The 54,117-nt window shown below is 41.7% G+C and overlaps 1 protein-coding gene across 8 annotated transcripts; it reads right to left on the bottom strand.

Moving 5' to 3' along the window:
* Positions 1-9,120: 9,120 nt before the first annotated feature.
* Positions 9,121-52,556, bottom strand: ECI2 (enoyl-CoA delta isomerase 2). 8 transcript variants are annotated; one of them, XM_065052502.1, is made up of 12 exons: positions 52,289-52,545; positions 29,618-29,673; positions 28,950-29,144; positions 24,138-24,300; positions 22,686-22,784; positions 20,843-21,034; positions 19,947-20,016; positions 17,569-17,671; positions 15,810-15,930; positions 12,680-12,769; positions 10,474-10,617; positions 9,121-9,661 (listed from the first exon to the last, which is right to left on the bottom strand). In XM_065052502.1, the coding sequence occupies exons 4-12, from the start codon at positions 24,258-24,260 to the stop codon at positions 9,506-9,508; spliced, it is 1,098 nt and encodes a 365-aa protein (XP_064908574.1). In that variant the 5' UTR covers positions 24,261-24,300; positions 28,950-29,144; positions 29,618-29,673; positions 52,289-52,545; the 3' UTR covers positions 9,121-9,505. The 8 variants fall into 8 exon arrangements, with proteins under 8 accessions (XP_064908574.1, XP_064908575.1, XP_021148993.1 ...); XM_065052503.1 differs by having other exon boundaries at positions 52,397-52,521; XM_021293318.2 differs by lacking the exon at positions 29,618-29,673 and having other exon boundaries at positions 52,289-52,520.
* Positions 52,557-54,117: the final 1,561 nt, after the last annotated feature.

The following is a 54,117-nucleotide window of genomic DNA, read 5'->3' as shown; positions in this document are numbered from 1 at the left end:
GTATTTCAACATCACCCTGACAAAAGAGAGATGCTACTTTTCTGTCGAGACAAAACCTTACTCATTACTGAGGTCTTCCTGAAGGGGTTTGCGTCCTATATTTTCCATACAGAATGGTATAGAAAGAGTAGGTAGCAGCTGTGTTTGGTGACTGTGATTTTGAAGTTACTACAAAAGCCGAATGAGAGCTTGGTTCAGCCAAAGATCATCTTCTCACAGACGTACTGATACAGGGAATTAACAATTAATTAACTAACAATTAACTAATTAACACTTAAAGAAAATAAGAATTAACTAACTAACACTTAAAGACACTTAGAGAACTAACCCTTTAAGCCACATCACAATTGCCTAGCCTTGCTTAGTTTCGTGTAACTTACTGTAGGAGAAACAGGACTTCACTGATGCCTTGCAAAGATAATAATCCTTGGGTGCACCCTTGGGTGAACTAGATAACAGAAACTTGGGCACAGGACAGGAGACACAACAGTTTTAACCAACTCAGCAGTCTGAGACCCAACCAACTCATCACACTGGACCAAAGGTGACCATAAATATAGAGAAAGAGGACCTGGGTTCACGATCACTGCGCAGCTGCAACCAGGAGGAGCTGCAGGTGGAGACTATGGAAATGGTCTCCTGTAACTCATTGTAATAAAAACTGCCTTCTCGGGGACAGGTTATGAATATGTATAGGCATTCCTAAAAACTTTCATGAATATGTAACACTTTCCTGTATTTAACCAAGCTCACAACTACTGTAAAATACACACATCTTGGGTGAATTTATTCCCTGTGTGTCCGACATTGTAATTGCACACCTTCCTTACAACCTCAAGGGTTGTAAGGTCATTTCTGCGCCCCGGTGCAGTTTGAGTTTAACACTGAGGGTGTCTCAGAGCTCCCTGAGCATCCTGCGATGCTCCGACCTCCCTCACGACTGAACTGCCAGTGGTGGGTGTTCCACCGCACACCTGCCTGTCCCACAGCACTGGCAAACACATTTTGAACAGCTTTACTCACCTGTACAGCAGCTGGAATGTTTTATTGACTAAAAGCCGCTTGGAAACAGGGAGAAGGAGATAGCCCTGGATGGCTGATTTCTTTGGAGAAATAGGTTAATTGTGGTTAGGAGAGAAGCTGTGAGGTCTTGGTCTTCTAGAATATAGGCAGGTGCTGCATTCCTTCCATTTCCAGTAGCTGAGAGAACAGTTTTACATGACAGCCTCTGGGGACAGATTGAAACATAACTTATGGTTATCCTATTTTGAAAACACTACCTTTTGTAAAGATTAACACATGGCAGGGGAGGAGGGAGAGAGGAAAATTGTGTTTTCATGTCTGGATATTAGTTTTTCCATTGTTTTCTCTTGCTTTTGGCTTTATTTTCAAATACATGCTTTTGAAATATTTAAGCAAACCGTTATTTATCTTTTCATTCTCCGATTTGTTTTCTTCCAATCAAAGACTGTCCTCTGTGTTACCATTTTGTAAGCCAAAACTACATTTGGAAACAGAGAGGATATCTTCAGTACTATTGTCAGTAGTGGGTTTGAAGTTAGAAATAATGGCTTCAGTTCTAGTATTGAAAAGACATCCCAGTCTCTTGTCCAGCAGATTGCTGTCGGTGTCTGCTGAACATCGGTAGAAGATGCTGTTTAATATTCCTTCACATTATTTCCCACTGCATGATTGGCAGCTAAGAACTTTAAGAATTATGTGAGCGGGAGTTTCCACTGGAGGCCTATTGGTGTGTCTGAGGAAGGAAAGAACGCACAACTAAAGATTCCATTTAGAGGAAGAAAATGTACTAGAGGTTAAATAGTGACCCCTCTGAATCTAGTAAAGCTTTTGATCTTCGTTATACTCTGTACACCAAGGGTGCAGCTGTTGAAATTCCATGTCACAATAAGAACCACAGAATCACAGAATGGTTGGTGTTGGAAGGGACCTCTGGAGATCACCCAGTCCAACCCACCTGCTAAAGCAGCTTCACCCAGAGCAGATCACACATGAATGTGTCCAGGTGGGTTTTAATGTGTCCAGAGAAGGAGACTCCACAACCCCTCTGGGCAGCCTGTTCCAGTGCTCCGGCACCCTCAAAGTAAAGAAGTTTCTCCTCATATTCAGATGGAACCTCCTGTGCTTCAGTCTGTGCCCAGACTCACCAAGATGATCCTAAAACTCGGTGTTAACCACATATTCTATAATATAATGCTTTCTCCTGACATCCAGCTCATTCCTGAACACACTGAACAAAAGCAACACCAGAATAAACTCCTGCCAGACCCCAGTCTATGCCCTCTCACTTTGACAAACTGATGGCTACTGCTTAGTAATGTATTTCTACAATTGTGATTTAATCTAGATCACATTTCCTGAAACTGTTTACAGCAACTGCAAAGCAGAGCAGCACAAAAACCTTTCCAAACCTTAAATTACATTCACTACTGTGGGTTTAAAACACCAGCCAGTCACACTAATGAAGGAAATTAGATCAGTTTGATATTGCCTGTCCTTGACAAATACAGACTATGTTTTGTTCTGTTTCATTACTGCAGAGTAGGGAGATTTCCAATAAACTGTCTCCACTAATTTTATGTAATTAACTACCTTCTGCTACTTCTTCTTGTACAATAGTAGACCCTGACTTAAAACAAACAAACAAATGCAAACAACAACAAAAACAACAAACAAACAAAAAAACCCACCCAAACCCCAACACCTTAGCGTTCTGTCCTTGTACCACAAAAGGTAAAGTCACACTTATTTAGAAGATCAGGGTGATGGAACAACATGACCAGACATTAGCTTCTCCCCTTTTGTTGCTCAGATGTGGGTTTTTTTAAAAAAAGTTTTAGAACATTACCCAAATCTAATCACTTGAGATGTCAAAAAGAAATAAAGCAATATTCAGGAGTGCTGTGACAAAGCAACACTACCCCCTCAACTGATGGAAATTGTAAGGACAATGGAAATGGTAAGATTGTGTTGTTATCTTCTCTTAGGTATGTTGTTACAAACTCCACAGAATTTCTATATGTACTTTAATTTCTAAATTTTTTTATCTATGCAAATATTTTCCAGAATTTTAAATTAACCTTCACATCAATAGGTGAAGAATTATTTGCTTCATATCTGTAAGATTAGTTATACTACCTTTATCTATAATGCCAGGCAAAAAGTATATTTGTAATAAATATTTTCGTGCCTGAAAAATATGAAACCGCACCCATCACAAAAGGTTAATGAAGGTGAACATACACTATCATGAGGGATGCAAACTGGAGATACCATCAGTTTATTTATGTATGCATTTAGGGAAAACAAAGGTAGGTGAATGATTCGAAGTTTGGGTTGAAGTTTTTAATCTGCATAAACATTTCCTATACATTAGAACATATGGTGTGTAAGAAATGCTGTTTGTAATCAAAAGTACTGATGTGGTTCTTACAGTACTAGGGTCTTCACTAAAATGGAAGAGAAAGCCCAGTACCAATAAAAGAAACCAGCCAAACAAAAATCTCCCTCTCTGCTGCTTACTACTCCTTTACTAATGAAAACCAGCATCAGAAATACAGAGAATCTACTGAATAAATTACACTAATAATGGAGTTAATGAATTGCATACTTAACACATCTACAAGCATCCTCAGGGTGTAACTACAGTGCAAAACAACACGCTCTAGAAGAGACTGAAGGTTTTTACTTGAACATACTGCTTGTTACCTCCCAGGTGCCCTTCCTTAACTTTAATGAAGACAATTTTACATCCATTAATAAAAGACTTCTGAGCACTCCAATTACAAAATATATAAGATGATAATTACCTGATGGTATTTAATTCCACAGAGTATTAACATGTCTTTGCATGTATTCCTCTCACCTGCTCAGACTGGCTGGATGGCTGTGAAGATAACTACTCAACTTAATTTGATATAATTATTAAAGTATTCTTTTACCTGCTCACAGCAATTTTGCCTTCATTATGCATCTTCTTCCAGGCATGAAACATTCCTTCTTCGCTGATACTTTGAGTTAGCTAAAGTAAGGAAAACAGTTTTATTTAAACATCAGAAACGTGTTTCAAAATGAGCACAAGGAATACAAAATAAAACAGTAAACCCAATTTATTTGACCAACAAAGTCCACCTGTGTTGGGCTACGTTTATTTTCAGGTGACTCAAATCTAGCGATAGGTCCGCTGGAAGTCTGCAAGAGTCCTGCAAAAAGAACAAACCACTTTGGGATACAGAGCATGTGAGAACACTTCTCAGAAGTTACCACTTATTTTTTTCCTTTGATATTTCACTAGAAAGTTTTAAGTTGTTACAAGCATGTATCTGTTAGTTTCAGTGAGCTGAACTTGGCTTTTAACAACGTACTTCAGACGTGTTTGCATTTGAACAAGATGGGGACTTCAGATAGGGAGAAATAACTTCTATAAAACTTACTATGGCAGTTGAAGAAGAGAGGTGTGCTTTTGGGGACACATTAAGAAAGAGCTATATGCCAAAAAAAATGTCAACTTTTTACACTAGCCTAACAACTTTAACAAAGGGTGTCTTCCTACAAACCTTCTTTTGTGTATATTCTTAGCATATTACATCTCTAACATAATGCAGGTGCATTTGAACTTCTCACTCATGAGAAGTGCTGATTCATGAGGTTTACAAGTCCTGGAAAAAAAATCTCGTCCTGGGGTGCAGAGCTCAGGGCACCCCTGGGACAGCAGGAGGGTTCACGCAGAGATCAACACGGGGTTGCAACCCCCCTGCACAGGTGCTGTGACCAACCACCCGCACGCCACTTGGCACTTCTTCAAATGACACTTCTCACCTGTACCCACGTGTGGGTGTGAGGTCCTCACCAGAGTTGAAGAATCATAGAATTATTTTGGTTGGAAGAGACTCTCAGGATCATTGAGTCAAACCATAACCTAACTCTGGCACTAAACCATGTCCTTAAGAACCTCGTCTAAACGCCTTTTAAACACCTTCAAGGACGGTGACTCCACCACTTCCCTGCGCAGCCTGTTCCAGTGCCCGACAACTCTTTCTGTGAAGATATTTCTCCTAATACCCAATCTAAACCTTCACTGGCACCATCTGAGGCCACTTCCTCTCATCACTTGCTACTTGGGAGAAGAGACAACCCCCTCTGTGCTACAACCTCCTTTCAGGTAGTTGTAGACAGCGATCAGGTCTCCCCTCAGCCTCCTTTTCTCCAGGCTAAACAGCCCCAGTTCCCTCAGCCGCTCCTCATCACACTTGTGCTCCAGCTTGTCCTACCAGCCCTCCACCTGACCTTTGGGTGGCAATGAGAGAAGGCCTGAGGAAGAGTCTGGGTGTTTTCTGTCAGAAGAGGGGAAAAAAACCCCTTTGGTCTGGAGAGTAGCTACTGCCTGACAAGCTAGTATTGAATGTCCAGTTTTATAGATTCATATTTTAATCCCAAAGTTTCAGACAATATGATGAAAGCAATCTTAGCCTTTTTGCTCCAGCCCTCTGCAAACCCCAAACTGCTTGTCTGGCAACGTTCTTTGGGATTTGCTGCCACTTCTGTCAGTCATTGCCCTGTGCTGTGTAACCTTCTCAATGAGGGGCTGCTGAACTGCTGTGCCAGGTGTGTTCCACTGCAACTAGGTAATTAAAATAGTATCATGTTAAACACTCTATACAAACTGCTTTCAACTGTGCACATCTTGATTATATTGAATGGAGAAGTGGTTAATCAGTCATAAAAGGATTTCCCCACTCCCCCCACCCCCAGGTTTTAGATGTTCCTGTCTAGACCTATTCCACCTGCTTAGGTCTAGAATGTATTGATATTACATTTCATTTGTAACAGGCAAGACAGAATGCATTTCAAAGTTTGCTCAGTTGCAAATCAAAGAGGAAAACTAATCCTCCAAGAAAATTTTGTGGATGAGAATATTCTGTTTAGTTACTATAAGAAGATTATATAACGTGCATACTTGTCTGTCCCTAAGTATCTAGGAAAGTTTATAGATAAGAGAAACCATTTAAGAATAGCCACAATTTAGAGTTTTTCAACATAGATTCTAACCTGTTTGAAAAACTTACAAGTCCTTGTTTAGCGATGACATCAGCTACCATTACCCTCATGGACGTGTTCACATTTCAGCTGGAGCAAGCGAGAGGCACTTCAGCACAGCAGAGTTGTTACAGGATGGTTACAACTGAGCTGTAAATGCAATGTTAGAAACACAACAGCCAGCATCATCATGCAGACTGAAAATACCGAATCATTTGTGATAAAAATATGGAGTATATAAAGAATGTTTCACAATGCAGAGTTTCATGGTTTTGTCACACTTCAGATTTCTAATTGCTCATCTCAAATCTGCTTTGGGTCAAACAGGTGTTGTACCAGCAGTAACTATAATGAATGTAAGCAATGAATGTTGCAGGTCTTGCAGTTCAGAACACCTTATTTTCTGAAACTAGGTGCAGATACCTTGCCATTGGTATTTCTGTGTGAGCTATTTGATTATTTACCTGTGATTCTATACAACACAGATGCAAATTATTAAGCATGTGCCGAGTGTGACCTGAATCCTATTGCACATTGTACTTCCTAGTTAGGAAGATGTACACCATCCAATTGTGGTACCTTGAAGGGAACATAAGGAACGTTCAGGAACATTTGATGTAGTCCTCACAACCCACTTATAGAAAATATCATTAATAAGTGACTGTAGTTCAGTAGAATATATCTAAAGTTGCTGATTTGTTGTATGGAGTAAACAGAAATTGTTTGAAAAGATTCATCAGACTTATTTTGTTGTTCTTAATACCAGACACCTATAAAATGCACAAAAATTATTAAAGATGCTGCCAATCAAAACCAAATGTTTTGTAAACAAAAAATTATGACGTGAACTTTGTAAGTGATCTGAGACAATGATTTAACTTTGCAAAAAGCTAACTATAAACACCCAGAAGTTCCATTTCCTAGAAGCAATGTTGGTTTATTCTCATTACTCGCAGAGAGTCAGAACAGGGAAAAAAAAAATCAACAGATCTAATTAATTACAAAACCAGTACCAGTTGATCTCCCATTTTGCTGTAAGTGGTACTCTGGCATCTACTGATCAAGGAACCTCTGTTTCTGCTATTTCACCCATCAACAGATTATCAACAGCTGCACTTTTACTCGAGACAAGTAAACACATCGCACACACACAAAATGCACTTGATGACACAGCACATGCACCACTAGATCTACTAAACCTTATCACCGATAAAGAGCTTTCAAAAGACCGAACTACTGTTTATCCCTGGCTATGCCAATGACAGCCACCACTACAGTGCCATAAAAGCCCCACAGAAAGCATTGCAGGTGCATGTGAGCAGCATGGAAAAAACAAACAAACTAACTAAACTCCATCAAAACCAAACCAAACCAAACACAAAAAAAACAGAAAAGCCCCAAACTAACTGGCCTTGGTAAGCCAAAGTCGCTTTTCACCCTCTAGTCTCAAATGCACATACCATATGCTGCCCCAAGCCAGGGCCGCTCTGGGCCAGGGCCACAGCTCCTGTCCTGCTCCTTGCTCCATGCAACTGCTGCCATTTCGCAGCCAGCATGGAGCCTCACACCCTGGGGCACCCTGCTGATGTCTGCCTGGAGCCACTGTGGCACCACCGGGCTACCAGCTGCCTCAGCGTGGCTCCTTGCCAGCAGCCCAATGGCTGCCTCAGCCACAGCGGGGTGGGATGGCAGAGGCTCTGGCCTTGTGGGGCTGAGGTATCATGGTGGCTTAGAGCCTGTTGGCAGCACCCACCTCCCTCCTGGGTCTCTGCCTCAGTGTCTTCTCTTGTTGCCCCTCCTACCACCATACCCTGGGCCTCAGACCCACCACTGCATCAGCCCTAAGACATTGCCCATGTCTGTCACCCTACAGGGATGTCCTTCCTCACACCGCCATGTCCTGGGGCCTATGGCCACGTCACCTTTCTGGCTGCTGGGAGGGGGAAGAGCTCCACTGTCTCTTGGCTGTTTCACAGCTGCTGGATGCGTGGTCACCCTGGCCCTTTTCTGTGTTATTTCACAGAAACAGGAAATTATGTTGGTTTCCCTCTCTTCCCTCTCAGCTGAGCTCGAGGCTGGCCTCTGGTGCCCCTGTCAGACTGACCCTCTCCTTCTCCCCTGTGCCTCTCTGTTGCTCCCGCCTCCCCAGCTTTCTGTTGACCCCACTTCTGCCATCCCCTGTGTGACAGCTGACTTGTTCCTGCTGGGAATCCTGTGCGGCAGCAGCAACTCTCACAGGGTGCTAGGGAGGACCCTGAACACATTTAATGCTTAACATCAAACTTAACTGCTGTAGCATAGCTGAGTGACACGTTCATATGAGAAACCAGCATCTACCTCAACCGCTGCTGCACCTCCACCAGCCTCAAGAGCGCTGACAGCGAGAAACCCAAAACCCACAGATTTTATTTATATATATATATATGTGTATATATATATTTGTATGTATCTCTACATATCTATGTATATTTTTTTTTACAACAATCAACTCCTTGTCATTGAGAGGCTCTTCCTGATGAGTAACTGCTGCTTCTCCACAATTTCCTTTCATCAACAAGAGGTAAATGGTTACCTAGTTCCAGCAGCCCAACCCTGTCCTCTGCAGTGCTTGGTAGACTCTCTACCCAAAGATGTCTGCAAACAGTGGAGAAAATTTCTGTTGAAAAATAATTTCTTTGTTAATTTAACTCCAAAATGGCTACTGTAAAAGACCATACTATCTCTAATGGATTTTTTTTCCACAGAAAAAGGGCAATATATTTAAGAATAGAACCATAAAACTCAGAACAAACATCTTTGCACGTGTTTTTGAAAAGAAAAAAAAAAAAGAGAGATTTCTCCAATTAGAAAAGTCTCTCTCATTTTCTCCTAAGTCAGGCCAGATCTTTGATGCCATAGTTGCAATTATTCTCATGTAATAAATTCCTACTATGTACAAGGCAATGCTAATTCAAGTTGGTCAAGTGAATACTTTTTACAAGACTATTTCATTAAGACACCTCCAGGAACTACATTCCCTCCCACTGAGGATGTTTAAGAGAAGGAGTAAGAATCAACACAATAGTAATTAAATACTTTTATTTATTTTTTTTTTTATTACACAGTATTTCCTTCCCCACAGATTAATAAAAAAAAATCATAAGACATTAAATGTAGAGCTATCAAAATACAGTGCTATTGAATCTGCTGCTCCTTTTGGAAGACAATCTGCTTTAGTCAGAAACATCAGATCAGTTAGATTCAGAAACATCACTGCTGCCTACAGAGTCATGAACCATTTTTGCCCAACCTAAATATCCATAATGGATCCAAGCATTTTTAACCCAGTACTCAGTACAGAAATATGCCACATCAAAAGGTATAAGAATTATTATTTGAAGAGAAAGTTTATTAACAATAAAGGCAGATTAAGCTGTTGCCAGAAGGCGTATTATTCTACTGCTGAAGATCAGAGTTTTGATTTCTTCTGAAAGAAGGTGACAACAGCATTTATGCATTCATCAGACAACCACCTCTCCTTCAGGACTTCGCACTCTTTACTGCTGACTGCATGGAGCTTCTCCTTTTCTATACTTCGGATGAGCTGCTTTGACAGTGTCAAAGACTGGAGGAGAAAAGCAAGGAACATTAGGAAGTTATGCTTTCTGGATTTTCACGGGTCAGAAAGTATCACAATAAACGCATGGGAATTCAAACAGTTGTATTAAGATTGTACTTTTCAGCTTTTAGACAATCTTTTAGCTGGATGTAATTATTGCATCTAAGAGTGCTAATAAATTGGAGGAGGTTCATGGGAAGCAAAACAGCAGCCCACAGCGAGTGCTCATAATCAGAGTAGATGGGCATAAGAAGCAAAACCTGCTCAACTGCCTGGAGTGCCAAATGCAACTTACATTATCAGCAGCTGACACAAGTGTCTCCTCTTGCCCAACGTAACATAATCCCATTGTGACTCAAGTAGTTTTGCAAAACCTAAACTAGTGAGCAGGATGACCCAATTCAGCAAAGAGTGAAGCCGTGCAGCATCATCTTGAGCATCCAGAGTGCACACAGTACAATTAATATTGCAGATCCAGTCATAAGGCTCTTAAACCTGAACTATTGCCAAAATAAAAATCTAAGGGAAAGCATCCAAAGCATGCACACAGAGACTGCAAGTGGATTAATTAGTTTTTAAGGCTTTTCAGGCACAGAATCTCAGTGCACAGTGCACTGTCTTAGATTCAGCCAGGGTAGAAGAGAGGTAACTGTCTCACAGTAGCAGAGGGACAGGAACAGATCTGTACTTGAAGGAAAGTATATGGAACCATGTTATTTCGATTAAGGATTAAGTGAAACCAAGAAACAAGATAGGCTGGACAGGAGGATTGGGAATGCTACAGGCTTACAAGGAGGAGAAAAATTTTGAATACTGACATTTTTCGGGAGGCTTGCATAAGCTTCTAATCTCGCCCAAACTTCCTTCTGAAAAGTCCTGTCGGGAAAGACTTCAGTGACAAGTCCCTGGACACAAGCGTCTGCTGCAGTCAGCTTTTTATTGAAAAGCAAAACCTCATTTGCCTATATAAAGAAAAGCAGAAGGTGTGATTCAACAAGATGCAAGACTTGAGTAACCTGATAGGAAAAGTACAAGCTTCCAACTCACATTTATTTTACTCTTTTGCTCATTAATGTCTGCCCTCAGAAAGAAGCACAGAATCCCAGAACAGATGAGGCTGTAAGGGTCCTCCAGACACTGTCTAGTTCAAAACCCCTGCTCAACAGGGTCAGCTGGACCAGGCTGCCCAGGACTGTGTCCTGTTGGGTTTTGAGTCTCTCCAGGGTGAAGATGCTTGTCCAAGGATGAAGACTTCATGGCATCACTGCACAACTTTTTCCTGTGTTTCAACACCTTCACTATAATTTTTTTTTTTTACATTCCAAAGGAATTTCTGGTGTTTCAATTTGTACTCCTTTCCTCTTGTCCTATCACCCAGCACCACTGACAAGAATCTGCCTCCATCTTCTTTACACCCTCCAATCATGTTTTATAAACATGGTAATACTCCCCAAGCCTCCTCTGCTCCAGTAAAAGCAGCCCCATGCTGTCTCAGCCTCTTCTTGTATGTAATATGCTCAAGTGCCTTAATCGTCTTTGTGGCTCCTTGCTGGGCCTTCTCTAGTATGTCCATGTGTCTCTTGTAGCTGGAGCACAGACTCAAACACAGAACCCACTGGTCTCACCAGTGTCAAGCAGGGGGGAAAGAATCACCTCCCTCAACCTGCAGGCCATGCTTCATCTAATGCCACCCAAGGATGCTGTCGGTGGTCTTTCCTGTAAGGCTGCATTGCTGGCTCACAGGCAGTTTGCTGTCCACCAGGACACACAGGTCTTTCTCTGCAAAGCTGCTTTCCAGCCAGTAAGCCCCCAGCATACACCGGTCTGTGGGATTACTTCTTCTCAAGTGCAGGACTTTGCCTTTTCCTTTGCTGAAGTCTACAAGATTCTCCAATTCTCCAGCCTGTCCAGGTCCCTTTGAATGGCAACCCATCTGGTATATCAACCATTCCTCTCAGTTTTGTATCATCTGCTGAGGGTACTCAGTCCCACCATCCGGGCCATGATGAAGAGGTTAAACAAGTATTAGACCGAGCATCAATCCCCGGGCTACAACACTAGTGACTGACCTCCAGCCCCTCTTGTTCTCCATGAGTCTACATGTCTTTTTGAGCAGAGCTCCAAGGTTGCCACCTGGAATTACCTCATCATAAATGTGTTTGTTAACTTCCTCCAGTGACTTCCAGATTTCTAGAATGTGTACTGGTAGGCTCACTGAACAGACTACCCCCTCATACTTCGATGTTTATGAAGCATTTGCTCTATTCCTTACAGATTTAAAACCTGCTCACAAAAATACAATATAATAATGCAGACAATAATATCACAAGCATTTGAAACTCTCTAGATTTTTTTTCTGTGGGATAATAAAAAGAAGCAGAAGGGAAGTTATGCCATCCTGACAAAAGAAAATTTAGATTCTGCTGCGTCTCCCTTTTTCTTTTTTTAATTACCATTATTTAGGCTGCTTACTTCTGGAGTAGACAGAGAAAAGAAGAGTATGGGCAGAACACCAATATATATTAGAACAAAACAGATAATACAAGAAGTCTGGCTGTAAATACATAAATGAATTGCTTCATGTTCACAACTGGAGGAATGGCTGACTACAGGTTTCCCACAGGGTTGGCAGAAGCCCTGCAACACTTGCTCCCTTGCCTGATAAAGGCAGCCTACCAACCCATCTCTTACAACTGCTCTTTTGCTCTTTTTTTTTTAAACTCTTCTTTACAGCATTCTCTCTCATCTCTGGAAGAAAGATACAACCTTTCACCACACAGAAATTGTCTTAACAATGTGGAGGAAGCCATGAGAAAGAAAAACCTTCACCAGCATCACAGTATGGCTTTAGAAGTGGTCACTACTCTGTTAAAGTGCCTGTGCTAACACTGCCGTCACATTTCTTGATCTTTGGTTCTAAAGATGCAAACAGGAGCTTGCTTTGAGGACTCTTGATAGGACTCCACTTGCTCTTACCAACACACATAGGTCAAATGATCTCACGTACAGTGCAGACATTCTTACCTTGGCTAAGCCCATGATTTTTGGAAACAGATAAGAGGAACATCCTTCTGGGCTCTGTCCAAGTTGACTAAATGGACAGTGAAACGTAGCCTAGGGAAAAAAAAAAAAAAGAACACGAACAAAACAAATCAAACTTCACAACAGAGCACAGGATTAAAGTACTAGGATTTAGTTTTCATTTTAAAGTTTCTACTGTGACAGAGTTCACCAGAAATACAACTGAACTGTTAGCATAATAGGCTTTAAACATCATCCAGTGACACCACTTCATTCTCTCAATGCACCCAAGAGCCGACTTTGTCTGTATAATTCAATTCCCCTATCATAACAACCCCATTGATGATGTTCCCTTATTTTAATACAGCGCTCAGAGAAACTATTTTGTATGTGCATACAGAGAGGACGTTCATACATATCTGCCCTAATAGTTATGAAACACATAGCCCAGGTAACTTAAGAGGCAAGGAGCATTTTGCTTTCTGAAGGCACACTAAGTTTATTCTGCTCCTGAAAACTTCAAGCAGCTGAATCTCCTTCCCACAAATTTTATGCAAATTTAAAAAGAACCTGTGGCAGAAATGCACCATGGGATCACACAAAACAATACCCTAATTGTAAGGATAGAATTGAACTACAGAATTTTATGTTTTAACATCTCACATCAACTTTAAGCAAGGAAGACAAAATGCTTGCCTTTATTTCCATTTAAAAATATGAACTGATACACAAAATTGCCAATGCAGCTTTCCCTTTAATAGAAGGTGATCCTCTCTCACTGTACTACAGATGGCCATACAGTAAGAAACACCAATGGACTTCCTAGCAAGAAAGTGACATTTATATCATTTAAGAAAAGATTAGACAACATCTGCCAGGGTACAGGCTAATATTGGCAATGGTTAAGTAAGGGGAGATTAACCATACCGAGGTACAAACTAGTGCCCCATGAACTGGAGCAAAATCCAATGCAGAAGGCAGTCAAGTGACTGCCCAAAACGCTGACCTGTTGTCACACTGGCCTGTGCAGCATCCTGCCAACATGGCTGATAATGATCTGCTCTGGGAATACCTGGCTGAGAATAAAACCAGATCCCGGACACATCAAAGCTGGCCACTCCTGCAGTAGGTACTCAAGGCTTAAGGCACTCCAACCAAACTACCGGAGAATGTGAAATTCAGTAGTCATTTGGATGAGAATGAGCTTACTGCATGGGAATTCACAAAGGGAATAACAGAGAACAATCACTTCTGAGAAGGCTTCAATAAATGTGAAGTTAACAGGAAATTCTCATGAAGACTAATCCAAGTGAAAAGACAAGTTAGACCCTACAGAAATCCTCAAAGAACTGCTACCAAGAACACAAGTTAAAGCTGTCCTAGTACAGGTAGGAAGGTACTAACAGATTGTCTCAGCTAAATAATGAGCTTGTCACTGACTTTAAGTACAAGTACACGGTGAAAACTACATCAGACAACTAAGTATAAAACTAATGTAAGCACACAGAGATTAGAAAAAATAGGAATACAAGGCAAAAATAAGATGCATTTACCAATGATTATGTTTACAACTGGTAAAAGGAAGTTGAAGTATGAATCTCAAACCATTCCAGAAAGCAGGATAATATTAACAGACCAAAACGTAATGTTTATTTGGATTAAACTTCAACTAAATCTATATTAACTTATGGCTGTAAGGAGATATTATGCTGAGGCAGAAGAGATTAGAATTCAAAATAATCTTAATAAAATAGAGAGGTATGAGTAAGAAGACTATTTAGTATGGACAAGTTAAAGTTTGGCAGGAACAACCTTGTATACAGTATACAATACATGACAGAAACAACTGTTTAACTGCCAACTCCACAGTAAGGGATCCAGGTGCTATAGCAGATCACAATATGTAAATCAAAAAACACTGTGTGAAGTCAAAACCGAGATACAGCCTGCAGAATGTGGAGAAGTTCTGCTCTACTTTGCTTCAGTAAGACATGAGCTGGAGTCATGTGTCTAGTTTGTACCACCATGCTCAAAGAGACACACAACAACTGGAAGGAGTCCAAAGGAACACGACTGCAGTCCACACCAGGCAAAACTGAATTAATTCCAGCTCTTCAGCTCAAAAAAACAAAGGATTGAAAGAGTGGATGTAAACCTAAGATATATTTAACAGTTTAAGTACACTGATGGCTGCTGTAAGGGAGGATGAAAACGGTTGGTTCTTTCAATTCAGGAACAAGAAACAAGAGGTTCACCCTACAGCAGAAATGACCAGATGGCAGGGGAGGAAGAGGGAAAACCCAACATTTTTTCTGATAAAAGATCTTGGAACTGGAATAGGCTGAATAAATCATGCACGTTATGCAAACGTATGTCAGGAGTAACATGGTCCTAGCTAATCCTGTAACAAGGCAAGCAGAAGGAGTTGGTCCCTTGCAGCTAAATTTTCCTAAGTCTCCCTGTTGGATTGGATTTGTCACTGTGACTTTGAGGAAAGTCTGACACGGTGCTGCAGCAGGAATCAAAGTACCACCCATCACAGACACTTCTGCAAGCAAAAGTTTGCCTAATATTAAGACCTTGAGTTAAATTCTGTATCTGTTTAACAACCTTATACAAATGAACAGCACAAAACATAAAAAATAAGCCATACAATGGAATTTGGCGCTATGCCTTAACATTGCTTCTGGTCATGTGTTTGGCAAGTTGTCTTAAAAGGAATCTTAAGCTGAATAAACCAAAGCTTTCCCAAAGTTATCTTGGAATACAGATTAGATAAAAATGCTAGTCACTACACTTCCACTCCATAATAAAGTTTTGCTCCCCCTTTTACACCTGAAAGGGGCCTTAGAACCATCATTTCACATCAGCTACTCTTCACCCACTGATACAGTAAAAAGTTTCTCAACTGGAGTCAGTAACTTGATAACCATAATTACAGCAGGAAATTCCATGCACATTAACCACTGGCTGATGCACCCCTGTGCTGGTAATTGAGATAAGTGTTCCTTGATGTGATATAAGAAGGCTTTCCACTTGTGCGTTCTCTCCTGTCAGATTACCCCAAACCAAATAATATTTGCCACAGAAAGGCTTGAAGACCACCTTGGGATCAGCTATGTAACATACTTACCCTGTCAGAAGCATAGACAATGTCACACAATCCAAGGAGCGTTACGCAGATTCCAACAGCTGGGCCATTCACCACTGCAATCAGTGGTTTAGGAAAGTCAATAAAATGACTCACAAACTCTCTAGAGAAAAGGAAACCAGAATATAAGAGACACATCCTAGTCATCTTCAGCAAATATAAACAACTTTCAAAACACATGATTAGATATTGCATAAGAAAACCCATGAGCTAGATTCTATGTAGCATATGTTTTAGTCCCTTTCCCAAACAAATTCCGTTAAAGAAAATAAGAATTATCTGCAATACCCGTATTTCCTTAGCAATGACAGCACAGCTTCCCTGGTTCCTCCAACCAGGTTAGGAAAGTGCTGTCCTCTTCAGCTACAGTTACTGTATATGGCTCATTAGCAAGAACAGTCTCTTGCCCTGTCACTCTGCCTGCCTGTGCACCCATCCCAACACCACCCATGGGATGATATCCATTCCCTTCACAGATTTTGTTCTGCAGCAAAGCCCCAGCAGGCACCAACATCATTATGTGACCACAACACAAAATTCCCTTGTGCCATTCTGCCTGGATTTGAGAAACAGTGTTTTGTTTCATGTGCCAGATACCTCTCCATCCAAGAAGTGCAAAATACATTCTCACAATACAATATTTTCCAGATGTGAACAGTGTTGTAAAAACTCCACTTTGTGGCATCTCTGTGCATCAGATGCAATGAAGCACTGTCCCTGCATAATAGCAACAGCACAGCAAATAGTCTCCTCACATGAGCAAGATGAAACTCCATAAAGTACATGTGAGGCGATCCATTGTGTTGAACACCCTAAAAAGATACTGCAGGCTGGAACGCTTGCCAGATACCACCAAATAAACATCTTTGCAACAGATTCAGACTGCACGATTATCACTTTGTAGAGGCAACTGTGATCCACAGACAGCTTGCCTAAGGAAAAGCTGCAAAACTGAGTACTTTACTTGCAGTTCATCTTTAACAAACAAATCAAAAACATTGTTTGCTTTTCTGTGTGTTTTAGGTTTTCCATCAATTGCAAGTGCGTGAGGAAGCAATCCAACTTGCACGCATCTCTTAGATGTAATCATCATATACAGAAGTAAACGAGAAGACAAAATCTGCTTAAATAGGGAAGAAAAAAACATGTTGTTTGTCCCCCCAAAAAACATTTCAGCCCCCATGTCTTATGATGCCCCAGATCTCCTTGGCCTCAGAAAAAAACAAAGTTAGTTTAACAGGTAGGTTCGGACTTAAAGATGGAACCAAGATGTCAGAACTCCTAGGCAATTTTGAACAAGTTCCTTACATCTCGTCTCTATTCAAAGAAGTCTGCCAGTGAAGGTATTCTGGCATGTCCTGCTAGTGCAGACACTGTTGGATATCAAAAAACCCACACATTTTTCACTGCAGCTTACCAACTATACAGTCAACAACTTTTTTTTTTCCATTACATCTGCATGTACTTTGAGGACTAACAAATAAACCCAAGTCTTTAGCATCACTGTACATAAAAAGATTTATAATATTCACCTCACTTCCTCATTTATTTCACACAATCAATACTACTTCTCCCACATGATCTTTGTGTTTATGCACATGGTGAACCACTGGACACAGTCACCTCCATGGACATATTGTAGCATAACTGGGTCCGTGCTGTCATGTTTTCTAACAACGCCTGCAAATTTTATTTTACCCATTACAGGAACTTGTGCATATATGAAAGCAAGATGCTCTACTTGAGTAATACTGCTCCATCTTCTGCCATCTTCTTCATTTCAGTAGGTTTGACACCAGTAAAATTACTCAGATCATTTCCACTGCTATAGTAGTCTCCGTTTCCTGCAGAGAACACACATGAATAAATGCACCAATGGTTCCTGAGTAGGGAAGAGGAGCTTCCATTTATTACATTTACAAAATAATTTCATTTTAAGTGTCCAACAGCATTAAGTAATTAGAGGGACTGTCTCAAAGTATACACATTACCTTAAAGGACACATATGATTTAAAAATAAGTTTTGACTGACAATTCACTGAAAAACAACAGGTAAAAGGCCAAAGATTATTCAACTTGAAAGATCTGAGGGAAAAAAAGATTATTCTTTCTGTAATAGTGCCAGATAGGAAAATATTTATTACATTTCTTTCCCTGCATACTTGCTCAGTTTTTTTTTTTCTGTCAATTCACAATCATCCACAAAGCAAGATGTAAGAATTTTTTATTTTTTTTTTAACAGGAACATGGAAATTTAAGTTTATGCATCTCCCTTCATCCCTCTTCAAGCTGATGAAGGCATCAAAAGTACACAGAATATCCCATTTAACATGTGGTAGAAGTTTTGAGGTTTTTATGACCAATTAAGGAAAAGGCTTTGCATTCTAAGGATAAGGCCGACAGCACTGCATTGAAATCACTGTACTGAAAGGTGCATCCTTTAACAAGAAGCAGATAACCTGTTAGTAAATGTGTAAGTCAGTTTGAGGCACCATCAAAAAAGCAAAGAGAAGCCAGAGTGCATGATCCCACAGAATCACAGAATGTCAGGGATTGGAAGGGACCTCAAAAGATCATCTACTCTAATCCCCCTGCCGGAGCAGGAACACCCAGATGAGGTCACACAGGAATGTGTCCAGGCAGGTTTTGAATGTCTCCAGAGTAGGAGACTCCACAACCTCCCTGGGCAGCCTGTTCCAGTGCTCTGTCACCCTCACTGAGAAGAAGTTCCTTCTCAAATTTAAGTGGAACCTCTTGTGTTCCAGCTTGCACCTTGTCCTATCATTGGTTGTCACTGAGAAGAGCCTGGCTCCATCCTTGTGACACTCACTCTTTATATATTTGTAAACATTAATGAGGTCACCCCTCAGTCTCCTCCAAGCTAAAGAGACCCAGCTTCCTAAGCCTTTCCTCAATTTAATTGTCTAAGTCATCCTGTGTTCCATGAGGACACTGACAGAACGCGACCTTTCACTGGTGAGCACATCTGTTACTTTACCCTGCAGTGCTCCTCCTAACTAAATAAAATGGAACAGAATGGTTTGTGCAGGGGTATTTGCTATTTACTTTTAGCTTTACATGTGTTAGACATTCCAGTTGTGTGAACTACCCTTCTCATTTTGTAAGGGTTGTTGTGGCCGGTCATTGCTACTGAGAGGAAATTCAGCATCCTGGGAATACAAGGTGTTGGTAAAGAAGACAGTAGAGAAGAATATATGTGCAATTACCTCAGAAGTAATAAGTAAATGGGCTTAAGCCCAAATTCACTTTGTGTCCACACAACTTAGCTGCCAGCCACAGCTTAAGCTTTATCTAATTTCCTAAAAGCACGTCTATCTGCACCAAGGCCCGGCCAGGCAGGCAGCACCTGCTATCAGAAGCTCTGTCCCTCCCGCCCGGCCTTGCCGCTCTATCGTTCAGTCAGCAGAGATGGACCGAGGAGTCCTCTCGAGAATCCCAATTACATGCCCCCAGAGCTGCCAGGCTTCACAGGCGGTATGAGTTTGGGCTGCCCTTTCACACTGTTGCTACAGGCATCCAGCTGTGCACATCTGGTGAGTGGGATGTACATAGCTGGGCCTGGTTGCAGCTTGTTTGGCCAATCCTTTCCTACAGTGGCCACAGGAAAAAAAAAAGTCAATATAAAGCATTGGGATTTTTCTGCTGATCATAAATAAATATGCAGTGTAAACTTCCTACAGGCCATACCAATGTAAGCTTTGAGAGGCTTGTTTTTAGCATGTTCCGATGTATCACAGATGTAGAGAAAATTGACTGAACCCACACCAACTCCACCAACAGTAGTGCAGATGCTGTGGAACAGATATCAGCTACTCAAAAGTAACAAAGCCCTTAGGAGTATTCCATGTCTATCTTCTCATCTCAGAAAGATGTTTTGATTTAACAGCAAGCTTGGTAGAGAATTTGAAGCACCATCTTGAAAGAATTTTGCCGAAACACTTCAGAAAATTTTTAGTCTGTACTGTCTGTACTAGAGGAAATAATTTCCTCACTTACACAATTCTGTCTTAGTTTACATACAGGTAGATACTTCATGTCAGTACTGTACTTTGGCACAATACAAAACAAATCTAAGAGAAGCAATATGAAGTGTGGTACCAGTAATAACTGCAATGGTAGAATCATCTTTCCCAGCTTCTTCAAGTGCTTTAATAATTTCTCTGTACATCTGTGTAATAGGAAAATCAACAAAGTACAAATGAGATGCTGCAAAATATCAGAAAAAGAGGATTCACACTGACAACAAGGAACGTGAGAGACAGATTAACTATGGTCCTTTTAAGTATGAAAAAAAATTGCATCCACAGAAAGTTAAGTATTACATGTGACATATTTCTGATCATAAAGACACATACTTGCACTACTCAAGACTTCCAATGGAAACCTAAGGGACAAATTAACATCCTTTGGAAAACATACATTAACTGGAAAACTCTAGTTTTAAAACCTGAGAAGCAGTTTAAGTGGACAATAGAATATATTAAAGAATCAGCAGCAGTGGGGTGAAGTCTCTGTTCTGGTATCTTTGCAGTTGTGAAACAGCGTGATCACATTTCCAACTGGATGGACTTCCTTATGAAGACAGCTGTGGGATCTGGGAGCCTATCTAGACATCTGCGCAACAGTGCTGAGTCAAAGTAGGCAGCACACGTGCTTTGTTATACATAAGGCTACAGTCAAATTTTGTATCCACAAAGCGGGCTGCTCTTCCTGTAGCTTGTCACTTTAGTGCAGACCATAGTCCTACAAGAAGTTTGGAAAAAAAAATACATGGAAAAGACAAAACTGCAAAACTTTATCTGAATGGTTTCACTTTGTACTGGATATTTATTCCTTAGGTTGTCATTGGAGTCAAGATACTAACCCCTCATAAAATTCAGATCACCACACTTCAGTCAGTTCTGCTAAACCTGTAATAATGATTCTTTAAAAACTTCAGCAGCTTATCCAGGAAGGAAAAAAAATCATTAAACCTCTCAAGTTAATTTCTTTACCTTATGGTTGATGGCATTTTTCTTATCAGGTCGGTTAAACATGATTTTTGTGATATTGTTTTTGGTGGTAACTATTATTGTTTCATAGCCGCCAAGTCTGTTCTCATCTGGAGAAGCATCCTTGTGTTGGCCAGCAGATTCTGCAGAGACCAGACTTGAGACAAGTTCAGTATATTTCTCTCTGGCATCATCCTGTAATGAAAGAAAAAAAAAAATACACAAGATTATGAAAGGCTGAAATGGAAATCAGTTAGTTACGCTACTCATAAAACTGGTACCTGAGGGGGGAAGAAAAAGGGCAGACTGTGCTTCAAGACAAAAGTCTTAATTAGAAAGCATTCTAACTAGGATGAGAAGAGGAACATGCTGTATTTAAAAACTGCACATCATGCTTAAAGTCATCTGGAAAGCAGCAGCAATGGATCTGCACAGTGCATAGATGCTGAGATGACATTTACTTTGTTGGAGAAGTGTCCCCATCCACACCTAAGATTACCAGAAAGACCTTTGTCATATACCCAGCATTTACACATTTCTACGGATCGTTTGTTTCTGCTTTCCAGCTGGACATTTCTCCAAAGAAATATAACCTTTTATTTTAGAACACGTGTTGCTGAAAATAAGGGTGCTGAAATGGGTCTATGGCATTTTAAAATTGCTTGAAGGCACAACCGTGACACACGAAAGCCTAAAGAATCCTGTTGCCCTATTTCTACAGTGAGTAGTGATTTACAAAAATTTTAAATCCTGGGTTGCTACAACCTATTTTATTGAAAGAATAATATAATTCAAACAATTTTATAATTCATAATCTGTGGCACATGAAATTGCCTATTCCCTCTACATTATAACTTCAGGATTATTTTCTTTAAGTGTTTCTTGGCTATTCCTAAAAGCTGCAAAGCCATCTCAAAAACAAAAACCCAACACCAACAAAACCAAAACAACCCACCAAAACCCAACAAAAAAACCTCAAGCAAAATAACCCAACACAAACACCAAAACATGCTCCAAAACTCCAAAGCAGCACATGAATAGGTTGTGTTCATTAAATTATGCAAGCATGTTTTCTTTTAAAAGAAAAAAAAATGCAAAACCCCCTCTGTATTACATAATATCTTCGACTGACCTCAGAAACTACTCCTGAACAGCAGGCCTAATCCAGCAGTGAAACAGCCAGTTTGTAAAGCTTCTGTTTTCTTCATTTAATAGTAGCTGAAGAAACTGTGTTAGCCTTATGCCATGTCAGACTTACTACAGTCTGCGTGAAAAAGAACGCTTATGTATCTTTGCATCTATAGTCTTCCTGCTCATTTCACTTAAGTAAAGACTTCTCTAAAGGTTATGAAAGGTATTAAAGATGTCAAGACATACTAAGAAAAGAATGAAGAGAGGCTCTCAACACACCACGTTTTTCTAGTCTTTTAGTCAGTGGCATGAGACCAACTTCTTAAACTGACAAAGTTATCAATGTGCTGGATTCACAAATTTGCTCTCTGTTGTAAGAACTGAGAAGCTCAACTCATTTTTCTTAAAGGGAAGAACAGAATAGAACATTGTGTGAAAAACACTATTTTTATTGAAAGTCAACACATATGTTAGATATACTGGTACAAGGCTGGTAGTAACAATGTAGAACTAGGCTTACACAGTAAAAAAAAAACAACCGTTCAAACACTGAAGCAATGAAAAGAGTGTAGAATACAGTGCAAAACATTTTGGTGTCTGAAGCAGAGCCGCTCAACTAGCATATATTAGGTTTAGACATCATTCACTTACAGATTAGGCATTTCAAGGTACAGTAATCTACAAAGTATTTAAGTGCAATTATAGGTATTGTCACCTGAGACAAATTGCCAAGAGAATTCCATGCATCCCACTTGGCTTTCTTGACAAAGTCCAGCATACCTGGTTTTGGAGAATTGCAGGGACCTTCAGTAGCCTAAAAAGAGAGTGAAATAAACTTACTTAAACCTTTGTTTAAAGTTCAGATGCCTTGCTAGAAACGAGGATGACTGTTAGGAATATTTATCTGATCAGGATACAGAATTCAAGTCTTGAGAAAGAATGACTAGCTAGTGGTTGGGCAATATTCGGACAGTTCACATACAATGCCTTCTTTTCCAAATATCTGGTGCTGGGCTTTCAGAAGCACCTAACCAATGAGAGACACTAGTTTCCAAAACATCTGTGCCTGTTAAGTACCGCTATCTCAAAATTGTGGAAGTTTTATACTTCAAAAAGACTTGCAAGCTGTGTGAGCAAATAAACATCGTGCAGGATCTATTAAGCTGGATTTTACTTCCAAGCTGGTCCTACTATGAGCAAGGGCGTTGGACCAGTTGAACCGCAAGAGTCTGAACTATCCTGAAGATTTCTATGAACAGTTTTCCTGAAGTACACTACTGGAGAGAAATAGTTCAAGTGGGAGAATAAATAATAAATTTAGGAGCTCATTATTATTAATTAGTAAAACCACCTGGAACCGCTGGCTGTATAAGTTTTTATTTAAAGGAGCAATTGATCGCCTTCTTCAATATAAAAAGCCACAGCCTGTACTGACCCAGCAGCCAATCATTATCCACAAATACTTCCCCAAATAACAGTACAAACCCCACAACAGACTTGCAGTTCTTTCTACAAAGGTGTCCTTCCATGCTGTAGTAGAGAATAACCACTCAAACTGTGGAGGGGGAGTTCCTTGAATTAAAAAGACTACAGTGACCATGCAAAAAAAAAAAATAAAACAACAAACCAAACGAAATCAACAAACAAAAAACCACACAAAACACACACAACAACAAACACTAGCCCCCAAAAAACCCCAAAATACACACACACACACAAAAAGAAACAAAAAAAAAAACCAGAAAAAACCATACAGAAATCAACCTTCAAATGTCAACACCCCTATATAATTGGCTCACCTGACTGGCTACAGGTACAGATACAACAAATTTAAGAGGAAGCATGTGGTATACTCGTTTTCTCCTAGGCATAAGCCATTTTCCAGACTTTCATCAATATATGCTATACTACATGTAAATTGGCTCTGTTTCTTAGAATAAAGTTTTCTATTCAAAATATGATTTAAGATGAAACAGGTTTGGCTTCCTTCAGAATTCAGGTAGGGTTTGAAGGGATGGCATTTCAAGAATGGAATTTTTCAAGAATGGAATTTGAGCACTTGAAATCAAGAGCTTGTTAAGGCATGATACATTTTAAGTAAATATTTTACAGGTCCATCCCCTCAGATCATAAATGCCCCTTATGAAACAAAATAAGTCAAGCCTACCTGTTTAAACAAAGCGTAGAGCTTCAACTTAGTTTCATTCCCAGGATCATTTTTCAAAAGCTTCAGTTGCTCTTGAGCCTTTTCGAAGTCTTTCTGGCTGACTTGCATGGTGGCTGCAGTCATGTGCAGGTGAATTGCTGGAATGGAAACAGCTTGTGCTCGCCTGTTAGGAAGTGGAGAAAAAAAGTCACATTGCTTCATTTTTGTGTAAGACTAGAGGAGAAACAAATATGCTGCTTTCTAAAGACATTAAATATTTGTACCTGCACTGATCAAAGAGTAACAATAACAAAAAACAGGATGCCAAAAATTACAAGAAAGTTGCTTTAAAAGTTTGCTTTAGCTGCAATGTAATTAACCTTTGGAGAATAAGACATAAAGTCCTAGACTTAATGCTGCTAGAGGACACAGAAACTATGCAGTAATATACCAGATCATCATATATAGACCACTAAATGGCAGCAATGGTAAAATAATGTTTTGCTCTTTCTGGAATAAATCAGAGCCCTACAGGTCCTGACCATGAGAAACAAATGAGAAACACAGAATATTTTTATTAATGGTTTAAATCTCTGTATGTGACTTTAGCAGCTTTGTATGTCTACGAATTAAAATGAGTATGCAGCCTGTGTTTTGTGATCTTTCTGTGGGACTACGGTGGGTCCTTGGATTCCCTGATGGAGGGCATGGGAACAGAAATTAGCCTTGAAGATATTGAGGTTTACCCATGAGAAAGATGGGAGTAAAGGAGTACCCAGTGACTTAAGGATGTATCCGTGAGAGAGAAGGGAGTAAAGGAGTAACATTGATGAAAGCAAAAGTAGCCAATAAGATGTTACTGCTGTAACTTGTAACCAATTAAGAGACACATGAAGAGACACACGAATTGGTAAAACTGTATAAAAATGCACTTGTGGCAATAAATGGCATCTGCTACTTTCATCCTGGAAGAACTTGGTCGTTTGTCCGTCTCAACCACGATATCTTTCCAAGTTTATTGTGCTTCTATCTAGAAACACTTCAATCTGAAAGCCGTGTTCTCCAATCAGGGCAACATAAGTGAAGGCCAGTTTCAAAATGTACTTTGGAAATGGACTGACTGTAAAACAGCCTGCAGATACTTGAAAAAAAGAGGTGACCAAAATATTCTGGAAGGAGAAGTCCCCAGAAAAATAGGTAATTCCATTAAAAAAAACAACCAAACAAACCAACCAACCAAACACAAACTCTACTCCAAAGAACCAAACCCAACCGTATCATGCTTTGTAAAAGCAGATTCACTTCAACAGAGTTTGGAAGCAAAAGCCAAGAAGCGTAATAATTTTGAGTTGTTTCAATAGGGCAAAAGCATGTTGTCTCAGCTTTCTTTGGTTAAATTGCAATATACATTAAATATTTACTACTTTTAAAATGTTAGCAGTTTATATATCAGTGTTTCTTCTCTATTTTGGTAAAAGAACAACAAAAGCCCCCAACTTTCCCCATTCTAACTTACACACAGCTGTCATGTCAGAACATCATATATGATAGATTTCATAATCAGTCACACTTGAAAAATTAATGTTTGTCTTAAATGCTGTCTGACAGAATGTCTAACCGTTAATTTATCTTGTTAACATTTCAGTTACAGAACCATCATTTAAAAAGCATGCCTAACATGAAAATTCTGCCTTTTTATAAACACCTAATGAGAATTTTAGGGAAACACTACTGCCTACTTTGAAAACACCCTCATTGCTCTTATTTCTTAAATAAGATCTATTTTCTGTTGCAAGCCTAAAAGTTGCAGGCAAGAAGTGTGAAGAATGTCAACTGTATCCAATTAATTTTATTACTCTTTCATTTCATGCAGATAAAAGGTGTTAGCTGTCTTGTAAAAATGTTTGTAAGTTCTACTGGGTTTATGTCCTATTACAGCCCTTCTATATTAATAAAATCTAAGCTCCTGGTACTTTGGGGCTACCGAGTTTGAATGACAGAAAGCGAAATAATATTTTCTGTTACATAAAGAATTTTTTTCCAAAAGAAAGAATTCCAGAATCTGCTTCAAAATCTTACACTAGTAAATAGAAATCTATCCAAACAATACAAAATAGAATAGGCTACCAAAAGAGGCTGCGTGAATATAAAATTTTCTTTCTAAAATTCCTCAGCTGTCAGCCTTTGCTACCATAGCAGTACATCTAGACATGTGGGTTGACCATCTGCCAGTTTAACTAACATACTGTGTCAGAGTTTAACAAGTTTATCCCTTAAACCAGCTGGGAGGCTATTCACCCAATTTGTAAACTTCACCTCCAGCATCAGTAAAAGTCCTTTGACAGGAAAAAGTGTACCTAAATATATATGGATACAACTTCTTTAGTACTACATTTTTTTAATTAGTCTGTCCTTGAGGCACAGAACATGATGCACCCTTTCATATCCTACCCCCAAACAGGTTTTTAAAGTCACATTTACAGGAAGAAGAAGTGGCTGACACACCAGAAGGCTGTGCTGCCATCCAGCGGGACCTGGACAGGCTGGAGAGTTGGGCGGGGAATAACCTGATGAAATTTAACAAGGGAAAGTGTAGAGTCCTGCATCTGGGCAGGAACAACCCCAGGTTCCAGTATAGGTTGGGAAATTACATATTAGAGAGCAGTGTAGGGGAAAGGGACCTGGGGGTCCTGGTAGACAACAGGATGACCATGAGCCAGCACTGTGCCCTTGCGGCCAGGAAGGCCAATGGCATCCTGGGGTGTATTAGAAGGGGAGTGGCTAGTAGATTGAGAGAGGTTCTCCTTCCCCTCTACTCCGCCCTGGTGAGACCACATCTGGAATATTGTGTCCAGTTCCGGGCCCCTCAGTTCAAGAAGGACAGGGAACTGCTGGAGAGGGTCCAGCGTAGGGCAATGAAGATGATTAAAGCAGTGGAGCACCTCCCTTATGAAGAAAGGCTGAGGGAGCTGGGGCTCTTCAGTTTGGAGAAGAGGACCTCATTAATGTTCATAAATATATAAAGGGTGAGTGCCATGAGGATGGAGCCAGGCTCTTCTCGGTGGCAAACAATGACAGGACAAGGGGTAATGGGATCAAGCTGGAACACAAGAGGTTCCGCTTAAATTTGAGAAAAAACTTCTTCTCAGTGAGGGTGACAGAGCACTGGCACAGGCTGCCCAGGGAGGTTGTGGAGTCTCCTTCTCTGGAGACATTCAAAACCAGCCTGGACATGTTCCTGTGTGACCTCACCTAGGTGTTCCTGCTCCAGCAGGGGGATTGGACTAGATGATCTTTTGAGGTCCCTTCCAATCCCAAACATACTGTGATACTGTGATACTGTGAAGAAGAAAATGAGAGTTCAGGAAGACTAGTGGTTTCTTTTGGTTTGGAGGTTTTTTTCCCTCCAATTTTGCTAACCAGCTTTGGGGCTACTTGAATGCTGCTGTGCCCAAGATGATCTGTTTCTTTTTTTTGCCAGACTAAGCAGTGACTATATTGAAGTGGACTCAATGTTTAAAAAGGGAAATTTGGGGTTACAACGTTTGACAATCTGTACTTCACTCCAGCTTGCTATGGTCAATATTTTGAAAGAGATTCTTAAAGCCTCTTTATATATAATTTGATATGGATCATAAATTAACAGGAAGTGAAGATGGGCAGCGGGGGAGAGGGGAATGGCATAGCAGCCAGTCTGACGGGATGTCTGCACCTATATTCAGGGTTAAGGGGTTTTGGCATTTAGCAGGTCATAAGTTGTCTTCCTCATTAAGGATGCGAAGTTGACAAGTTAGAAGAGGATGAGAAAACAATTATGTGAATTAAAACAAAACAAAACACAAAAAAACCAAACCACACAATTCTCTGGGGAAAAGCAGAATGACCAGAGTCAGAGCTACTTTCCTTGCTGTTTGATTATATCCAGTTTTACTTCTTAGATCCAAAAAATGTTTGGGTAAAATACATTATTGATCCACATCAAATACTCCATCTTTCATTCTTTTCCTCCCTCCCTACTGCTTTGTAATAGGAGATTGTACAACTTCGTCGTTTATTGAAATCTAGAGTTTATAAGAAAAGGCCTCATTTCTTTAGTTCTTCCTTACTGCTTGTAGCTCAGCTCTCTGCAGGATATCTATGATTCACTCCTTTCTCTCTGCCTTCTGATCTCAGAGGACATTACTATACATTACTGATGATTACTAGTTCCGAACTAGCTGACTGCTACTATTTCTCTATTAAAATAACAAAGGATGAAAACTCAAAGGAAAAATGAAGGTATTTCACAATTTATTCACCTTCAGCAGGACATCATTCTTCAGAGATACAAGACTAGAAGGAGCAGAGCTCCTTGACCCCAAGTAGATCACATAAAGAGCGAGGAGATGTCTCACCACCTGTCAGCACAGCAATAGCACTGCCATCCCTTGGACCACAAAGTGACATGACCCCAAAGACCGAGGAGCAGGAGAGGCTGCTGCAGCCCACTACGGGGAGGACTTACTCCTTCCATCTGCTGCTCCCTTGTTGTGACACTGAACCCTTCTTCTTCACTGAGAAAATCCATGCCTCATCTTAGCGGCCTCACTGAAACCACACAGGGCAGGCTGAGAGCCTGGAACCTGACCTACAAACTACTGGTGTTAAACCTGCACTTGTTTCAGTCCAAGCAGAAAAATAAGCCTAAGAAAAGCAATCAAACCCCATCTGCGTTCCCCCTTCTCATCTACTCACCGTAACAAAGCTAAATTATTTCCTTCACAAAGCTTACTCCCTTTATTGCCCTGCACCTTGCACGCAATTAGCTGCCACTCTCCCACTGCTACAAATTACCTTTGTTGTACTGGCACCCCTGGAAGACTCTTGTGGGCCCAGCAACCTCTCCCAGCTGGGTAAAAAATACAGTTCCCATCAGAGAGAGAGAAGCAAGAGGAGTCATAGCTTGACAGACCAGCCACAAAGTCCACGACAAATGCCTGTGCACTCCTGCAAGATCATTCACGGGGTACTTCACAAGCTGTACGCACTCTGAAAAAAAAGAAATAAAACCTGGTCATCACCACCTGAAACATCCAGGCTGATGATTCCCTTGCCTTGGACATCTATCTGTTCCTATTCAGTCATTCTAGGTATAATATCTTGCAAGCCCATCCTATGCATTCTACCTGTTCACATAAATGCCTCTTTCCCTGATAAACACTCAAACATAAGGCTTTTATTAATAATTATTAATAATTACAATTACACTGAAACGAGTTTTTCACTGTTTAGCAAAGATTGCAAAGCCCGTTAAAGATGGGGCCCCTTATTACAGCATCATTGTTGCTTGCATCAGGACTTTTATAGAGTTAAAAATGCCAACTTTTTGTAAAAGGCTGGCTGCTCACTTTCTAACTTTTAAAGCAACTTAGCAGTTTCCTCATGAAGACAAACAGAAGCCAAAAGATCTCTTTGCACATGAAACATCAGACATGCTCAGCAAAAGAAAGGGTTGGATATACCTGAAATCCATCTTCCATTTACTTAACAAAGGTTTTCTTTTAAACACTAGTAGGTCCTGGGGAAACAAAGCGCAGACAAAAGCAGTTAAAAATCCTATTAGGATTAAAAGCAGCGGGTGGTGCTAGAAACACATGCGTTTAAAACTCCTGATAGAACTGAAAATGTTCATTTCATATTATTGTAACTAGCCTTAGAGAGACAAGGAAGAAAAAAAGAATAGGAAGTTTTATCAGACAGAAATCAGCAGTACATTAAACTGCCACCTGGATGAATCCTGGAATGTACACTTAATAGAAGATGTGGATATCTTTTGTGCATTAGGTGTAATACTTCATATAACGCATATGACATCTCTTCTTTGCCATGATTGCTATCTCAAGGTGCTGTGATCTTTTATGCTGCTGCTGCTGTAGAAAGGGTTGTATGGTTGTGTTGGTTTTTTTTAGTTAGGATACAAAGCAATCAGTTCCCACAAACTTCAAGCCACCAAGTGTTTGGTTATAACCTGAAACAAGCTTCTGATCATGTGCATCTCCAGAGTCCTTGCAAAGAGGAGACAGCACATAATGCCCAGCCCATCACAGTTTCTGAGGCACCAGCCAGAGTCTCAACTGTTCTACAAGGTTCAGGAGGCCAAAACTTACCCCAAGTGCTTCGCCTGCTCTGCTCCAGCACAGGCAACTACTGCTTTGGGAGGCTGCTCCAAAATCAAGTAGGGGAGCCACCAAATGAGACCTCCTCACTATCCTGTCCTCCTACTGTTGGGACTCACGCAGCAAGAGAGGAGGAACCACAAGCCCTCCCTGGTGGGGTGCCCGGAATAGTCCTTGCTGCTGGCACCCGGCCATGGAGTATTCCTGCTCTGAGCACAGTCTCAGGCTTCAGTCCCCTCTTTCAGTAGTGCTTCTCCCATTTTGATCCTCCCTCAAAATTATCCTGATTTTCCTCCATGCGGGAGAAAAAAAGGGATCTAGAGAAGGAATAGCAACCTTTGGTCATTACTTGAGCTACATCAAGGGACACAGGAACAGAGCAGATGGAAAAAGCTTGCCACTCCTGGCAACTGCAGCAACTGTTAGGAAATAAGGCATGGGAGGAGAACAGAAACCAGTATTTAAACTGTAACTGATGAGAAAATAAGTGGGCCATATGGAAAAAGAAATTCAACCAGAGACACTGACTTCTCTTATTTTTTTCCCCAAGACATTATATCAGATTCTCTAAAAAGGTGACCAAAAAAAGGAAAAAGAAAGGTTGATAACCAAATAATGACAATGAGCAAAGCATTAGCAGTACCCCTGTTTCTTAACTTTCTTGATAACTAGGAAAATAATGCTAGTGTTTTCCATATTCACCTGAAGTATTTATTGCATGCAATGAATTAAAAGTTTTACTTCACTTTACTTAGCTGACTGCTACTGTCTATGCTGTTAATATAAAAATTATTAGAAATTTTAATCTGCAGGTTGCCCAAATCACCATTCATCATGCCACTGGTTATACACTATGGAACCCACACAGATATTTACCCACACAACAATGAAACATTTAGGATTCATACTTTTTCACATAGTCCAAGCACTTACACAACAATATAAGAGCTTTCCCTGTACAGCTGAAGGTGGAGACGGCATATGTCAAATTTCTGCCATACATTCAGTCCTGCAGTTTTTCTCTCCATACAAGCTATCTTGGCCTGAGCTGGGAAGAGGTACCTGACAGCACTAAAACAAACTGAGCAGCCTGTGGCATGTCTGGAGTGATTGCTCCTTTCCTGTTTGGAGAAAATAGGAGCAGTGTGTGGGGGGTGGATGGTTAATTAACACAGAAATTCTGGGCAGAGGTTCTTTTGCCTGTAGAAGCAAAGCAATCCTCTCTTTCTTTATGCCATCTTGTTACAGGCTTCTCCCAAAGAACTTCAGATCATTTGACTATACTATTTTTTGTCATATACTCTTTTCAGGTTGTTTTTTTCACTGCCTGCAGAATTACTTTGTTTTTTATGAGCGTCTATCAAATGAATATGATGTCTGTTACAATATCTTGTCAGACTTATAGGTGGGAAGCCATTCAGACATATTTTCTTACAAATAGAAGTTGTGAAGTAGGCAGTGACAGTGTCATACTAAAGAAACCTCAGCTTGACAGTTCTTACACTACTAAAGTCAAATTACTTCAGCTGCTAATTTCTAGTCCTGTCGTTTCATGTTTCTTCTCTTGTAGCGGGAAATGTGGAGTAACCATATTTGCCACATGAACACCTTTCCTTTGCAACTTCGGTAATCTTGAAAAAGCCTGTATCTGCTTCCACAACCATCCCATGTGAAAACTTCCACTCCCCTCATTTGTATGCACCTCTTGCAAGATCCTCTGCCATTAATTAAAACAACTCAGACCACGGGCAGATGAAATTCAGCCTCCATTTGTGGGACAGGATTTGGCTGGCCTCAGCAAAACTCCCAGCACCTATCAACTGGTACAAGGAGATGTGCTGGAGCTTGTGGGTCACAGGCCATGGGAAGGACAGAGGTGAGAATCTTAATTAGAAGGGGTGGAGAGTGTTGATTTTATGTTCAGACAAGGTTTACAAGTTACTAAGGTTGTCCTGTAAAAAAGGGACTCTTGTTTCTGTCTAGGGATAATTGTTTTGATTGGGGTAGTAACTGTTTGGGAAAATGCCTTAGCACCAGCCAGTCTGTACAGTGTAGACCCATCAGTTGTAACGCGGTAACAGAGACACCAATCAGCTCACAGCACGTTGCTGAGGAAAAGTGTAAATGTATGTGAAGCACACTAATAAAGGGGACATTTTGTTTGCATCAAACTGCGTCCCGTCTCTCAATCACGGCAAATTGGTGACCCCGATGTGATCGCCAACGTGATTCCAGGGCTCAAGAACCACCTATCCACGTGGCATGCTGCGAGTCCCACAGAACTTTGAATGAGCTGCTGAAAGGAAGCAGGAGCCGGCCGGCCTGAAATCCCTCCAGAGTAGAGAGGTGACCTGTGAGAAACATGGGAAATCAAGTGTCTTCCCCAGAGAGAGACGTATATGAGCTTATGAAAGCTCTCCTTCAAAAGCATGGAAAGAATATTTCTGGGCACGATCTCAAGCTGATGCTTAAATGGGTGCAAGTGAAAATACCCACTGTAACTGCATCTAGCATTTTTACGCGGGAACTTTGGGATGACGTGGGGGTGAAACTGTGGGATGCGGCAACAATGGGGAACGCCAAAGCACAGCGCATGCTCCCGTGGTGGAGAAGTATTTTTGAGACTTTGAAGGCCCAGGAAAAACATCACAAAGACAAAGCAGAGGGAGAAGGAGACTCTCCTGCAGTACCTCCGCTGTTATCGGAGGGACAAAAACCCACCACTTTTGGAAGTGTGTGCTGTGGGGTACCCCCCAGAAGAGGACCCCTTTGATCCAGGGCCGATGGACCCTGAAAAGGAGCCAGACCTCTACCCCCGACCCACATGATGTGTGGGCTAACATACGGCGCCAAGCCTTGAAGGAAGGAGAGCTGGAAATTGCTAGAACAATAGTGGCCCCCGTGATTTATCAGGGTCGGAGGGCGCAGTGGGAAGCTTTGTCTTTTCCAGTAGTTAAGGAGTTGCGCCGTACTGTTACTGAGCATGGACTTTCGTCCCCGTATTTTGCAAGCTTATTATCTTCTGGTTTTGACACTTATGTTATGACTCCGCATGATTTAAAATCCTTAGCACAATTGTTGCTGACTCCAACACAGTACACTTTATGGGAAAGGCACTGGAGGGGGGGGCTTCAAGCACTTCTCATGACTTACGTAGGTCACAGCAATGCAGCTATAGCTGCGCTGACTATAGAACACCTTACAGGCACGGGCCAGCACTCTGATCCAGTAGCTCAGGCTCGGGATATCCCATGGGAAGCTCTTGAAGCAACCCGTGAGGAAGCAAAAAAAGCCTTTTTTAAGGTCCCTGACTTACAGAAGCCACAAAAAGCCTTCACTACGATAACCCAGGAACCCCGAGAACCTTATATGCAGTTTATTGATAGATTGAAACAGGCTTTAGAGCGTCAGATAGATAATACAGAGGCGCGGGAAATTTTGTTGTTGAAACTAGCCGTTGAAAATGCTAATGTGGATTGCAAAAAGCTATTGAAATCTCTCCCAAATCCGAACCCCACATTGATTGAAATGGTAGAATCTTGTAATAGAATTGGTACTGTAGATCATAAATTTGAAGCTATGGCAGCTGCTTTCGCAGCCATGCGTGGCTCGGTGGCGCCAGGGAATTGCTATGGTTGCGGTAAACCTGGTCATCTAAAAAGAAACTGCTTAGCTGCCAACACTGGTGCCAGGCCCCAGGCTCCTGGGGTTTGTCCTAGATGCTGAAAAGGGCGCCACTATGCTAATCAATGTCGGTCTAAGTATGATTTCCAAGGTCAACTGATACAGGGAAACCCATCACGGAGCGCGGGGCAGCGACGCGCGCAGACACAAGTACCACAGCCGACGTTCCAACCCCCACGGAGGGAAGCAGCAGTGCCTCAAGTCTTCACCCAGCAACAGCAGGTAGCGCCGGATCGGACCTGGCAACCTCCCACACAGTAACGTTACTTGACCCTTCGGTTCATCTACTGTCAACAAATATCACAGGGCCCTTACCCCCTAAAACACAAGCACTATTGTTAGGAAGATCATCCACAACATTGTCAGGTCTTTTTGTACTACCAGGGGTCATTGACTCTGACAGTACTGATGAAATTAAGATTATGGCATGGACCCCGTTTCCCCCTTGCACAGTACCAAAAGGCAGCTGTATAGCACAACTGATATTGATTCCCACAGGGATGGGCTCCCCAGTTCCTAGCCAGCCTCAACAAAGACGGGGAGGGTTTGGATCTACAGGGATCCCACAAATTTTATGGGTGCAGTCCATTTCTCAGAAGCGACCTGTATGTCAATGTACCCTTATCCACGGGAAACAGCAAGTTGTGTTAAATGGAATTATTGATACTGGAGCTGATGTTAAGGTAATATCTCAGGCTAAATGGCCTCCACAATGGCCTCCGGCTAATGTTTCCCAAGCACTGGCAGGAATTGGAGGAACTGGTAGCAGCCACCAGAGTTTGGAACTAATCCAAATTCAAGGTCCGGAAGGGCATATAGCCTCTGTCAAACCTTTTGTGTTGCCGGTTCCTACGATTCTATGGGGTGTGATGTGTTGTCTCAGTGGGGAATGTCCATTCGGACCCATTTTTAGGTGGGGCCATTGAAGTGCGCGACACCCTAAAATTGACGTGGAAAACCGATGCTCCTATTTGGGTAGATCAATGGCCCCTACTACTGGAAAAGCTTCGCGCTCTCCAAGAATTAGTTACGGAACAGTTAATGAAAGGGCATATTGTGGCTTCTACCAGTCCTTGGAACTCACCTGTTTTTGTTATAAAGAAACAAACTGGCAAGTGGCGCTTGCTCCATGACCTTAGAAAAATTAATGACGCTATGGAAGACATGGGAGCCCTCCAACCAGGACTCCCGTCCCCCACTATGATTCCTCGAAATTGGCATTTGACTGTTATTGACCTTAAAGACTGTTTTTTTAATATCCCGCTGCATCCAGACGATGCCCCTAAATTTGCCTTTTCGGTTCCAAGCGTCAACATGCAAGCTCCGTTGCAAAGATACCAGTGGGTTGTGCTGCCACAAGGAATGAAGAATAGCCCCACAATATGTCAGTGGTATGTAGCTAAAGTACTTAGTCTGGTTAGGATCGCAATGCCTGGTGTCTTATTGTATCATTATATGGATGATATCCTAGTGGCCGCACAACATCACGAGGTCATGGAGGAAGCTGTGGCCCTTGTCACGGCTGCTGTTAACTCGGCAGGCCTCTGTATTGCACCAGAGAAAATTCAAAAAATACCGCCATGGAAGTACTTAGGTTGGCGCATAAGGGTTCAAACTATAGTTCCCCAGCCCTTACAAATACAGACAGACATAAGAAACTTACACGATGTACAGAGATTGTTGGGAACAATTAATTGGGTCCGACCGCTGTTAGGAATTACTAATACAGACTTAAAGCCTTTATTTGAACTGCTAAAAGGAAGCACTGATTTATGTGCACCTCGTAGCCTCCGACCAGAAGCTATTGACTCCTTACAGAAAGTTGCTACAGCAATTACTCATAGGCAAGCGCATCGTTGGGCACCTGAGTTGTCTTTTTATCTTATCATTCTGAATCCTGCTAGACAGCCGTGTACCCGGCAACCCCATGCGCTGATATTCCAATGGGACTCACAGAAATCAGATCCCTTATTAATAATTGAATGGGTTTTTCTACCAAATCAATCTACAAAAACTATTTTTACGCAACACGAGATGTTTGCTTCTTTAATAATTAGAGCCAGACAACGCTTGTTAACCTTATCGGGAACAGATTTTGCTTGTATCTGCTTACCTGTAACCACTTTATATTTACAGTGGCTTTATCAACAGTCAGATACCTTTTGCACTGCATTAGCTGATTACACAGGTCAACTTACGTCTCACCCACCCTCGCATAAACTGTTTAATGTTGACTTCCACCTCATCTCTATACCGAAAAGAAGCTACCAGTCATTAAAAGCCCTTACTGTCTTTACAGATGGATCTGGGAAATCACATAAATCAGTTATCCTGTGGTGGGACCATCAGCAAGGGCGATGGGGCTCAGACGTACAAACCGTTCCTGGTTCTCCCCAGATAGTAGAGCTGACCGCAGTTGTTCGAGCCTTTCGGAGGTGGTCTACACCACTTAACATTATCACTGTTTCAGCTTATGTTGCAGGAATTGTTGAACGAGCTGAAGAATCTGTATTACGTGATGTAATGCATTCTGACTTATTTGTTTTATTGCAGGAGCTTATTTTTCTCTTAGACTCCCGTCCTCATCCTTACTTTGTTATGCATGTCAGATCACACACTTCTCTACCTGGCTTTATTGCAGAAGGGAACCAACAAGCTGATTTGCTGACATTACCAATGCAAGTATTACCGGATCACATAGCACAAGCTAAACTTAGCCATTCCTTTTTTCACCAGAATGCTGGAGGTCTCAAAAGACAGTTTGGCCTTACTTCCCAACAAGCAGCTAATATTATTGCTGTATGCCCCGACTGTCAGAAACACTCTTTTCCGTCAATAGCAGGAGGAGTTAATCCCAGAGGACTGCAGAGCTTACAGTTATGGCAAATGGACGTTACGCATTATCCGGAGTTTGGTAACTTGAAATATGTCCATTCTTCTATTGACACCTTTTCAGGTGCTTTGTTTGCTTCTTGTCACACAGGGGAGAAGTCGCGTGATGTTCAAAAACATCTGACGCGTGCTTTTACCACCTTGGGTATACCCTCTCAAATAAAAACAGATAATGGCCCTGCGTATGTCTCAGCCACTATAAAAACCTTTCTTGACTCTTCGGGTGTGATCCACACTACTGGCATACCTCATTCCCCTACAGGTCAATCCCTGATTGAACGCTCTCATCAGTCTTTGAAACGTTTATTACAACAACAGAAAGGGGGAGTAGGGACTGCCACCCCTGAGGAACGTCTACAGAAAGTTCTGTATGTTTTTAACTTTTTAAATTGTTCTTTGTTAGATAGCAACCCTCCAATAGTCCAACATTTTAACACAAATGCTTCACTTGAGGTGCGAGTTAAGGCCCCAGTATTGGTTCGTGATCCAGAAACAGGTAAAGTAATGGGACCGTATCCCCTTATCACATGGGGCAGAGGTTATGCTTGTGTCTCCACAGAGAAAGGCCCTCGATGGATTCCAGCAAAGAGTGTACGACCCTTCCGTGAATCCCTACCACAATCATGCGGAGAGAACTCCGACCACCCTCCAGACCAGCTTTTCGAGCAACAAACTGGTGAATCTCCTGAGGACACTGGTGTGACAGTTGCTTAGAAAAGGAAGCTGATGTAGCTAAAGTTTTGCTTGTCACAGGGCACGAACTGTTGGGGAGTAGTCATTATTTACATGACTGTATAGATTGGGCCTATTTAGTGTCGAAAAAGGCAGAGGAGGTGTTAGTTTGTGATCTAGAGAGTAGTAAAACAAACCTAGTACCTGCTATATGGGCTGTTATTAAGCAAGATTGGGATTGGACGAAAGAAAGATGCAGAAAACTGTTTGCACGGAAACTAAAGAGGGGCAGAAAGTTGCTTTTAGAATATTTCTTTTTATGATTACATTAGAGGTGGCGCGAAGCCACCCACTCTTATCTGTACTACCCCAGGTTAATGTATGGGTAACACTAGCAAATCTCACTGGACAAGACACCTTGTGTCTCGCTACTGCCTCTCCTAATAATCCCTTTTCTACATGCCTTGTAGGACTGCCACTAGATAAATGGCCCATACCTGATAAGGAGAGAAAAGCCTTTCCAACCTTGGCTCCCAATTTAACCAATAACTGGGATGCCTGGACCCCTTTTCTCCCGCATGCTGCTTTAGAGCCACAAGAAATTGAGTTGCTTGGATCAGTAAAGATGGATTTCTGTATTAGGTTTAACTATACAGGAGCAAATCAGTCTAAGGTATGGGATGTCTCTCCTGTCCATCCCGTTTTTCAAAACGCTACTGCTTGGTGTAAATACACAGCAACAAACTTGTCTAGATCCAGCAATGCTCCACTTTTATTACCATCAGGGATATTTCTTATTTACAGGGATAGAGCATGGCCTGTTGTGCCTTCTCATATAAAAGGAGATCCGTGTAGCCTTGGACGCCTTTCTGTCCTGACTCCTAATACATCCATGATTCTACAACACCGTCTTTCTCACAGAACAAAGCGTAGCATCCATGCATATACCCCCGATTGTGATGATAATGTGAAGTTTTGGTCTTTTAGCCAATGTGTTGTCACCTCCCTTTTAACACCTGGAGCTGCCGCTGCAAAAGCACTAGCAACATTAGATAAGCTTGGCTGCTGGCTTGCTAAACAAATGAACGCTACTAGCAATGCATTGTCTGGTCTTTTATTAGATGTAGATAGTGTTCAAAATAGAGCTGCTATAGATTTTTTGCTTTTAGCGCAAGGCCACGGTTGTGAGGATTTTGAAGGCATGTGTTGTATGAATCCCTCTGACCACTCGGAATCAATTCATGCTAGTATACAACAGCTTAAAGCTGGGGTCTCTAAGCTTCAATGAGATGATAGTTGGGATTGGTTAGATAAACTTTTTGAAGGATGGGGACTGTCAGGATGGTTAAGGAGTCTTGTGAAGATGGTTGTATATGTTTTGGTCGTTTTTATTCTCCTGTTACTCTTTTTTGCCTTGTTTGTTGCAATGCCTACAAAAATTGATTTTGCGTTCTATAAAAAGAGTTATTATTGTGCAAAAGGAAGGGAGAGATGTGGGACAGGATTTGGCTGGCCTCAGCAAAACTCCCAGCAAAACTCAATTGGTAAAAGGAGATGTGCTGGAGCTTGTAGGTCACAGGCCATGGGAAGGATAGAGGCGAGAATCTTAATTAGAAGGAGTGGAGAGTGTTGATTTTATGTTCAGACAAGCTTCACAAGTTAATAAGGTTGCCCTGTAAAAAAGGGACTCTTGTTTCTGTCTAGGGATAATTGTTTTGGTTGGGGTAGTAACTGTTTGGGAAAATGCCTTAGCACCAGCCAGTCTGTACAGTGTAGACCCATCAGTTGTAACGCGGTAACAGAGACACCAATCAGCTCGCAGCACGTTGCTGAGGAAAAGCGTAAATGTATGTGAAGCACACTAATAAAGGGGACATTTTGTTTGCATCAAACTGCGTCCCGTCTCTCAATCGCGGCATTCATTCACATGACAGAGAAGCAGAGACTGCCTCTAACAATTTTTGTCTGTTCATATTTCAGTGACTGATACATTTTCGAATATCTAGCGACTACAAAAGAAGGAAACATCGTTAAATAATTGAGTTGCGCCTTCGAGCAAACCCAAACCCCCACACTTTTCATGACAGCAACTCTTGCACCTTACAATCAACAAGTCAACTACCTTGGGGTAACTATTGCAGGCAAAGCAGTCTGTACTTTCCGCAGGTAAGTTCACAGGCTCCTGTGTTGCTATCACCTGTGAACATGCACCACGGCAGTAGGTCAGTAGTAATCCAAGTCAGTAGGTCAGGTTAGCAGTAAGTTAACACTAGCTTAGCAGCTAGAGTAGTCTTATTTACTCGTGCAGCAAGGACTAATGCACGGGTCTGTTTGGGAAAACAACGCGACTGTTCCCTGGGCACCTGCTAAGACTTACTGTAACAAGTGCATCACCTCTCAGACCAAAGCCCAGTAGCCTAAGAAAGTCTTAGCAGCTACCAAGGTTATTCTCTAGTAATCAGTGCACTTAGTTCCCTTGGGGAAACACTAAGTTTTATTAATAATGGTGATAACATAGAAGTGTTGATAACTTGGTAGACAGAACTCCAGTTTTCCTAAAAAACACAAGAAAATAACTATCCGTCCATGTTGCACTGGCAAAATCCCTGGCAGTACCCCATTATGCTGTAGCTACTGTGGAATAACTAAAATATTTTGCTTTCAGGTCATAGGAACATTCTGGTATTTTCAATATATCTAGCTAGCAGAAAATCTCAGTGCAAATACTCTATAACCACTTAACTTACTGCTGCTTTAATAAACAGCAAAAAATGAAAGTCAAATTATTTCCTCCTTTACATTAGAACATTTCAATAGTTGTTCTAAACACAAGTTTGGTGTACAAATCCTTATCAGCTTTTACTATTTTACACTCCTACACTGTTTTGACATATGAAAACTAGAATATAATGATGTGTCTGTTGGCAAATTGAAGCACTGAATCACTGTTGTTTAGTGTAAGTGGCTCAGCTGTGCTGATTTTTTTTTTTTTTCAATATTAAAGAATATCTAAGAATCAAAGATCTAGATTACCATTCACTGAGATCTGAAATGAGCTGCTCTTTGTGCTCTGTACAGGCACAGCTAATATTCTCTCCTTGCAGCTGCTGTGAGGGAAAACAGGATCATCTCCTGAAATCTCTGCAAGAGCTCTCTCTTTCCAGCAGGCTTAAGTTAACTGGACGTGGTGAATGACTAAAGAATGAGAGAATTTCCTGTACATGCTCAGTCCATGTAAGACATCCCTGCAAGCAGGAAGATTTACTGACAAATATCCTCTGAAACACATTCAAACATGAATGTTAGCAGAAAAATACAGAGCTGTGATACTCATACATATGACATTTGCTGAGAAACACTCAAAGATAGGTTCTTTATACATCCTTATCCAAGGTGACTTTTATGAAACAGTTATGAACAAATACTCAAAATAATTTTGCTGCTAATGGAGAACAGAAAAAGCTGGTTTTTGTCTGGCTCCTGGGGACAAATCCTGCTGACTGTATGCAGAGTAAGAAAGTGAACACTTCGATGTTAAAGGCTTTTGGCCAATGTAGGTAGGTTTCTGACAAGGATACAACCAGCTGCTGGAGTCCCCATTCACATTAGAAAACACACAGACAATCCTGCTAGTTCAGCTGAAGCAGTGAACGAAGACGTGTGAGGTTTACTTTCTTTTCTGACTCCATGACACTTCAATATAATGACAATGGACACAAAGAATACTGAACAAGCTACACAACTATAATAGAGCAGAACTTGTCAATAGCTTACCCTGTCCAAATCCAGGATTATTTCACACAGGTTAGAATTAAACAAATTAGTACTAAACACGAAGCAACACGCTGTTCCTGGTTTTGGCACTATTTCCAGCACCCACAAACAGACAAATATGTCCTATAAAGACCTTGGCCAATTTAGTTGTTAAAAATCTGAAGCAGACTTGAGCTTAGAGCTAAAGTTCTTACATATATGCAAGACTTGCAAGTATATTTCTGTCACAGCAGAATTTATACCTGCTCTATGAATAACAGTGTTATTGAGAAGTTTTCTCAATTTCCAACTAATAACTTTCTCTTTAGATGTCCTCAGTAACATACCTTGCTCTTAGTTTTATCAGAGAATGATTGATCTTGCAGATGTGACACTAAGTCTTGCGTACAAAATAAAGCACTGAGAATGTTTGTCTCTTTTAGAAACTAAAACTATACACTTCCAACAAACTTCAAGTCATGTCTTACTAAAACACTGTAAAAAGCTTAAATCATGACATTTAGAAGGCTGCGCCTAAAGCGGCAGCTCCCAAGACAGAGGTCAAAGGCTCATGGTGGATTGTGACAGTTACTAGTGGGCTGCAACACGTACAGAGTCATATTGGCTTCTGATATCATCGTAGACATTGCAAAGAACTATTGGTCTGGGAAAGTGGCTGACAACCCAAATAACTTGGAAGTTCTTCCCTAGAATAAAAGTGTGTTTCATCTGGCATCTCACTGGCAATTAAGAAAAACAACACAAAACCAATGAGAAGGATTATTTTGTTTCAGGAACAGGCTTGCTATACTGAAGTGTTTGAAGCAGTAAGCATTTTACAAGCACATTTATCATGGTATAAAATGACACAATATTTGAAATAATTATTTTACTCTGTTTTAATGGTTGGCTTCTAAGGACCAAATTTTTCAAGAATCATTGTGCATTCTACAAATTATATACCTCTTATATGATATTTTAAGAATAAATATTAGCAGAGCACCTCACTACAAAAACAGTAGCCATTTTTTGAGGGATAAAGAGTCAACAAACAATCTATACAACTCAATTAACCTAATTCTTAAGAAATAATTTTTATTCCCTCTACTCAGCAATGGTGAGACCACAACTGGATTACTGTGTCCCATTCTGAGCTCCCCAGTACAAAAGAGACAGGAGTATATTGGAAATAGTCCAGTGAAGGACCAATAATACAATTAAAGAACTGGATCATCTCGCATATGAAGAGAGGCTGAGAGAGCTGGGACTGTTCAGCCTCCAGAAGAACAGGCTCATGGGGACCTTATTGATGTATATAAATACCAAAAGGGAGGGTGTGAAGACAACGGAGCCAGGCTTTTCTCAGCAGTGCCCAGTGACAGGCCCAAAGGCCAATGGGCACAAACTGTAACACAGAGGTTTCCCCTGAACTCAAGGAAACACCTTCTTTCTGTGAGGGTGACTGAGCATTGGCACAGGTTGCCCAGAGAGGTGGTAGAGTCTCTGACCTTGGAGATACTAAAAAGCTGTCCAGACATGGTCCTGGGCAACCACCAAAGGTGGCTCTGCTTGAGCAAGGGGGGTGGACCAGATGACCTCCCGAGGCCCCTTCCCACCTCAACCAGTCTGTGATCGCGTGAAAAACAAACACATTTAACCTGCTAGCTATACTGAAGGAGTACACAAGCAGCCCACTAACTTTAACAGCTCATCTCTAGACTAGACTTTGAAGCTACAATTCTCCTCACCTTCATGTGAAAACCTTCAGAGTCTGTTTCAGGAGAGGAATTGCAATGATTTGTTCTAGGACACTCTGAAAATAGGAAGACTACATTTGCTATTGAACTGTTACAGTTTAAATTCTCACCTGGTAGTATTACCCTGTAAGTCAATCTACATTCAAGGATGGAAGTAGTACTTAGATCCATATACACACCCAGTCTTTGTAGCCAAGAAGTCCAATCATAAAGATCAACCTGCAAGATCATGACAGAAAAAACAAACAAACAAACAAACCCAAACTACTGACTATGTAAATGAGTGAAGATATTTCACAGAGCAAAGTACACTCTGAACTCCTTGAAATCACAACACTTGCTAAAAGCAAAGTCCCCACTCTGACCTTGCTCAGACAAACCAGGCTGGGATGAAGGGCAGCTGTGCATGCCCTGTCACAGGGAAAGAGGTTCATCTGTAAACCGCCTACTCTAGCTACAGACAAAAGATGTGAAATACCAAGAATTACATCAGGACCTAAAAAGGACAACTCTTGTGTGGCTTCCTTTTCCAACCTGACCTTATTTCTGGCAGAGCAATAAGACTACTTGGGAGTGGGAAGGACAGGCAGGCAAAGAAAAGGAAAAAAAAAAAAAGGGGGGCGGTATGGGTAATGAAAGAAGAGAGAAGAAAAAGAAAACCTTTGCCTCTGGGGAGTCAGATGCCAATAGCAGATGATACTTTTGTGAGCAAGTTAAAAGGACTCTATGATATTGAAATAGAAAGAATTATTTGGTTTTGGGAGTGGAGCTTTTTAATTTGTTTGGTTTTAAACACGGCTTTGCATTTCCACTGTCAAAAAGCTACTCTGAACTATGTAGCCAGATACCACTTGAGGGCAAAGTTCTGTTTACTTGTTTCTAAACCAACACAATGAGAATTTCCATTTAATCTTTGATTAAAATAGACTTCATTCACTGACTGGAGCACAGAAGTTTCCACATGAAATACTCCATGTTATCAGAAAAAGGTAGCTTTCATACACACAGCAAACATTACACAAGTTCTCCCTGGATTTCAAAACAAATGAAATCTGTCTACCTACTGAATTCACTGCTATGTAGTGCTGTTATCATTTCTGTAGGTATTTAGGTCAACATTACAACATTACAGTTTATGAACAAAACAATGAAGTTATTAGCTCACCAATAATGCTTATGGTTTTCTTTCTGTGGCTGGCTGACCTGCATTACTTAACACTGCTCATATGAAAAGCACTAGCTGATAAAATACTATGCTGACACTGTAACAGTGATTTTTTGTTCTTTAATATCATTGCTTTCAGTGAGAAAAGAATATCATCAGGGAAATTTTAAATCTAGGATGTTGGCAAATTATCAAGTTGCTACACATTAATCACTGCCAGACCTCCCCAAAGCCAAGCAAATAGTACCACCTATTCAGTGACATAAAGCCCAAGTTTTGATGGAAGAAAGAAACCCCAACCAGAATCCATTCCAAGAGAGCTTTTGCTCCCTGTTTTCTGGTGGAGCATCTAGCACTAAATTCTTTGACAATGGTTTCTGTTTGTCTGTGAAAAAGGATGGTTTAACAAGGCCTTTAAAATCTTATCTCACTGTTTTTGCTGGAGTTTACTGATTGCAGTCTAAATTTTATTATAATGAACTTCAAGGGGACCTGAAAAATGCTCACTGTAATCAGTGGGCTCATCACAATAGAAAGGCTCAATCACTTGCTACGTCAGAATCATGAAGAAACAACCAATCTGAACTGAATATCAATACATAATAGTTTCAGTTAGCTTATTTCACACGGATTAAAATTTAAATTATTCTTTTAAAATAGAACAGCCAGGAAATAGTAAAAAAAGAAAAAAATAAGTCACAAATATTCTTATGCTGAATACAATAATAAAATGGAAAAAAAGAACAGATGGACATAACTGGTTCAATCTTCCATATGTGCTCACTCTAACAAAGACAACTACCAGTGAAACCTCTGGGGCGTACTTTGGCATTACTATAAATGGAGGTTACTTGTAAACAAGGCTCATTACAGTGATTTAAGTCTGCATGTCAAGCCCAGGGTAGAATGTCATATTTTGCACTATGAATTTTGAATTCCTGACATTCAAGTGTTTTTCATTTCTTTGTATGTTCCAAAAATTTTGCTAGAAATAAACAGACCAATTTCCATCCTAACAAGGACTGCTATGCAAGAATGACATATAGCTTGCTTGTCCTCTTCACTAGATTGCAGTTGCAGACTAAGCATGACTTGCACAGGTGGAGAAGTAGCAGGGAAGAGAGAAATAAGCAGCTTCTTAGAATGGTACTATTAAAAGACAGTATCTCCTACCCTAGCAAAAGCTCAAAATTAATTCCTAGCATTACATTAAGTAAAAAGCAAATAAGCAGACTAACCCAAAACACCACAAACCCAAACATTTGAAAATGTATCTATAATCAGCTCAACAAACCCATAACTAACTTCTGATGGGGAGAGAAATCTTAAAAAGCAAGGGCAAAAATAAACTGTCAAGTGGGAGCTACGGGAGAGCGCACTTTGGAGAGAAGGCTGTTCAAGCCTTGGCAAAATCCAACAACAAAAAGTGTAGCTAAATACCACCTTATTTGCATTCACATTATCAGATTCATTTGCACTCAGCAGCCAATCTGCTACAGAACCACCTAGTGATCCAGCAGATAAAGCTAACAGTGTCCACTGACTTAAATGAACAGCTGCTTCAAAGCAAATTAACGACAACAGAAAGCCGTGGTCCAAGTCAATCTGTCTTCAAGATTTCCAGACACCTTGGCTTGATATTAGTTGTGAACTGTCTAATCCAGCTCAATTACATACAGTTAGTGAGCTTGCTGCTCCAGATTTTGTTTGGTTGATTTCAACTGCTGTGTGTATTTCTGTTCAAAACAGTGTAAGAGGGTGCTTAAATAAGGATGTAAGTTTACTAAGATGCTTCTTGGGAAAACTGTTTAACCATTTTACCACTACCTTTTGTCTTTTAAGTCATAATGGTAAAATAGCATGTGCAAACAAGATGTAATAACTCATGCAATTAACATTAGTATTCACAGAAGAAGCCTTCCATGAAGAAATTTAATTCTTCATTTTCCATTGACTAGCTAGGCTCAGTATTCAAAAGACAAAGGGTAAGTTTACACTAATGGCTATGTTTCAGAATCCCAACCCTTAATGAAAAAGAAAAATCCAAGATTCATCAGTAGTATAAAGATCCTTTCTGAAAGACTCTGAAAGTCACCTTACAGTCACAATGTTAGGGGAAGCTGATTTTACCAGTATCTTGCAAAAAGTTACTGCAAAAGTCAAAATGGGCAAGGTTTCAAGAAAGGAAAGGTGATTTTTAATATTTTTAATATAGATAAAGAGAAAATCATTACTACTTTAAAGGTAACATACATATGACAAGCTCTCTAAACCTTTTTTTGACTTGCACCAAGTCAGAAAAGAATAAGCTTGGGAAAAAGCAGCACTTATGTGCTCTGCTTGCCTTTGTGGTTGTCAGGGAAGGATCTGTGGCCCACAGTCAAGGCTGAGCAAGAAAACTTGGCTCACAGCCATCAACTAGAACTAGAGGCCTGACCTACCATGGGGAATTTTGAAAAGATAAGCACAGTTAGCTCAAGCAGGTGGAGCAGAGCAGAGTACCTGAGACTTACAGAATACAGCGTAAGCCAAGGAGAGCTGATATACAGAAATCTGTCACTGAAACAAACAAACCAACCAACCACTGGCTGTCTAATAGGGAACTGCAAACAGCTGAACAAGGCAAGCCAGGACAGCCTGAGACACAGGACTGAGAGTCACAACTCAAGAGACTCAGAAACCAAAACACAAGAGCCCATGTAAGACAGCAACGGCATACTCCACAGGGCCTCACTGGTGTAGGATCATAGAATCACAGAATGTTAGGGATTGGAAGGGACCTCAAAAGATCATCTAGTCCAATCCCCCTGCCAGAGCAGGAACACCCAAATGAGGTTACACAGGAAAGTGTCCAGGCGGGTTTTGAATGTCTCCAGAGTAGGAGACTCCACAACCCCCCTAGTCAGCCTGTTCCAGTGTTCCAGTGTCCCTTTCTGATACCCTGAGTTTCTTCTCAAATTTAAGTGGAACCTCTTGTGTTCCAGTTTGATCCCATTACCCCTTGTCCTATCATTGGTTGTCACCGAAAAGAGCCTGGCTCCATCCTCATGACACTCACCCTTTACATATTTATAAACATTAATGAGGTCACCCCTCAGTCTCCTCTTCTCCAAGCTAAAGAGACCCAGCTCCCTCAGCCTTTACTCATAAAGGAGGTGCTCCACTCTCTTAATCATCTTTGTTGCCCTGCGCTGGACTCTCTCCAGCAGTTCCCTGTCCTTCTTGAACTGAGGGGCCCACAACTGGACACAATATTCTGAATGTGGTCTCACCAGGGCAGAGTAGAGGGGAAGGAGAACCTCTCTCAACCTACTAACCACCTCCCTTCTAATACACCCCAGGTACCATTGGCCTTCTTGGCCACAAGGGCACAGTGCTGGCTCATGGTCATCCTGCTGTCCACCAGGACCCCCAGGTCCCTCTCCCCTACGCTGCTCTCTAATAGGTCATTCCCCAACTTATACTGGAACCTGGGGTTGTTCCTGCCCAGATGCAAGACTCTACACTTTCCTTCTTTATATTTAATTAAATTTTTCCATGCCCAACTCTCCAGCCTGTCCAGGTCTCGCTGAATGGCAGCACAGCCTTCTGGCATGTCAGCCACTTCTCCCAGCTTGGTGTCATCAGCAGACTTCCTGATAGTACACTCTATTCCCTCGTCTAAATAATTGATGAATATATTGAATAATACTGGCCCCTGTACTGACCCCTGAGGCACTCCACTAGATACAGGCCTCCAACTAGACTCCGCCCCACTGACCACGACTCTCTGGCTTCTTTCCTTCAGCCAGTTAACCTCCCTTCTTAACCAGTCCACCTCACTTCTCGGTCGTCCAGACCACACTCCCCCAGTTTAGCAGTAAGGATGCTGTGGGTGACTGTGTCAAAGGCTTTACTGAAGTCAAGACAGACCACATCCGCTGCCCTGCCATCATCCATCCACCTCGTTATATCTTCATAAAAGGCTATGAGGTTAGTCAAGCACGACTTCCCCTTGGTGAAGCCATGTTGACTGCCCCTAATGACCCTCTTATCCCTGATATGGGATATATCCCTGATAGGAAAATCCAGTCCTCCTCTATGGAAAAGTGGATTGGATTGGGGGTGACAGTGGACAGTAGGAAAAAGAAGCAACTGCTGCAATACAGAAATAGGGCCTGGCAGCAGGAAAGTGGGTGAGAAGAGGCAATAATGTCCCTTTTGCTCAGTTGACATGAGAACATCAGAACAAAGCTAGTTAAATTTTTATGTTTGTATCCAACCACAGCTATCTGAATAGGATTCACAGAAAGGTCAAGACATTTCCCACTACAGGGATCCAGGAAGACTCCTTCTGAGGCCAATTAAATCCTCATGGTCAAACCTGGAAAAAGAAACAGGACAGAAGAGGGCTCACCACCAAACCTACTGGTCATCTCTCGAATGATAATAGCCTCAAAGAGGTTTTCCACAAGGCAAGGCTTACAGGCACTCTGGGTGTGCTGACATCTGCAATTATCCCCAAATGCAGGTAAATTTATTGCATATCTGTAGCAGTGGAAGGCTGTGTTTACATCCTCCTCATATATTAAATCCAAGCAAACAAAAAACCCACGATGCAGTCAACAGACTGTTAACAGCAATAAAGAAGTACTTTCAGGGAATGACCTGGAATACTGAGCCTCTTCTCACTAGGAGAGGCCCCAGAAAACAGCCGCTGGACAAAGCCAGAAATAATCTCTCAGCTGCAAGAGATCAGTTCTTCCTCCACTCTCAACAGAGGAGTTTCTTCATAATGTGCACAGATCCAGGACAAAGTCAAACCCTTTGGGCCTCCTCCCAGGAGCTTACATCTGACTGGCTTTGTGGGAGGAAATGCAGAAAAGAGCTATAAGGTCTGCAGTCAGAGACAGTGAAAGGAGCAGATGCAAGGATTATGATGTCCTGCTTTGCTGTAAATGTATCAAAGGGCCTTTGACATAACAACCAAAGAATGCAACTGTACTGCCAAGTAAAGGATAAGCAATTCAGGGAGCTGGTTCAATAAATTCCCAGACAGAAATAGAAAAAGGCTGCAGAGACTGAATAAGGACTGTTGCATATTTTGCTGGGATTTAATAGCACCTGAGCTCCTGTTGTGTGTGTGTGGGCTGTAAACATGCAGATGTCTTGTCACAGGATGATGCGGGGAAGCTAAGAAGAGATTTGGGACACAGCTCGAGAGCCAGGATGGAAGTGAACTCAACCCCTTAAGACTGCTGCCTCCCAAGCTGAAGAGTAGATACTGTAGCAAAGACACATTTACTGTAAGCAGGAAGTATCCCAGGCACAGGCAAAGACCAACAAAGGCCACATAAACAAGCCAACACCATAAGAGAAAAAGAACCATTTTTTTCAATCCACTTTATTTAAATACCAGCATTTAATAGCACTCCTCTGAAAAGTCCCTTCAGAGCTGCTGAGAATCAAAGGAGTAGCTCACAGAAAAACCAGTCTTTGATAAAGATCTGAGCTCCTTTAAAGTTGCTGATATAACTACCAACTACAAAGTCCAAGTGTGACTAGGTTACTACCTTAGTTTGGACCAGGAGAATGCTCTTGGAGCAAGTCTCAAAGTTGTCTCCAACTCTGTTTCACTCGTTTGTGCTGCAGAGTTGTCTTGGCACATCTGATATAGATCCCTTCTAGATACCATAAAACTGGGAGCTGTCTCCCAGCTGCTGACAGGCACCCAGTCATGGGCCTGTCACTGGGATCATACTACAACCAGCCTGAAGGAAACCCTCAAAACAGGGATAGTGTGGACACAGGTTTCCCAGCAGCAAACCTTTTGCTCCCAGTGGTCTCACCTGCCTTAAATGCAAATACATCCCCACAGCAGTGAAGCTCCCAATCTCAAACAGCTGAATGGAAAGACTGTTGAATGGGTACAGCCTCAGTAAGACTCTTCTGAATGTGCATTTATGTCAGCATCCCTCCTCCTCAGACAAATTCAAACTTGGAAAAATTACATACTGCGATGGGGCAGGACAAAAAGCGGGTACATGGGAAGACAGCCTGTAGAACTAACAACTCCATGTCTGAAAGGATTATGAATGCCCTTCTTGGAAAAACAAACCAAACCAAAACCAAACAACCAAACAAACACAAAATGCAAAACACCAAAGTAAGAGGAATTCTTGTATTTTGCACTTATATTTGTATAAGCCTTCACCTCCCAGTTCTCCAAAGATATGCCCCTTTTTTTAAATTTAGACTGCAAAAAAAGCCTCCAAAATGTATTGGCATAGCAAGGCTGTCAGCATCTTTGATATAATTCTGCTAGCATACAGTTGACATAGAAAATAAAGCCCACCTGTCTGGTGTTGTACTACTGGAAAAACTGCACCATTTATCTGTATTATATCTGGATAATATACTAGAAACATTAACTCATTATTCATATTAATCTATTACCTTATTTCACATACCGCATCTTGCCATTTCAAATTCATCTGACTGCACTAGCCTAACGATGTCCAGCAGGCCAGTCTTCTACATGCTTTCCAACTTAGAATTGCTTTCCCTTCCTCTTGTTGTAACAACTTAGCTACATTAAATTAATATTTATCTGTAGAAAGTCTGCCTAAAGAGTTATTTTTTGAAATAAGGGCAGAAGTCATGCTGATCACACAACTTGCATTCTCTCTGTTTCTCCCTGTATCTGAAATTTTTTATGTACATGCTTCAAATAATTTCTCACAAAGCCTTGGGAGAAAAACATTATACCTTAATGCCTAAATGAATACAGTTTTCTGGTCAAAATGCATTCATGCCTAATGGAGATACTTGGATAAAAGCATTTCACTTATGAAAGTGTACATTATAACAGTCAAAATTGTGTGCTGATAACAATCAGAGTACTATAGGTCTTTAATCTATTGGTATGGTGATGCTTGTTTCACTATTCTACTTAGGATCTTGCTTACTGAGTATATGTAACAAACCAAATGCTTAATTTACTTGAGTATTTATTAAGATATTTTTGATAGGAAGAGGAAATTCTACAAATTGACACACTTCGCGATTATCATTCACACACAAACAATTTTTCAGTAGAATTTCCAACTTAACCGTTATTTTGTCAATGTCAATCCTACAGTTCTAAGTCCACTCAGAAGCCAAGTCATCCTTTCTGCTTCCCACAGCCCAGCTAACACCAGAGCTGCACACCTGTCCCAGTGTCACTAGTGCAAGTGACACGTTACCTGGAAACAGCTCAAGATCAATATGTAATGAAGACAGACCATGGGAGATATTGCATCACTATTTCGAAAGTCAGAGTAGTCTCAGCAAGAAGCCCTAATTAGCTGAACACATGGTTAAGCTTGTTTTCGTGGGACTGATTGGGAGGGGGGAAAGAACAAGAACATAGGGAGGGTTGTGGAGTGTTCTTCTCTGGAGACATTCAAAACCTGCCTGGACGCCCTCCTGTGTAACCTCATCTGGGTGTTCCTGCTCCGGCAGGGGGATCAGAGTAGATGATCTTTTGAGGTCCCCTCCAATTCCTAACATTCTGTGATTCTGTGATTCTGTGATATAGAATCACATATTTTTCTCCATATTTCAGTACAGTTTCAGGCCCCTTACACCCACCCTAACTACTTCTTTGGTGGTTATACACTTGCCTCAGGAGACAGAAATACAAGGGTACAGGCACCAAACGCAAGTATCCCACTCCCACAAGTGTGTTCAAACACAAAATGTGGGCGGTACGGCTGGAAGGGTCCCTGTCTCCAGCAGAAAGTGACTTCCCTCAACTTAGGATGAAACCAGTGTCCCGTTCCGCGCATTAACCGCGTACGTACGGGCCGCATAGAGAAATCAAACCCGGTTCATCGAGTGGCACGGGTGGGAGGGCGCTCGGTCTCCACGCCGGGCCCCGGCAGGAGGGAGACGGGGCTGCCCAGGCCTGAGGCAACGGCCGGGCCTCCCGCCGCCCCACGGCGCTTACAGCCCCGGCCGCGCCACTGCCGGCCCTCAGCCTTCCCCTGGCCTCTATGAGAGGGCCCACTGGGCAGCCCCGGAGCAGCAGGGCCGGGGAGGGAGCCAGGCCACCCGCTACCGGCCACTCACCCGGGAGCGCGGCGAGGAGACAGCGGCTCTCGGACCAGGCTCTCACCGGGGCGGGACGGCACCAGAGCCCCCAGCCACACGGACAGTGCGCGGGCGATCGGGGCTCACCTCACTTGGCAGAACGGCTGCCAGCACAACCTCCGAACAAAGGTCAGGGCGGAGGCCGCCATGACACGGGGAGCCACGGCGGGGGAGGAGGAGGTGGCGGCGGCGGCGGCGGCAAACTCCGCCCCGCCGGAGCTACTGCGCCCTCAGCTGAGGGGATGGCGATCGCCTCCCGTGGTGGAGGCCGGGCTGAGCGTGATGGCTTCGCCCGCAGCCGCTGAGGTGACAGCGGCCGGGCCGGACCGGGCTTGGCGGGAGCCGTGAGGCGGCAGGTTGGGGCTCCGCTGGCGGGAGGGACCGGGCGGGGAGTCTCCTCTCTACGAGCAACCAGATGCAGGTGTGACAGCAGTCTGGAGCCATAGCCTGGGAAATGCACTTCGGGGTCAGAAATTAAACAGGTTGTTGTGGAAGCTACTGGAGTATCCAGAAGAGTGACACGAAGCTGGTGAAAGGGTTTGAAGGGGAGTATGAGGAGTGGCTAAAGTCACTGGGTTTGTTCAGCCTGGAGAAGAGGAGTCTGAAGGGAGACCTCATGGGGCTACAGCTTCCTCACAAGGGGAGGAGGAGGGGCAGGTACTGAACTCTTCTTTCTGGTGACCAACGACAGAACCCGCGGGAATGGCAGGTTTAGACTGGACATAAGGAAAATGTTCTTCCCCCAGAGGGTGGTGGAGCACTGGAACAGGCTCCCCAGGGAGGTGTCACGGCCCCAAGCCTGACAGTGTTCAAGAAGAGACTGGACAACTCCCTCAGACACATGGTGTGAACTGTGGGGTTGTCCTGTGCAGGGACAGGAGTTGGACTCCGTGATCCTTGTGGGTCCCTTCCAACTCAGGACATTCTATGACTTCTAAGCCTGACGGGCAGCTGGCACTGTCAGAGAGCAGACTATGGAAAATGATCAGATGTGAAGCCAGTGAGCAAAAGTAATGGACTCAGCCCCTCAAAAGTGCCTTGTAACACACATCACATTATTGAGGGGGGCCATTACTTGTATTATCTTTCTATTTTTGCCTGCTAGGTAGCTCTTAAATATGTTCATGTCCTTGTTTTTCCACACAAATCAGCTGGTGGGCTACTGAATAGCCTTGGGTCTGTACCTCAGTAGGATTGGTGCCGTGCAGAAGTGAAATAAATGCTAGTGTCTGTCCCATCTAACTTAAAATATATTGCTGTTTATTGCTAAGCTTTTGCACTTTGAGCTTTCGCTTCTCAGGGTATGTTTAATTTTTCCTTGCTGATGTTATCTGCTTTGGGAAAGATGTTTCTGTGTTCAGTCAGGTGCTGGGAAGATCTTCATGACTGGGATACTCAGCTCTGTCAGTCTCCTTTCAAAAAGCATCCAATAAAATCACCTTTTAGTCCTGATTCAATTTCTTGTTTGTTTGTTTCTCCTTTCCCCAAAAGTAAATGCATTTAGGACTATGAGTTCTCCCTCAAGGATAAATGTTTCAAAGCTGTTAATGAGCTGTGGGGTTCTCCTTCCTTAAATGCTTGGTTACTGTTTTCCAAAAGTGTACATAACTGTTTGAGACCAGCAGTTAGGATGGCACTTTTTTTTCTCATCTTGCCATGGTTGTGATGTGTGACTCTGGTCAAATCACATGTAGCTGACTTTTTCTAACACAGCCTTGAATTTCAAGCATGAGTGTTCTTCTTTGAACTTGATACATCTTGAATTTTGCTTACGATTACAGATCCAAAAGCCTACCATTTCTCAGTTT

The sequence above is a fragment of the Columba livia genome, chromosome 2 (genome assembly GCF_036013475.1).
Source record: "Columba livia isolate bColLiv1 breed racing homer chromosome 2, bColLiv1.pat.W.v2, whole genome shotgun sequence".
NCBI lineage: Eukaryota > Metazoa > Chordata > Aves > Columbiformes > Columbidae > Columba > Columba livia.
This window is presented reverse-complemented; position numbering and strand designations above follow the sequence as displayed.

What these genes read in the sequence shown, in the direction of transcription:
- ECI2 (XM_065052499.1), bottom strand. Translation starts at nt 52,458, where the DNA reads ATGGCGGCCTCCGCCCTGACCTTTGTTCGGAGGTTGTGCTGGCAGCCG. An exon ending in CAGCCGTTCTGCCAAGTGAG is followed by an intron (nt 24,301 to 52,396) that starts GTGAGCCCCGAT and finishes ACTTCCTAACAG; the next exon opens with GCGAGCACAAGCTGTTTCCA. An exon ending in AAATCATGGGCTTAGCCAAG is followed by an intron (nt 10,618 to 12,679) that starts GTAAGAATGTCT and finishes TTCTTTATATAG; the next exon opens with GCAAATGAGGTTTTGCTTTT.